Source organism: Anabrus simplex, chromosome X (assembly GCF_040414725.1).
Source record: "Anabrus simplex isolate iqAnaSimp1 chromosome X, ASM4041472v1, whole genome shotgun sequence".
Classification (NCBI taxonomy): domain Eukaryota; kingdom Metazoa; phylum Arthropoda; class Insecta; order Orthoptera; family Tettigoniidae; genus Anabrus; species Anabrus simplex.
Window position 1 is genome coordinate 192,148,085 of NC_090279.1, and position 72,089 is coordinate 192,220,173.

Sequence of the window (72,089 nt, forward strand, 5' to 3'; positions counted from 1 at the left end):
CGACACCATCAGGAAAAGGCGATGAAAGTTCTATGGCCACATTCTCAGAAGAACAGTGACGGGTTCACCAGAAGGATTCCCCATCATCACCTTGCTCTCTCAATGGAAATCACGAACAACTGGCTTTGTGAAATAGAAAAACACCCTCAGGAAACTGGCATCGCACAAGAAATTATTCAAGATCGAGTCCAGTTCAAGAAAGCAGTCAACAGCCATCATTTTCCTGGGAAAAGCAATACCAGGACCAATAAATCATGGACTGAGGAGCGGAGGAAAATGTTCAGTGCCCAGGTAGAGAGATTTTGGGAGAAGAAATAAATCAATATCAGCTAAATAATAATAATAATAATAATAATAATAATAATAATAATAATAATAATAATAATAATAATAATAATAACGCATGGTCTCCAGAGAGGCCTGGTACCGGTTTTTCTCTAGTAGATGGCCTATAGGCGACCTGCATGTCTGTGACGGTGCGGCCCTACATAAGATGATTTATACGTAATGTTCAAGATGTGACAAACACCCAGACCCCGAGTCACCCGAATAAACCTGTTAAGGTAAAATCCCCTACCCGGCCGGGAATCAGTCCGGAATCCTTGGACCAAAGACCAGGTTGCTAGCAATGGAGCTGGGCATTTCCGTAATGAAAATCTAGCACCAAACGGTAAATTCGAGCTTACTATAACCTTACGTTGGCGTAATTGTGTGTGTTTATCTGGCAACGGTGCTGCTACGAAAGCTGACAGCTGCGAACTGTCTCGTGGGGAATCACGATGCGAAACTAATAGTGCTATTAATTACATGATGTACGCTGGCTCCTGGGGTTGACGGGGAGGGAAGGGACGTGGTACATGGATACGAGGCAGCAAGACCTCGCCCCGAACATTGGTAATGTCTTACTGGCCCAGGGGTAGGCAGTGAGTTGGCCACAACTCGCACACATTTCCAAAACGCTTTGTTTCCGAGCTTCATTTTATGTCTCACAGAGGAATACATACAGGATCTCTCATATAACCTAAGATCGTCGAAGCGGCGTTTCTAATGGGGGGCGCGCGCGCGCGCGCGCGCGCAATAGTTCTTGACCTTGCAAGCATCAGTCGCCAGTCTGAACCTGGCCTGTTAACACGGTGAGACAGTTATCATTGCAACACCGTGTTTTCGTATGTAAAAGTTCTGGTTTCATATTAATGGCCGCGTGAACAGTCATAACTCTCCCTATTGGTGTGCAGAATTATTAATGGTGTTTATGAAGTTCCTCATTATGATGGGAAGATTAGTGCTTGGCGTGCTGTTAGTGCAAGACGAATAATTAGGCCTATTTTTTTTCGAGGCGACAGTAAATGCAGAGAGGTATGAAGGTGACATTTTGCACGCCGATCTTCCATCAGTTAACGAAAAAACAAATCGTGTTGGTGGTTTCAACAAAATTCAGCCCCTGCTCGTACAGCAGAAATTCGCTTCTTACAATCTCGGAAGTGTTTGGAGATAGAGTGATCAGTGCTGGTCTGTTTCTCCCTCGTTCTCCAGATCTAACAGTGTGTGATTTTTACTTGTGGGGTAAACGGAAAGAAAAAAAAATGTGTCGAGCAAATCCTCACACTTTGTAGGAATTGAAAGAAAACATTACGAATGAAATCAGAAACATTACAGTGGCAGAACTCACTTACGTCAGCCATAATGTGGTTACCAGATACAGTGACTGTATAACTCAGAAATGACGACACTTCCAGCATCATTTATAAGGTAAGATTTCATATACCGCGCGCGACATAAGTTCGGCTGAGGCAGCTGCCACAGCTTTGCCAGTTTTCTCCGGCGATCTTTCGAACGTCCTTATCCCAACGATCTGATGGCCTTCCTCTTGATATCTGCTTGTCTCTTGGGCTTCATTCAAGAACCACCTTGGTTCGGCTATCGTCCTTTCTTCGGGCTGTATGACCTGTCGACTGCCATTTCAACGTGGACACACTGTTGATGTTGTCACTAACTTTTGTGACTGTTCTTACATTACCAGATTTCTTTCTGTCCTTTCTTGTAAATCCTAACATTGACCTTTCAGTGCCTCTTTAGGTTGTTCTTAATTTCCGTTTGATAAATTCATTCACTGTCGTGGTAATAGATACATTATAAATAATTTTAGATTTGCCGATGATGCCACGAACTTGCTGACTTATTATCAGGAATGAACGGTTCGCTTCCTAGACTCGATCAGGATGTGAGAGTAGAAGAAGAACGTGCATATTTTATTCACAGACAGTTTTTAAGCTGTCATCGGTTGGATAGAGTTGCGGCTCGTGGTATATTCAAATGGGTGTGCTACATTTCTCTCTTTCATACGTTCACTCTGTCAAATAAACAAATACGCACGTGAACAGTATAGCAGATTTACCCTTCCATCAACCGTTGACCCCACCCCCTCCCCATCTAACGGTTTATACCACACGGCGATTAATTTAGGCTGTCATACTGTTCTTTTCTCATTTTCCGGTGAAATTATCTACTTCCGAAAACGAAGGACACGAGCCCGTGGCAACTGCGAGTTATGTACCTGACAGGGGGTTGAATGAGTAATTAGTCTCCAGGAAATAGTGCATCCTGAGTTTAGCCAGTGGTGGTGAAAATTCTTTACACTGTGTAGAGGTTTCATTCACCAACTTCCTGTGGGTGGGAGCGGTAGAATAATACCTACGGTATCCCCTGCCTGCCTCTCAGCTTGCGAGGGTGCGTTGTCGAGCACGGGGCTCTTAGCTGAGTCCTGGCATTGCTTCTACTTACTTGTGCCAGGCTCCTCACTTTCATCCTGTCCGACCTCTCTCGGTCAACTCCTGTTCTTTTCAAACTCCGACGGTATTAGATCACGAGGCCTAGGAAGTCTTTCATTTTCACGCCCTTCGTGGCCCTTGTCTTTCTTTGACCGATACCTTCATATTTCAAAGTGTCGGATCTCTTCGATTTTCCCCTCTGCATTAGTGTTAGTTGTACTTCCTCTTAAAACAACAATCACCTGCACCACCACCTCCCCATCATCTATCCTATCTGACCTCCTTTGATCAACTGTTGTTCTTTTCCGAACTCAACGGTATTTGGTTTGCGACGCGTAGGGAATCTTTCATTTTCGTGTACCGGGCGAGTTGGCCTTGCTGTTAGGAGTGCGCGGCTGTGAGCCTGCATCCGTGAGATAGTGGGTTCGAATCCCACTGTCGGCAGCCCCGAAGATGGTTTTCTGTGGTTTCCCATTTTCACACCAGGCAAATGCTAGGGCTGTACCTTAAGGCTACCTTCCCACTCCTAGCCCTTTCCTGTCCCATCGTCGCCATAAGACCTATTATTATTATTATTATTATTATTATTATTATTATTATTATTATTATTATTATTAGTATTATTATTATTATTATTATTATTATTATTATTATTATTATTATTATTATTATAACTAATCCGATGGGCTCTGAAGTCTTTATCTGCGACGCGAAGCGGTTTTAGTCAAAGAAAATGATCATATTGATAATTTACAATCAAAAGTTACTGTATGCCTACATTTAATATTTTCGATAGACAGAGGTGAATAGGTTAGTCTTAACTTTGACGATGAGTGGAATATTGATATTAAGTCAGGATAAATGATTAGTAAGGAACAAATCAGTCGGTGAAGGTTGACAAAGGAGCAATATAGCAAGGAACAAGCAGTGATTGATCATTATACAGTATTCCAAAGCAGTTAATGACTTCTACTGAAATATAAAATAAAAAGTAACGCGGCTGCTACGCTTACCACATAGGCCTTGCCAGTATTTCCACCAGATGTAAATAAAAGTTACACTAAAAGGTAGGTTTTGTGTGTGTGTGTGTGTGTGTGTGTGTGTGTGTGTGTGTGTGTGTGTGTGTGTGTGTGTGTGTGTGTGTGTGTACTTTTTCCGGATAATCGTCGCGCTGATTCAGGTAAGTTTTCGGTAACTACGTGATAGGAAATGGTAAGGACTGGGAAGGAAGAGCTGTGTCCATAATAACAGCCCCAGTATTTGCCTGATGTATATGTGGGGAAACTACGGAAAACAGTATTCAGGGCTGCCGAAAGTGCGTTTCGAACTATGATCTCTAGAATGCAAGCTACATTTATATGGTCCATACAACTCTTTCGGTTACACAGTACTCTAGTCACATATTCCCTTCGCCGAAGCTAGTTAGATTAAACTCAACGTAACAACACTATAATGAAAGCTACACTTCCTCGCACGGTCTCGTATCACTTCAGTGTCGGTAATATTTGAGATTTCATTTCCACCGAAAGCTATATTCTTATCTGTGGGCAAGTCATGCTCATGCTTAGGCGAATTTGAGTAATGTGTATGAAGACGACAACTGACCAACGTTTGGCGCATGAACCGACGAATTTTATTGGTTGCGACAAGCAAAGATTTGCATGGAAGGTACTTCTATTTCCATTTCCGAACAGCTATGAAAACTGTAAACGACGTCTAGCTGAACACCGGCTGGACATTGTTTACGCAACGGAAGATCGTACTGGACTTAGACGTTGTTTAGATAGACATTGTCTAAGGGTTAAAAGTAGTCACGTTTTTGCAGTCGGCCCTTAGATTGCAAGACAATTAATTGTCTCTGACTGGTAGAGCAATACATGCTGCTGTTATATCAATTACGTAGACCTTGCTTATAATTGCTTGAAGTTGTAACAAATAGAAGCACTGGAAGCGTGTTAGCAGACACGAAGTACTTACTGTACATGGGGCTGCTGGTCAAAATGTTCCAACTTCACAACAGGTCATCACACTCATAGCTTGCTTCATCTAAATGTTGTACTTTCACTCACCACCTCGGGCCTAGCCAAGTGCAAGTGAGTAGATATATAAATGCCCAGTCATGTCTCCAAACTGATGGCTCTAGTAAACGTTAGTGCTCTGTAGAAATCCTCACAATATAAACAGCTATTTCGTATTCCAGTGTCCTTGCTTCCTATGTAGCACCATGGGCGCGGAACGGTGGACTTTCTCCTCGAGTTTATGGCACAGTGGAGAAGTACCTACTGTCCAGTACTAATAATACGTTTTTACAAGGAAGTAACCTTTTAACTTAGGTCATGTTCCAAACGATTTACCATCTAGGGCCGGGATGGCGAACCTTTACCTTTACCTTTTACCCTTACCTTTACCGACTAGCCTGTCAATTACGGTCTTATCCATTATTTTCTACTGTCTGCTGTGCTGTCGGTTATTTTCCTTTAGGCATCTTTAGGTATTTTGTAAACATCACTGAAAAAAAAATTTAAAATGCAGGTACATTGTACGAGTAAGGTAAATTTTTGATTTAGCCTAATACAGTTTATAAAAAATATGGCCATACAATTGACATACTGTTTATTAAAACGTAATGTTAAAATATGCCATGTTGCTAGATTTTCTACCTATTTATTACCATTAAAATACACAGTTCAAAAAATAGGGGAGCATGTTTTGTAACGTCTGGTAAGTGAACGTCAATAGGTTATGTAGCGCATACCTATCTACGAAATATCACTGTAATATTTGTCCCAAATGGAACAAAACAATTCCTTTTACACAAATGAAGTGAAATATCTGCGGTAAATTAAGAAATACCGTCGTTACTAGAGAAATATCTAGAGACATATGTATACGTACTTGCGGGCTGTAGACAGGACTCCCTTATGTTGTATTCCGCTGCTCGTGCCGTCTTTTGTTTCTTTCTTGAGGTCCAGGGCTAGCACCAACGAATGGGAGTGCTATGTCTGTGAATTATCTTTGTCCATATGACTAGCGCGGGCAGTTAAAACAGCAAAATAGCACGATCCCTGGACCAATAAATATATAATTTTATGAGTGAGTTAGGGCACACAATGAATGAGCAACATGAAGAAAACGACACCTAATTAATTCAAACAACTCCATTGAGCAAAGACAACACACACGAAAGTGTTAGACAAACAAAACACATACAGAAGTGCTGCGACGTAGAATTGTAAGATAGTAAAGTATGTTTCCATATCATTCTCTGCATGTAAAACATTTCGTACTATTTCTTAATTTACCGCAGAGTTTTGACTTTATTTGTGTAAAAGCAATTATTATGTTCTATTTCGTAGATAGGTATGCGCTACGTAACCCGTTAATTTGGTAGATGGGGTTCCAATGGTCGTACAGTATACCTTGAGACCTTGGCTACTCAGGGTATGTCAAATCGAAGTTGTACTCCATGCATTAAACCGTCTGGTGACCCCTCAAAACAAAGTGAATAGCGGTGCGTCCGTGTGTCGTCGTTGTGAGGTACACAGACTACTGCGCTCATTTGAGCACGTTGTACGTAAACCAGCACATCCCATGAGACATCTTAACAAGGTTCAAGTCGCAAGCCCCATCACTTTGATCCAGGAAGGATGGACTTTTCGTCATGTTGCTGTGGATCTCAATGTCTCTCCGTCAGTTATTCAACGCTTGTGGAATGGCTGCAGTGAGGCAGGCCAGTTCACTAGGAGGGTTGGATCAGGTCGTGGACTCATGACACCCCACAGGTTGACCGATATCTGAACCATCTTTGCGTTGCGGCTTTGTTCAGCAACTGCCAGAGAATTGCAACAAGAGCTCAGGATAGTCACTGGAGTCATGGTGTCTGACCAGACAGTAAGGAACAGGTTAAGAGAAGTATCCTTACGACCCAGACGTCCTGTTCGAGTGCCCCGTTTAACGCAGCAACATCGCGCTGCTCGCCTTTTGTTTGCCTGCACGCACGTTAACTGGCAACTTCGCCAATGGAGATCTGTGTTGTTAACAGACGAGTCCAGATTTCCCTTGACACAGCGTGATGGACGTGTTATGGAGACGCCGTTGATGAGCAGTACATGCCAAATGTTGTCCAGGAAGGCGACCGATTCGGACAAGGTTCTGTGATGGTGTGGAGTAGCATCAGTATTGATGGCCGTACGGATCTTGTCGTCGTCTGTGGTAATCTTACCGCTGCGGGGTGCATCGAGCAGATACTGCTACAGCATGTGTTGGTTGTTGCATACGGTGTTAGCCCTGAATTCATACTAATGCACGACAATGCCAGGGCTCATGTAGCGTGCATCACCAGAGTTGTCTTGCGAGAACTGGACATTCAAGAGATGTAATGGCCAACAGTGAGTCCCGACCTCAGTCCCATCGAGCATGTGTGGGATAGGCTTGACAGAAGTGTTCGTGGGCCTCCTGTTCCACCACAGACTCTCCAAGACATCCAACGGGCTCTCATTGAAGAATGGGACCTGATACCGCAAAGTGACCTCCGTCGACTCATACGGAGCATGCCACATAGGTGACAAGCTGTGATAAATGCTCGTGGAGGACATACACCATACTATGATAAAAATCCACCCTGTTATCACTTCGTTTTCGGCCCTGTTTGCTCATTTCCGTTTGTGTTCTGAAAATGAATGCGAATCCATTGATGTTCTTTTGTATACTTCAACGGTAAAGAATAAACTTTTAGTTGGTGATATACCTGGGTGTGAGGTGTTGTTTAGTAGAACATGGCATACGTTCAAAAACATGTTCCCCTAATTTTGTTGAACTGTGCATGTTAGTATGTTGCCTGGCGTGGCACCCTTGCCATAGGTTCGCCATCCCTGGTCTAGGTCATGTCTCGCCAAACAGTACTCGCGTTGCGCAACTGCCTTACGCGCCGAGCACGGGTGTTGTTGGGGTGTGAAAGGGCCAGAGGAGGAGGGAATCTTAGCTGATCGGCCGCGCGATAGCAGAGCAGTCAGTCTCCTCGCCTGCCCGTCCGTTCCTAAAGAGATTTCAGGAAGACGAAGCGCTAAAGGCAAACTTCTGTTTCTTTATCAGATAGCGAATCTGCCACCTGGGCGATAGTCTTAAATGCAGATCGTTGATGATTGATTGTAAACAGAAAAGGGAAGAAATATGCCCGGAGATCTTCTCGACAAAACTATGCTGAACCGAGGATGGAGTGACCCAAACTAGGAACTACGGAGCGATATAACAAGTCTATCCATATTCATAATAAACTGTGCACGAAATCGCATTTCCACGAACCAAGTAACGAATGCATAGTAAATTGTGTTATAAAGTATGTGAATGATTTCGTTTTACCATAAGTACGAAGAGGGACAAAACTATGAGGGAATATAACACAGAATGATAAGTTGTTGTGCATTCTTCTTAATTCAGTTCAACTCTTATCAAAAGCGACCTAACTGAAGGTGTCGACAAAAGAAGCAGCTTGAACACTCTGGGTGGAGCGGTAGAATAACATCCACAGTATCCCCTGCCCGTCGTAAGAGGCGACTAAAAGGGGCCCCCAGGGGGCTCTTAACTTGGGAGCGTGAGTTAGCACTCACGGCATCTCTAGCCGAATCTAACATTGCTCCCACTTGTGCACGCTCCCTCGCTTTCATCTTTACCATCAGACCTCCCTTGTTAAACTCGTTTTTTCTTCCGAGCCCGACGATACCAGGTTATTGTGAAGGTTATACTCAGCAGAAACAATTACCGAATAAACAGGGGCATGATTGCCCATACTAAATGGCCTTAATGTAAAAACAAAAGGTTGACGTGTTGGCCGATTTTTGCTCTGTCTGGTGGTTATGCGCCAAAACATAGACATCCAATCAATCCCAAGCTGCAATTCATATCGACTTACATCGGCAGAGAGCGATCTCGAAACCAAGTTGCCAACTCCAATCAATCAATCAATCAATCAATCAATCAATCAATCAATCAATCAATCAATCAATCAATCAATCAATCAATCAATCAATCAATCAATCAATCAATCAATCAATCAATCAATCAATCAATCAATCACTACTGATCTGCATTTAGGGCAGACGACCAGGTGGGAGATTATAGAACATCTCCCTTGGTAAGTTATTCCAATTCCTAACTCCTCTTCCTATAAACGAATATTTTCCGCAATTTGTCCTCTTGAATTCCAACTTTATCTTCATATTGTGATCTTTCCCACTTTTAAAGACACCACTCAAACTTATTCGTCTACTGATGTCCTCCCATGCCATTTCTCCACTGACAGCTCGGAACATACCACTTAGTCGAGCAGCTCGTCTCCTTTCTCCCAAGTCTTCCCAGCCCAAACTTTTCTCAACATTTTTGTAACACTACTCTTTTGTCGGAAATCACTCCGAACAAATGGAGCTGCTTTTCTTTGGATTTTTTCCAGTTCTTGAATCAAGTAATCCTGGTGAGGGTCCCATACACTGGAACCATACTCTAGTTGGGGTCTCACCAGAGACAAATATGCTCTCTCCTTTACATCCTTACCGAGCTCGATAGCTGCAGTCGCTTGAGTGCGGCCAGTATCCAGTATTCGGGAGATAGTAGGTTCGAACCCCACTGTCGGCATCCGTGAAAATGGTTTTCCGTGGTTTCCCATTTTCACACCAGGCAAATGCTGGGGCTGTACCTTAATTAAGGCCACGGCCGCTTCCTTCCAACTCCTAGCCCTTCCCTGTCCCATCGTCGCCCCAAGACCTATCTGTATCGGTGCGACGTAAAGCAACTAGCTTTACATCCTTACTACAACCCCTAAATACCCTCAAAACCATGTGCAGAGATCTATACCGTTTATTTACAATCATATTTATGTGATTACCCCAATGAAGATCTTTCCTTATATTAATACCTAGGTATTTACAATGATCCCAAAAAGGAACTTTCACCCCATCAACGCAGTAATTAAAACTGAGAGGACTTTTCCTGTTTTTGAAACTCACAACCTGACTTTTAACCCCGTTTATCATTGTACCACTGCTGGCTGTCCATCTCACAACATTATCGATGTCATTTTGTAGTTGCTCACAATCTTGTAACTTACTTATTACTGTGTACAGAATTACATCTTTTACTAAAAACCTTATCTCTGATTCCACTTCTTTACACATATCATTGATATATATATAATAAAAGGTATTTACATTCACCATGTATCTCGCTCAGCGTGTGTGGTATTCGGTTCGGTGCGCGATCTTTTGCATTTGCACTTTTTTCAGAAATTTGTGTTTTTGTATTAGTCTTTATCTCTCTAGTATAGAACAGTTTAGCATAAGCATAAGTTACTAAATTCAGGTTTAGTAATCCAGTGTACGGTATAAAGATAGCTGTAGTTTCATTTACGTTCGTGTATTGGTTAGTGTACTTAGTTCATGCGTGTTTAGAATGTGTCATTGTAATTCGGGAAAGACAAGTTGGTAAGAAAGTGACTCCACGAACCTGCTACGCAGGCGTAGCAGGGGGAGAGGTGATACTCCCACGTGGCGCGTCCCAAGTGGCGGATAGGGGAGTCCTAACCGGCTTGCCGGTGGACTTGAGGGAAATAAAATACCTCTCGCGGACCAAACACACACCTCCTGTGGGTGGGGGAGGCAGACGAATAATACACCCACGGTATCCCCTGCCTGTCGTGAGAGCCGACTAAAAGGGGCGACCAAGGGATGGTTGTATTCGAACCATGCAACTACCTGTGATTAGTGCCACCACGCGGAGAACACCAAGGGTCGCTTTTACTTGTGCGTAGTACCACTATATTAGGTACGAAATAGGTTTATGATTAGTAGCACACAGGAGCACCGCGCGGTCGGCTTTTGCAGTACCTGTGATTAGTACCACTATATGAGCAGAACCATGGGATGATAGCTACCATGGTTCTGCCTTGCCTATGATTAGTACCCACTATATGAGGAACACCACGGGATAGGGAGAGGTGTCTGTGGTTAGTACTCTCATGTGATGAACACCATAGGTTTGCGTTGCCTGTAAATGGCGCCGCAAAGTGAGAAAAACATAGGTCTGTATTATACGTCGAATTTCATAACCTCTGAGTAGTACAATAATGTGTGGAATACCGCAAGTCTCTGCTACTTTTGATTAGTACCGCAACAGGACGGATACCATGGTTCTGCATCACAAGCGATAAGTATCATTCTGAGGGGCCTTTGATCTGTATTTTGGACCCATTTAGCCACCAAGTATTCTCGATTCAGGATTGTGCTTTGGAAGTGGTCCCTTGGTCTGTACTACTATTAACTATGATAGCTTTTTGAGACGGCTCCACTGATTGTTTTAAATTCATTTTCATTCATTCATTCATTCATTCATTCATTCATTCATTCGTTCGTTCTTCATGACATTTTTTATTTTGGTCAGTGGATGATTGTGAACTTTTACTTTGTCGTTTCATTCGTACCATTAGGGGCCGATGACCTCGATGTTAGGCCCCTTTAAACAACAAGCATCATCATCATCAAGAAAGTGACTCTGATGTCAGTGGAATGTGTCAGCCATTGGAGGTGAGTGATGCGTTGTTTCCTCATTCTCTTTTTTTTTTTCTTAATAATGCATTTTTTAACGTCTGGTGTTGTTAGTATGTGTAGTTTTTTGTGAATTTGTTTCCAATCCCAATTCGTTAGCTTTTCTGAGTAGGGTATTGCATTTTACGAGGGCTGTTCTCGCGGCAGTAGCGAGCTGACAACAGAGGTATGGCGATGCTCATTTGTTTTGCGAAACGTCAATTTAGAACTAAAGCCGTGCGGAGTATAGGAAGAGTTCATTTTTTCACCTTTTATAGCCGTTCTCTTTATTTTGCTCGTGCCCTCATTCTTCGAAGGATCGACATTAATTTTTTCTTCTGAATGGAGTTTGGAAGGATGGATACTTATTGAGCGAGTTGGTCGTGCGGTAAGGGCCGCACAGCTGTGAGCTTGCATTCGGGAGATAATGGGTTCGACCCCCACTGTCGGCAGCCCTGAAGATGGTTTCCCATTTTCACGCCAGGCAAGGCTGCACCTTAACTGACAAGTGAGACCACGACCTCCTCCTTTTCACTCCTAGCCCTTTCCTATCTCATCGTCGTCATAAGACCTATCTGTGTCGGTGCGACGTAAAGCAACTTAAAAGAAAAGCCTAGTTGTGAATCATCTTAACTCTGGAATACTAACACGTCGTCATTTTTACGAAGCAGTTTAGCAACATAGCCTGTGCTCCAAAACCGGAAGTTTCTGTGCACTGAACGCCTCGCTACCTTCAGTTAAAAGCAAGCTGCATTGTTGGACGTGTTTATCCCTGATCCCGGTAGTTTTGAAAGTAGTGTTTTATCAGTGTTGTCGTAAAACCGACGACACGTTCGTATTACTAAAAGTTGTTGTTATTGTTCGCGATTTAAATGAAGTTTCCTTCGCTTACCTCTGTAGCGTCGCGGATAGAATAGAGTTTTCTTGAAAACTAACGCTAAATGAACCCCATGTGCTTCCCAAGTATGCCCACCGAGTTTGAAAAGGATGACGACCAGTTTCTGTGGACACTGTCACCGCTTTGTGTGTGCCCAACATCGTGCAATGTGCTGTGTTTTGTGTGACGAATGAACAGTTTTTACGTCGTATTCCGACTGCTTACATTATTGCTACTTTAAGTTATACAAGATTTTTTTTGTAGCATAATAAAGTTTAAATAAAAAATCGTATTTTGAACGAGTGATTAGTATTGACGAAACTCCTAGGTAACTTTAGTGTTCTAAGCTTAAAACGACAATTAGCATGTTGTTAAAAATGTGAGTCTACTCGGGACCTCAGCAGAGTTTACTGTACAGTGTTTACACTTAATTGTAAGATGTTTAAATGCTATCGGGAACCCCCCCCCCATCCCGCGCCAAAATTAATCGAATGCACCGGATGTTGTGTCTTATGGCTGGCCCTTACGGAATTTTGCCCATCTTCATTATAACACAAATCCACAACCTCCATGCTCACCTGACTTCGCATCCCCAGAGACATACACTGACTGACAGAGCAAATGCAACACCAAGGAGGAGTGGTTCGAAAGGGATGAAAGTTGGGGAAAACACAGAGACGGCACGGACGAATAATTGATGTTTATTGCAAACCGATGTGCAGGTTACACAATGCGCACGGCATCGACTCAGTAGGATGTAGGACCACCGCGAGCGGCGATGCACGCAGAAACACGTCGAGGTACAGAGTCAATAAGAGTGCGGATGGTGTCCTGAGGGATGGTTCTCCATTCTCTGTCAACCATTTGCCACAGTTGGTCGTCCGTACGAGGCTGGGGCAGAGTTTGCAAACGGCGTCCAATGAGATCCCACACGTGTTCGATTGGTGAGAGATCCGGAGAGTACGCTGGCCACGGAAGCATCTGTACACCTCGTAGAGCCTGTTGGGAGATGCGAGCAGTGTGTGGGCGGGCATTATCCTGCTGAAACAGAGCATTGGGCAGCCCCTGAAGGTACGGGAGTGCCACCGGCCGCAGCACATGCTGCACGTAGCGGTGGGCATTTAACGTGCCTTGAATACGCACTAGAGGTGACGTGGAATCATACGCAATAGCGCCCCAAACCATGATGCCGCGTTGTCTAGCGGTAGGGCGCTCCACAGTTACTGCCGGATTTGACCTTTCTCCACGCCGACGCCACACTCGTCTGCGGTGACTATCACTGACAGAACAGAAGCGTGACTCATCGGAGAACACGACGTTCCGCCATTCCCTCATCCAAGTCGCTCTAGCCCGGCACCATGCCAGGCGTGCACGTCTATGCTGTGGAGTCAATGGTAGTCTTCTGAGCGGACGCCGGGAGTGCAGGCCTCCTTCAACCAATCGACGGGAAATTGTTCTGGTCGATATTGGAACAGCCAGGGTGTCTTGCACATGCTGAAGAATGGCGGTTGACGTGGCGTGCGGGGCTGCCACCGCTTGGCGGCGGATGCGCCGATCCTCGCGTGCTGACGTCACTCGGGCTGCGCCTGGACCCCTCGCACGTGCCACATGTCCCTGCGCCAACCATCTTTGCCACAGGCGCTGCACCGTGGACACATCCCTATGGGTATCGGCTGCGATTTGACGAAGCGACTATCCTGCCCTTCTCAGCCCGATCACCATACCCCTCGTAAAGTCGTCTGTATGCTGGAAATGCCTCCGTTGACGGCGGCCTGGCATTCTTAGCTATACACGTGTCCTGTGGCACACGACAACACGTTCTACAATGACTGTCGGCTGAGAAATCACGGTACGAAGTGGGCCATTCGCCAACGCCGTGTCCCATTTATCGTTCGCTACGTGCGCAGCACAGCGGCGTATTTCACATCATGAGCATACCTCAGTGACGTCATTCTACCCTGCAATTGGTATAAAGTTCTGACCACTCCTTCTTGGTGTTGCATTTGCTCTGTCAGTCAGTGTATTTTTGGGGGGACTTCTGAAGTGTGTCTTACCTGTGTGTCAACCTCCTTACTAGCACCCTCGTTCTCTTCCGATGGTAGTAGGTTTGCACAGCCTAGGACAGTCTTTCTTCTTTTTTTCCATTTTGGCCATCTTAGAGCCACATAAAATAACACACTGCATTCATATATGTCTGTTCCCTGCTTCCTTTCTTACTTTCCAATAGTTCTTCATTATTGCACTCTGTTTTTTCCTCTTCTTTCTGTTCAAGTGTTATTCTGTTCCTTCCTTTCTGTTTCCTGGAAAGACTTCCTCTCGTGTTTCTCGGAGAGAAGCAATGCCATTATGTCGTCTTCGGATTGGCCACGGTATAGGATCGCACTCCTACTGTACTTATTGAAGGGAGAGGTCTTCCCCAGTGTGTACTGTACTTGCGGCGGTCATCTTACCGTGGAACACATCCTTATGGAGTGTACCTGGCCGATCTGCGCCGTAGTCTAAAACTTCGGAGTATCATCTCCCTCATCGTGTTTTTATTTGTTTTTAATTTTTATTTTATTGTTATCTCCGGTTTATCTTACTGACTTTGTTTTAGAAGGTTTCTGTGTATTTCAATGTGTTATTCAATTCAATCTATTTATATATCATTTTATAAGGAAATTAGATCTACAGATTATTTTAAATTCATATACATTCTTCATCATAATTGTTTAAAATTCTAGTCAGTGGCTAAATTTTACAGTTTCATTTCACCTCGTACCATTAGGAGTCAGTGACCTACATGCTAGGTCCCTTTAAACAACAAGCATCTCCTGGAAACCCTTGAATTTTTGTATCAGTCTCCTAAAAGTTTTCCTTGTTCTTTCACGTTAAAACCTTTCATGGTTTTTTTATCCGATACCTTGTTTTTTTGAGAGAATACAAAGGCCACTAGGAAAGTTTTGCAATACGCAAGAACGGTTGGTTGTACACCCCTGTTATGGTGAGGGATGAAAAGAGGGGTGAAAACCGGTCTAGAAGACAGCAAGGCGCGGTCTTCACACCAGTTGTTACCAAGCAGTGGGATTGAAAGCAAGTTAAGATGTCAGTGTGGTCTAAAGGTGAATATCGCGCAATTATCCGCTACAATTTTGCTCGTGGATTAACTGTTGAGCAGTGCCTGGAGGAAATGACTCCGCATCCGACAAAAAGGTACAAAGAGTTCCAGAAGGGAAATTCTGGGGTTGAAGACGACCGTCTGAATCAGTGACTAAGGAAAACATTGAAGCTGTGAGGAAAATATTGCAGCTAGAGAGGCGATTGACATATCGGCAGGTAGAACAGACCCTCCATATCCCTGCCTCAACTATCCATTAATTTCTACACAACCATCTCCATGTTAGAAAGGTTTGTTCCCTTTGGGTGCCCCATTCACTTTCAGAGGAACACAGGGCACATCGAGTGAAATGCTAAAACACTTTGAAAATGGGACTTCGCGTAACGTCAATAGCATCCTTACAGGTAACGAAACTTGGCTTTATTATTACGATATTCCAACAAAATCCCAAAACAAGGTATGACTGTTTGAAGATGAGGGTACTCCTGTGACTGTGCGAAAGTCAAGGTCAGTGAGGAAAAGGATGATTGCAGTATTCTTCACTAAACGGGGCATCCTGACTCGGGTTGTGCTAGAAACACAAAGGACAGTTACTGCGAAGTGGTACAGTGAGACTTGTCTGCCTCAGGTCATCCAGGCTCTCAAGGAGCTCCGTGCAAAGTCACGGCTCAACACTTGGCTCTTGCATCACGACAATCCTCCAGCACATCGTGCTAATGTAACAATGGATTTTTTTGCCAGATCAGGGTTGACTGTGCTTGATCACCCTCCAGAGAGTCCTGATGTTGCCCCATGTGACTTCGCACTCTTCCCAGAAGTGAAGATAAAGCTGAAAGGGCGACGTTTTGCATCCGACGAGGAGCTTCTGGCAGCATGGGATCAAGAGTGTGAAAATGTAACCGAAGAAAAGTTGGTTCAGTGACTGGTTTCGACGTATGGAGAAGTGTATTGAGTGTGGTGAAATTTTTTTTGAAAAAGTCTAAAGCGTTCCCTCGCACTGCAAAACTTTCCTAGTGCACTTTGTAGATTATCTTCTCTTTCGATTAATGCTAAGAGAATGTGTGGTAATCCCGTCTCTTTTCTCCTATGTAAAACACTCGCCATAACCATTAAAAACCACTGTGTTGCGGGACTCGCTCTCTTCAGTACAGCAAGACGGGCACTGAACCACACGTCAGTCATCGACGTGCGTTCGTAGCTGTTAAAAGAGCGTCTTGTTATGTATGTTCAGACCTTAGCCAGTAGGCTGGTTGGATCCTCAACAGCTCCACCATTAGCTGTCATAGATGACCACAAGGCATCACTGAAGAGGCGCACTACGAAAATGTTGAGGATGAGGAGGGAAGTAGTTTCCCGTCGCTTTCCTGCCTGAGCCAGAAGTTTCTATTACATATCAGTCTACTAAGCCCACTGAAATGCTCACACCAACCGACCCTGTGAGCAGCTTTTTCACACCATTCACAGCATGCACTGGTTGCACAAGGAATGACATTACCAGCATCGCTCATACCTCAGTCACTTTCATATCGTCAGAACCAAGGATGAGACTGAGATAGATCAATTAAAGTAATACAATTGTTCTAGCCCACACCAGAAGACATAGTGCACTCTAAACACTAGGTCTTGCCAGCATTAATATTATGTATAATAATAATAATAATAATAATAATAATAATAATAATAATAATAATAATAATAAGGAGAAGGAGAATACCGGGCGAGTTGTCCGTGCGGTTAGGGGCGCGCAGCTGTGAGCTTGCATCCGGGAGATAGTGGGTTCGAACCCCACTGTCGGCAGCCCTGAAGATGGTTTTCCATGGTTTCCCACTTTCACGCCAGGCAAATGCTGGGGCTGTACCTTAATTAAGGTCGCGGCCGCGTCCTTCCCACTCCTAGGGCTTTCCTATCCCATCGTCGCCATAAGACCTATCTGTGTCGGTGCGACGTAAAGCAACTAGCAAATAATAATAATAATAATAATGATAATAATAATAATAATAATAATAATAATAATAATAATAATAATAATAAAGGCGTATACCATAAAAGATAGCGATGACCATAGCTATTACTTGTTTGTTTTTATTTATTTGCGAATTGACCACTTAGGATCATGCTAAAATTTAATTTTTTCTTTGAAGTTTCCTCTTCCTCCAGTTCTCCTTCATATGGGCGCTATGTTGTTTCTTCTGTTCATCTGTCCAGGCTCTTCCCGTCTTTCCAGTTCTTTCGACTTGAAACCCTTCCACATTTTGAATCGTGGTCCGAAATGTTTTCAAGTCTGTTGGGCTTCTCTAGATCTTTACAAACTTCCTTAATCCATGCCGTCGTTGTCTTCCCAAGATTTTCCGTAGTGTTCTTGGTAGCTATATTATTATTATTATTATTATTATTATTATTATTATTATTATTATTATTATTATTATTATTATTATTATTATTATTATTATTATTCACCTCCAAGTAGGGAAAATCATAGGCGAGGTTGGGATGAACACACACACTTAGGTAGATAAATACCGCATTACTTCTTTATTTAAAATAACAAAAACATAAAAATATTAACATTTTGTACTGAAATATTTAATCTATTTGTAATATATACATAACACATAGACAATTGCAGATTTCTTGTATTAAAACTCGTCAGTTCACATTTAAAGCCAGTATGTTGGTTCTGTCCAGAACTACCGACGTTGTTCTTGACTGACTTTGTTATTGAAGTTAGTCTTATACACATAATAGCAGTAGTATGATATTAGATGATTCACATAAATGAAGGCTTACTCACATTTGCAAATAACCTACTTATCAATTTGATGTACAATATTAGGTGTGATTAGATGGCGAACATGTTCACAAAATATAATTTTATAGCATAGTGTACTGCTGTGCTAGAAGCCGGCACTAGGAGGGACAACCCGAAATGCTAATTATATTCGCCAGCTTCTTACACACATTTTTTTACAATCAAGAGAATTGAATGGATTGGAATAAGAAATGGTTTCAAACTTCCCTATGGGAAAATCAAATGATCTTACATATCTCTAGAGGCATGGTTTTTTCGTATTAACGGTAAACGCGACAAAAAAAAAGTATTTTGAAGCAATTTTGAGATATCTTATAGAATTATATGTTTCTGGTTAAGAAATTAGTGATTTTGTTTTCGCGAATTACATTGAATTGAAGCGACAAGGCTACTTTGAAGCGAAATTCACATATTTTGCGATAAGTGCGAAATTGGAGCGAAATTCACTCATTTTGCGATAAGTGCGAAACTGGAGCGAAATTCGTGGAAAGTTACGATGTTGAAATTGTAGTCCAATCTCACGTTTGCGAAAGGAAACAGAAGACAGAATAAGGATTTCTCAGTTCGACTGAAGAATATATCTATAAAATCCCTTAATGCTATGGCCATATAGGGTGAAATGGTAATTTGTTGCGTAATCTTATTTATCAGGATTACATAAGGAATAATGAATGCTTATCACTATTGTTTCGCTTTATTTATCTTACTCATAAATAATTTTATAAATTTATAAATAACGCGACAAATTTTCTTTTCCGCGAAATCTGTCGTAAATGAATGCGAAAAATCATGCCTCTACATACAGTATGTCCTTTAGATGTCTCACGGTCAAGGTCATACATCCATCAGCGGCTGCTAATTTCACATGATCGCCTAATTTCGGATGACACAGCCTGCACGGTTGCTAGGTAACACTGTCTGACCGTCCGCCCATACCTTAAATCGCAGCCTGCATGGTTGCTAGGTAACTCTGACCATCCATCCATACCTTACATCACAGCCTGCACATTGCTAGGGTCACACTTCCGCCACGCATTTTGATATATGCATTATTTCGTTCCAAATATTTTCGGATAATTCTCATCTCTAAGACATGTTCATATCAAAAGGAGCTAACCCTAATTTTTTAAGCAGCTCATTGCCAAGGACATTTTATTTGATACCATTTTTGTGGTGGGGAGACGCGTAGCAGGATGTAAATATGGACTCTTACAGATATTTTTATCATTGGAGTTCATTGTCAAATGGAAGCAAATTTTTAATTTTATGTGAGAAATATCATGTCGGGGTCCTTCACTGAATGGCCAGCGTACCTGATCTTCGGTTCAGAGGGCCCTGGGTTCGATTTTCAGCCGGAGACTGGGTGTTTGTATTCGTTTTAATACAAGTTTTCGTTTGTAAGCATCACATCACGCTGCGGACCACTACAAATATACTCACTCGTGAATACATCCCTTCACATAAAGGTTGACATCAGGAAGGGCACCCAGCCGTAAACCATTAATGAGCTTTAGCTCCGTATTCGGCCAATTTCTTCAGTTATAAAATAAAACTTTAAATATAAGTTCCTAACTGAAGAAAACTTTCCTGGTTTCCTCCGCGTCAAGAACATGGAATTCGCCGAGAAGACTGCGGGTGGGGAAATCGAAAGGTTTATTCGCGGCTCGCCAACAGCGTTATTCTCAACGTGTGCTCTATAATGACTGCAAGATGTTGGGAAAGGTAGTTCTTCTGCAAGATATTTGGGGCAACAAGTTGTGAAAATGATTGGACATCGAGGACAAGTATAGAATTGCAAGGACTATTTGAACAGGCGAACACTGTGACGAAGCTTAAGCAGGACAGATAAGGTGGGCTCGGCATGTACTTCTCGGAAGCTCGACGGAAGAAAGAGAAGGGGAAGACTTAGGAAACGGTGGATCGACTACGTTGAAAAGGACCTCCAAAAATTTGGCATTGAAGCCTCGAGAAGTAAAGTTGAGGATCGAATGTATGGAGAGGGATGACTAAGAAGGTCAAAGTTCTACACACCGAGCTCGATAGCTGCAGTCGCTTAAGTGCGGCCAGTATCCAGTATTCGGGAGATAGTAGGTTCGAACCCCACTGTCGGCAGCCCTGAAAATGGTTTTCCGTGGTTTCCCATTTTCACACCAGGCAAATGCTGGGGCTGTACCTTAATTAAGGCCACGGCCGCTTCCTTCCTACTCCTAGCCCTTTCCTGTCCCATCGTCGCCGTAAGACCTATCTGTGTCGGTGCGACGTAAAACAACTAGCAAAAAAAATGTTCTACATGCACTGTAGCGCCGATTTGTAAGTATTATTTTCAGTGAAAGATGGATGGAAACCAGTCCAGCAAGGAACAGTTTAAAATATTTGGGATCTACTATGTCTGTTGATGGTAATCTTCATCTAGAAATTACCGGTTAGATGATATATGGTGGAGAAGCTTGGCCAACAGTGCAGATGCTGAAATGGGTGTGTGGGTTCACGAGGAAAGATCACATCAAGAACATCTGTATACGAGGCAGCGTTAAAATTACTGAAATATCTAGAAAGGTCGAAGAAAGACGATTGCTCTGGTATGGCCACACTAAGCGCAGGGATAAAAACTATGTGGGGAAGAAATTCTTGAGATGGGGGTGGAAGGTAGGAGGGAGTCACTTGGACCGAGAAGAAGATGGATCGATTGCGTGCGGGAAGATCTCAGGGAGAAGCAGTTAGTAGAAGATGCCCTTTGTGACCAAGTGAAATGGAAACTACTTTTCAGATACGTCGACCACGCATAAACGAGGAAAAGAAGAAGCTGAAGAAGAACTGTTCGTGGGTTCAAACAATTCCGATTCCTCATCAGAAGGGAAGTCACATAAGGGAAGACATAGTTGATGGAGGTTTAACTTTTGATATAGAATTCTCTTGGTATCCCTCCTTTTTGTTTGCAAATATATAATTTTTCTGAGAAATGTTTGACTTTTTGTACTTGCTTCGTGTATTCGATTTTGACATTTTGTCACCTCTTTTTCTGTGTTACAGCCGTCCCCAGCTCTTTTTGATCATGTCAGATCCTTTCTCTCCTACCATAAAAGTGGGTGCATTAATATGACAAGTCGGAACCAGGGGCATAATGGAGGCGTCTATGACTCTGAGTCCCTGGATGCCGTACACCCTTAACTGTGGATCTACAACAGCATCGGGATCGGTGCTAGGACCCATCTTGCAAGTGCCAACCTGATGATGTAGGGTACCCGTCAGATACCGCACGGCGCACTCCCAGTAGGCATCCGACCCGTACCGCAAGTGTCTACATTTCGGAACGGGATTATCGTAAAGTCTAGTGCCGAATCGTTCGAACGCTTTCGTTTGGCCGACTTTCACCGCCATTTTGATCCCTTCGACTAAGACCTCCATGTCCCGAGGATCGCTGAAGAAATTGTGGTAGAAGAGCGGCCAGTGGAAAGGGTTCTTGCTCTTCAAGCGCACCTTTCCCCGGCTCTTCGGGTGCATCAGCAACGGCCATAGTGTCCAAGCGTCTTTACCGCTGATGGGACCATATACGTCGTTATAAAACTCTTTGGTTATGCCGAGACCCATTCTCAGTGAACTGCCTCCGTCGGAGTTGATCGAACCTGCTACGAAAAGTAGTTCCATGTCTGGTCTTTCATCGCCATCCCGACCGTGCAGTGGCGTTTTCACGTACGATATTCCTTCGCAACCTCCCGCTATAGTTAATGGCCCCCTCCCGCGGAATACGTAGTCTCTCAAGTGCCTGGGGCTCATCAGCCTCTCCTCTGTAATAGCGACCGTGTCATTAACAACAAAGGTTGGTCCTAGGAAAGCGACGTGCTCCTGAAGATTATCGCCCACTTTCAGGTCTTTTATGACTGGGATACCCAGTTCCATGAGATGATCTTTAGGACCGATACCAGACAACATGAGGATCTGTGGCGAATTCAATGTACCTGCCGACAAAATAACTTCTTTTCTCGCTCTCGCTGTGTACCTACGTTTGTTTTTGGAAAACTCGACCCCGTACGCCCGCTTCGATTGTGGATCAATCAATATTTTAGTGACATGAGTCTTCATGGATATGTGTAGATTTTTGCGGTTGCGTATCGGCCTGAGAAACGCCTTGGCGGAGCTACACCTAGAACCGTTACGCTCCGTAAGCTGTAACCGCGAGAATCCCGTTTGGGATTCCCCGTTGTAATCTACGATCGGGTACCCAAGTTCCTTCCCGGCCTCCAAGAAAGAATCCAATAATGGGGTGTAAAATGGTGACCGTTCCACATTCAGATATCCGTCCCTCCCGTGGTACGGTGATTTCATTAATTCCGGAATTTTTATGTTCTCTGACTTTTTGAAGTAAGGCAATACTTCGTCGTAACTCCAACCTTCATTGCCTAACTTTGCCCACAAGTCATAATCAGCTCTATTTCCTCTCGTGTATATCATGTAGTTGATGACGCTAGTTCCACCCAGTGACTTGCCTCGTGGCCATTTGCAACTCTTGTTCTCCATGGCTAGGCAGGCATTGTCGGAAGGCACTGTATCATATCCCCAGTTGTAATTGGTGGATTGGAAGTAGCTGACGAACATTGGAACGTCTGTTAGGATACTTTCGTCCGGTCCTGCTTCCAGCAGTAACACAGTCCAGTCTGAGATCTCCGACAAACGATTTGCCACTACAGCCCCGGCTGTCCCGGCCCCTATGATGATAAAATCGTACTCTTTCTCTTTCATGACCATTTCTGCGGGCATATCTCGCGGGTGGCCTTCGTCATATAGATCTCCTTGCCGATAAAAACGACTAATCGATTCCATAAGTCGTAAAGTATTTGTCGTTGACAATGTGGTTGTAGGTAATGGAATTAACACAAGAATGATGAACATCTGCAAGAAGATAACATCTTTGCTAGACGCCATGTTTGGAATTTGCCTTTTTTTCTACTTTAAGTTGAGATACTCCTCTTTACGTTTTATCGTTGCTTGATATTAAGATGGCTATAATTCATATCCTTTTCAAGTTTCAATACGACATGCTAATGACTATCACGTTTTTGTTTCTAAGCCGAAACGATATTGTTTGTAAAAATTGCTTATTAGAACTTTCACAAAACAGGTACGCACACGTTACAAAGTTTGTTATCTAAGCTCTGTGATTCTTTGCTTTGCTGTAAGAAGATATTCCTGAAGTGTGAGAGTATTCTAATCACTGTTTTTCAGTTTTATTAATCTGACATTGCATAATTCACTGGTATGTATGTTGGAAGCTCAACTAAATCTAGTTTCGTGCGTAAGTTCAGGCTTTCTTGACTCATTCCTTCTTGAGCAAGTCCCGGTCGAACCTCGGCGACTGCGGCGTCGTCATATCTTGTATTGTAGTACTGCCAGGCGAGTCCCCTGGAAAGATAAAAAGAAATTATGACGTATAGTTTCGGAGATGTGTGAGGGAATGTATAAAAGGAAAATATTTTTTTCCCATTTATATATGGAAAATTACGCTTAAATTCTTTCTTCTTTACTGTATATTATATCTTGGAGAAATTATGACACACAACTTAAGAGAGAAAGAAGCATGGGTAAATAGAAGTAACAAAATTAAAAAAACAAACAAACTCCTCTCCGGAATAAGGATGTAACCAACAAGTTTTTGAAAAGTGAGATTTCAGTGGCAATAGGGTGTATCATAACGCCTATATGCTGTGGTGTCATCTTATGTATTACATTTGAACTTCAAGCTGGTTTACAACCAACAGTACTTTGTCCTCCCTGGTGTAAGGTGGTGGTGGTGGTGATTATTGTTTTAAGAGGAAGTACAACTAGGCAACCATCCTCTATTTAACACTAATCAGAGGGAAAATTTGGAAGGGGTCCAACACTTCGAAAAATGAAGATATCGGCCAAAGGAAGACAAGGGCCACGAAGGGCATGAAAATGAAAGACTCCCTAGCCCTCGCAAACCTAATAGCGTCGGGGTCGGAAAAGAACAAGAGTTGACCAAAAGAGGTCCGATAGGAGAGATGAAAGTGAGGAGCCTGGCACAAGTAAGTGGAAGCAATGCCAGGACTCAGCCGAGGGCCCCGTGGTCGCCAACCCACACTCCAAAGTTCAGAGCCCCTGGGGCCCCTTTTAGTCGCCTCTTATGACAGGCAGGGGATACCGTGGGTGTTATTCTACCGCCCCCACCCACAGGGGGCCTGGTGTAAGGGTGGAACATCAGTCAAGATGGTGGACAGTGATTGTATTGGTTCATCACCAGGTGCAATAGATCATTTAAATAAAGGCCAAAGACGAAATCATCTCTGTCTTCTTCTTCTTCTCCCACCGCTTTTCCCACATCTGTGGGGTCGCGGGTGCCAACTGTATTGCACACGTGGATTTGGGTCTGTTTTACGACCGGATGCCCTTCCCGACGTCAACTCTGTCTGGAGGGATGTAATTGCTATTGAGTGTTTTATATGGGGGTTGGTAGTGTCGTCTGTTGTCTGAATGTGAAGAGGAAAGTGTTGAGACAAACACAAACACCCAGTCGCCGAGCCAGAAGAATTAATAACGCCATTAAAATCCCTGACCCGACCCGGAATCGAACCGGGAACCCTCTTGAAACGAAGGCCTCAACGCTGACCATTCAGCCAATGAGTCAGACAAAGGACGAAATCACCTCTGTATATTGAAATATGTTCTTGATATTGTTATTGTTGTTAATTTTATTATTATTATTATTATTATTATTATTATTATTATTATTATTATTATTATTATTATTATTATTATTATTATTATTTTTGTTCCAAGTGTATGTGCAGGATTTTTATTCTCTTAATGTAAGACGCACTTGCACATTCTTTTCAACTGTATCACTTCTTTCGTATTCAAACATTACTTTTAAAATCCTAAGGTATAACAATAAATGTATTTATTTATCGTATGGCTTTTTGGATGCATTCTGAGAAACATAAAATACATTAATCACTATATTGTAAACAAATATCTAGTTCTTGGATGTATCTGATGGAATTCGGGATTACCGGTACCATTAGGAATTCCTCATACGCTCCTCCGCAAGTTCTATTTCTGCAGTCTTCCCTAATTTGTTGAATGGTCTGCCGTGGGGCGCCGCAGTCACATGCGGGTGAGGATTGCACTCCCCACTTGAACAGTGAGCCTCCACATCTTCCATGCCCTTTTCTCAAACTTTTGTTGCCCAGGAACCACCAGGCGATTAGGAGCTCACGACTGTGAGCTTGCATCCGGGAGATACTGGGTTTGATTCGCACTGTCGGCAGCCCTGAAGATGGTTTTCCGTGGTTTCCCATTTTCACACCTGGCAAATGCTGGGGCTGTACCTTAATTAAGGCCACGGCCTCTTCCTTCCAACTCCTAAGCCTTTCCTATCCTATCGTTGCCATAATACCTATCTGTGTCGGTGCGACGTAAAGCCAATGTTTGATCTTATTTTACGTGTGTTATCTCTGCTTTTAAATCTCTCTCGCAAGTTCTTAGAGAGGCTTGCAATCCATATCATTTTATAAGCACGACCCCCCAATGAATATAGATAGAGCCCTGCGCGGATATACTAAATAATATCCGCACTCCCTTCACCCGCATCCGCGAATGGTTACCGCGGATATTATAGATAATTAACTACAGTATATTACACCCAAGGTATTGAAATGAAGAGATCTGTTAACGTAATACAATAGGCCTGGCACCTGGCACCAGAACCCGTACAGTCACAGGTTTATGAGGAGTTTTCTCTTGCGACAACTACCGACGTATTGACCTTTGTTCCTTTCATTAATTGCGGGCTGGAGCAAGTTAGGCTTAAGTCAGATTTACGGCTTTAAGGTCTCAAGGCTCTTTATATATCACTATTATCCTATACTAGTGTCAAGAGTCGCCTAATCACAAGGAAAAACAATAGGATACCTGAGTGAAACTCAATAAACGTCATTATTTAGAAATTATCGGCAAAATTACCCGTACTGCCACACAGTTTGTATCCGCCAGTACACTAACTTCGCGGATATCCGCATCCGTGCAAGGCTCTAGATGATGTTTTCCTTTGTTCTCGGGTGTGTTTTGGTGTCAGCACACTAATATGTGCTCTTTGGAGTATACATGTAAGATTGTTTTATGAAGATATTAAATACATTCGTTCTCTCTTTCAGGTAATCCTGCTGAGATATATCTGTGAGCGGCGCCTTTCTACCCCTGCCTGAAGAAGAACGTGTATGTTGTAGCCTTTATTTTCTTGTTCCAAGATATTCAGTAAATAAATGTTAATACATCTCTGTGTATTTATTTAAATTAATTTATTTCTTCTTAGGACGCCATCTCCCTAGGATCCAATTCATTATTTTTTAAAAATGCTATTTGTTCGGGGCGTCGACCTATAGAGATATTTCGCCCCTACTTGCACCATGTGATATGAACCTGCGTGTAATTGGAATGGAGGAAGTGTAGAGTGTTGAATGTGAGGAAAGGAACGTTACGGACGACACGAACACCCAGTCCGCAGGCCAGGGATATTAATCAGTTACAATTAAAAACCCCTGACCCAGCCGGGAATCGAACGCGCGGCCGCCGAGTGACAGGCGCACCCCGGGGCCGGACTTCTAGAGCCAACGGTGCGTGGTGTTCCCGAGCGGTCACCCATCCAAGTACTGACCACACCCAATGTTGCTTAACTGCGGTGATCGGACGAGAACCGGTGTATTCAACATGGTATGGCCGTTGGCCAATTGATTATAATAACTCGCGAAACAGCGGCTCAAAAACATTTCAGTATAAGTTCATCCATGCCAGTGGTGTAGGTCTTTAAGCCAGGAATTTTTCCGCCTCCCCACACATAGTCGCGCTTCAATTTTTCCCTCAATGAGGAGTTAGAGAAGTTCATATCGTTCACCTCTGATTATGTGCCCGATGTATCTGAGCCTTCGTTCCTTGCTGGTTGTTAGCTCTATTTTCTTATTACTAGTTCACGACTTCCTCATTGCTCTTCCTTTCCACCCAGAATATCCCAAGCGTTCTTCTGTACAAGTACATTTCGAAAGCTTCAATCCGTCTCTCCAGCAAAGGACTGAGCTTCCAGCCTTCGAAAGGCAGTTTATTCAAACCGAGTTAAAAGAAAACTAAAAAACAAAAACAAAACAGTTTAACACCGTATTAAAAATTGAACAGCATATTAAGATTCTTGCGTTTATCCAACCGTTTCCTGAGAAATGCTCGCCAGTGCGATGTTAACTCTTACATGAGAGTCGTTATCAGTGCGAATCGAGAAGGCAGTGGCAGAATCTTATCTTTTTAGTGCGCTCCGGTGAACTTGTGTTGTTTGAATACAGATACACATGTAATGTATTATGTATGTATGTTACTGCATCATCTGAAAAGGCTTAATACAATTTAGCACAAATTCTGTCAACTCTTGTTTTCTTCCGGCCGTAACAGTAGTCTGTTAGTTTTACGGGGCCTAGAGTGTCTTTCATTTTCACGCCCTTCATAGCTCTAACCATTTTAGGAATACCTTCATACTACGTATACATTCTTTCAGTGAAAATTGTCATATCAGTCAGGGGTGTATTGTACGGGCTACTGGGGCTACCGACGGTAGCCCAAGAAAAGTATATTAAAATAAATAACTAGAGCCCGGATGTTTATGCAGTAATAGGTTAGAATGCAAACTTACTGAAGCGAGTGACAAGTAGAGTCTACCTGCACGACGGCAATGCTATGAGGTTTGCATAAACATTAGGGATTCGTCCCATTACAACTCCTAGTGTTCTTGGTAGCTATATTATTATTATTATTATTATTATTATTATTATTATTATTATTATTATTATTATTATTATTATTATTATTATTATTCACCTCCAAGTAGGGAAAATCATAGGCGAGGTTGGGATGAACACACACACTTAGGTAGATAAATACCGCATTACTTCTTTATTTAAAATAACAAAAACATAAAAATATTAACATTTTGTACTGAAATATTTAATCTATTTGTAATATATACATAACACATAGACAATTGCAGATTTCTTGTATTAAAACTCGTCAGTTCACATTTAAAGCCAGTATGTTGGTTCTGTCCAGAACTACCGACGTTGTTCTTGACTGACTTTGTTATTGAAGTTAGTCTTATACACATAATAGCAGTAGTATGATATTAGATGATTCACATAAATGAAGGCTTACTCACATTTGCAAATAACCTACTTATCAATTTGATGTACAATATTAGGTGTGATTAGATGGCGAACATGTTCACAAAATATAATTTTATAGCATAGTGTACTGCTGTGCTAGAAGCCGGCACTAGGAGGGACAACCCGAAATGCTAATTATATTCGCCAGCTTCTTACACACATTTTTTTACAATCAAGAGAATTGAATGGATTGGAATAAGAAATGGTTTCAAACTTCCCTATGGGAAAATCAAATGATCTTACATATCTCTAGAGGCATGGTTTTTTCGTATTAACGGTAAACGCGACAAAAAAAAAGTATTTTGAAGCAATTTTGAGATATCTTATAGAATTATATGTTTCTGGTTAAGAAATTAGTGATTTTGTTTTCGCGAATTACATTGAATTGAAGCGACAAGGCTACTTTGAAGCGAAATTCACATATTTTGCGATAAGTGCGAAATTGGAGCGAAATTCACTCATTTTGCGATAAGTGCGAAACTGGAGCGAAATTCGTGGAAAGTTACGATGTTGAAATTGTAGTCCAATCTCACGTTTGCGAAAGGAAACAGAAGACAGAATAAGGATTTCTCAGTTCGACTGAAGAATATATCTATAAAATCCCTTAATGCTATGGCCATATAGGGTGAAATGGTAATTTGTTGCGTAATCTTATTTATCAGGATTACATAAGGAATAATGAATGCTTATCACTATTGTTTCGCTTTATTTATCTTACTCATAAATAATTTTATAAATTTATAAATAACGCGACAAATTTTCTTTTCCGCGAAATCTGTCGTAAATGAATGCGAAAAATCATGCCTCTACATACAGTATGTCCTTTAGATGTCTCACGGTCAAGGTCATACATCCATCAGCGGCTGCTAATTTCACATGATCGCCTAATTTCGGATGACACAGCCTGCACGGTTGCTAGGTAACACTGTCTGACCGTCCGCCCATACCTTAAATCGCAGCCTGCATGGTTGCTAGGTAACTCTGACCATCCATCCATACCTTACATCACAGCCTGCACATTGCTAGGGTCACACTTCCGCCACGCATTTTGATATATGCATTATTTCGTTCCAAATATTTTCGGATAATTCTCATCTCTAAGACATGTTCATATCAAAAGGAGCTAACCCTAATTTTTTAAGCAGCTCATTGCCAAGGACATTTTATTTGATACCATTTTTGTGGTGGGGAGACGCGTAGCAGGATGTAAATATGGACTCTTACAGATATTTTTATCATTGGAGTTCATTGTCAAATGGAAGCAAATTTTTAATTTTATGTGAGAAATATCATGTCGGGGTCCTTCACTGAATGGCCAGCGTACCTGATCTTCGGTTCAGAGGGCCCTGGGTTCGATTTTCAGCCGGAGACTGGGTGTTTGTATTCGTTTTAATACAAGTTTTCGTTTGTAAGCATCACATCACGCTGCGGACCACTACAAATATACTCACTCGTGAATACATCCCTTCACATAAAGGTTGACATCAGGAAGGGCACCCAGCCGTAAACCATTAATGAGCTTTAGCTCCGTATTCGGCCAATTTCTTCAGTTATAAAATAAAACTTTAAATATAAGTTCCTAACTGAAGAAAACTTTCCTGGTTTCCTCCGCGTCAAGAACATGGAATTCGCCGAGAAGACTGCGGGTGGGGAAATCGAAAGGTTTATTCGCGGCTCGCCAACAGCGTTATTCTCAACGTGTGCTCTATAATGACTGCAAGATGTTGGGAAAGGTAGTTCTTCTGCAAGATATTTGGGGCAACAAGTTGTGAAAATGATTGGACATCGAGGACAAGTATAGAATTGCAAGGACTATTTGAACAGGCGAACACTGTGACGAAGCTTAAGCAGGACAGATAAGGTGGGCTCGGCATGTACTTCTCGGAAGCTCGACGGAAGAAAGAGAAGGGGAAGACTTAGGAAACGGTGGATCGACTACGTTGAAAAGGACCTCCAAAAATTTGGCATTGAAGCCTCGAGAAGTAAAGTTGAGGATCGAATGTATGGAGAGGGATGACTAAGAAGGTCAAAGTTCTACACACCGAGCTCGATAGCTGCAGTCGCTTAAGTGCGGCCAGTATCCAGTATTCGGGAGATAGTAGGTTCGAACCCCACTGTCGGCAGCCCTGAAAATGGTTTTCCGTGGTTTCCCATTTTCACACCAGGCAAATGCTGGGGCTGTACCTTAATTAAGGCCACGGCCGCTTCCTTCCTACTCCTAGCCCTTTCCTGTCCCATCGTCGCCGTAAGACCTATCTGTGTCGGTGCGACGTAAAACAACTAGCAAAAAAAATGTTCTACATGCACTGTAGCGCCGATTTGTAAGTATTATTTTCAGTGAAAGATGGATGGAAACCAGTCCAGCAAGGAACAGTTTAAAATATTTGGGATCTACTATGTCTGTTGATGGTAATCTTCATCTAGAAATTACCGGTTAGATGATATATGGTGGAGAAGCTTGGCCAACAGTGCAGATGCTGAAATGGGTGTGTGGGTTCACGAGGAAAGATCACATCAAGAACATCTGTATACGAGGCAGCGTTAAAATTACTGAAATATCTAGAAAGGTCGAAGAAAGACGATTGCTCTGGTATGGCCACACTAAGCGCAGGGATAAAAACTATGTGGGGAAGAAATTCTTGAGATGGGGGTGGAAGGTAGGAGGGAGTCACTTGGACCGAGAAGAAGATGGATCGATTGCGTGCGGGAAGATCTCAGGGAGAAGCAGTTAGTAGAAGATGCCCTTTGTGACCAAGTGAAATGGAAACTACTTTTCAGATACGTCGACCACGCATAAACGAGGAAAAGAAGAAGCTGAAGAAGAACTGTTCGTGGGTTCAAACAATTCCGATTCCTCATCAGAAGGGAAGTCACATAAGGGAAGACATAGTTGATGGAGGTTTAACTTTTGATATAGAATTCTCTTGGTATCCCTCCTTTTTGTTTGCAAATATATAATTTTTCTGAGAAATGTTTGACTTTTTGTACTTGCTTCGTGTATTCGATTTTGACATTTTGTCACCTCTTTTTCTGTGTTACAGCCGTCCCCAGCTCTTTTTGATCATGTCAGATCCTTTCTCTCCTACCATAAAAGTGGGTGCATTAATATGACAAGTCGGAACCAGGGGCATAATGGAGGCGTCTATGACTCTGAGTCCCTGGATGCCGTACACCCTTAACTGTGGATCTACAACAGCATCGGGATCGGTGCTAGGACCCATCTTGCAAGTGCCAACCTGATGATGTAGGGTACCCGTCAGATACCGCACGGCGCACTCCCAGTAGGCATCCGACCCGTACCGCAAGTGTCTACATTTCGGAACGGGATTATCGTAAAGTCTAGTGCCGAATCGTTCGAACGCTTTCGTTTGGCCGACTTTCACCGCCATTTTGATCCCTTCGACTAAGACCTCCATGTCCCGAGGATCGCTGAAGAAATTGTGGTAGAAGAGCGGCCAGTGGAAAGGGTTCTTGCTCTTCAAGCGCACCTTTCCCCGGCTCTTCGGGTGCATCAGCAACGGCCATAGTGTCCAAGCGTCTTTACCGCTGATGGGACCATATACGTCGTTATAAAACTCTTTGGTTATGCCGAGACCCATTCTCAGTGAACTGCCTCCGTCGGAGTTGATCGAACCTGCTACGAAAAGTAGTTCCATGTCTGGTCTTTCATCGCCATCCCGACCGTGCAGTGGCGTTTTCACGTACGATATTCCTTCGCAACCTCCCGCTATAGTTAATGGCCCCCTCCCGCGGAATACGTAGTCTCTCAAGTGCCTGGGGCTCATCAGCCTCTCCTCTGTAATAGCGACCGTGTCATTAACAACAAAGGTTGGTCCTAGGAAAGCGACGTGCTCCTGAAGATTATCGCCCACTTTCAGGTCTTTTATGACTGGGATACCCAGTTCCATGAGATGATCTTTAGGACCGATACCAGACAACATGAGGATCTGTGGCGAATTCAATGTACCTGCCGACAAAATAACTTCTTTTCTCGCTCTCGCTGTGTACCTACGTTTGTTTTTGGAAAACTCGACCCCGTACGCCCGCTTCGATTGTGGATCAATCAATATTTTAGTGACATGAGTCTTCATGGATATGTGTAGATTTTTGCGGTTGCGTATCGGCCTGAGAAACGCCTTGGCGGAGCTACACCTAGAACCGTTACGCTCCGTAAGCTGTAACCGCGAGAATCCCGTTTGGGATTCCCCGTTGTAATCTACGATCGGGTACCCAAGTTCCTTCCCGGCCTCCAAGAAAGAATCCAATAATGGGGTGTAAAATGGTGACCGTTCCACATTCAGATATCCGTCCCTCCCGTGGTACGGTGATTTCATTAATTCCGGAATTTTTATGTTCTCTGACTTTTTGAAGTAAGGCAATACTTCGTCGTAACTCCAACCTTCATTGCCTAACTTTGCCCACAAGTCATAATCAGCTCTATTTCCTCTCGTGTATATCATGTAGTTGATGACGCTAGTTCCACCCAGTGACTTGCCTCGTGGCCATTTGCAACTCTTGTTCTCCATGGCTAGGCAGGCATTGTCGGAAGGCACTGTATCATATCCCCAGTTGTAATTGGTGGATTGGAAGTAGCTGACGAACATTGGAACGTCTGTTAGGATACTTTCGTCCGGTCCTGCTTCCAGCAGTAACACAGTCCAGTCTGAGATCTCCGACAAACGATTTGCCACTACAGCCCCGGCTGTCCCGGCCCCTATGATGATAAAATCGTACTCTTTCTCTTTCATGACCATTTCTGCGGGCATATCTCGCGGGTGGCCTTCGTCATATAGATCTCCTTGCCGATAAAAACGACTAATCGATTCCATAAGTCGTAAAGTATTTGTCGTTGACAATGTGGTTGTAGGTAATGGAATTAATACAAGAATGATGAACATCTGCAAGAAGATAACATCTTTGCTAGACGCCATGTTTGGAATTTGCCTTTTTTTCTACTTTAAGTTGAGATACTCCTCTTTACGTTTTATCGTTGCTTGATATTAAGATGGCTATAATTCATATCCTTTTCAAGTTTCAATACGACATGCTAATGACTATCACGTTTTTGTTTCTAAGCCGAAACGATATTGTTTGTAAAAATTGCTTATTAGAACTTTCACAAAACAGGTACGCACACGTTACAAAGTTTGTTATCTAAGCTCTGTGAGTCTTTGCTTTGCTGTAAGAAGATATTCCTGAAGTGTGAGAGTATTCTAATCACTGTTTTTCAGTTTTATTAATCTGACATTGCATAATTCACTGGTATGTATGTTGGAAGCTCAACTAAATCTAGTTTCGTGCGTAAGTTCAGGCTTTCTTGACTCATTCCTTCTTGAGCAAGTCCCGGTCGAACCTCGGCGACTGCGGCGTCGTCATATCTTGTATTGTAGTACTGCCAGGCGAGTCCCCTGGAAAGATAAAAAGAAATTATGACGTATAGTTTCGGAGATGTGTGAGGGAATGTATAGAAGGAAAATAATTTTTTTTTCCATTTATATATGGAAAATTACGCTTAAATGCTTTCTTCTTTACTGTGTATTATATCTTGGAGAAATTATGACACACAACTTAAGAGAGAAAGAAGCATGGGTAAATAGAAGTAACAAAATTAAAAAAAAAAACTCCTCTCCGGAATAAGGACGTAACCAACAAGTTTTTGAAAAGTGAGATTTCAGTGGCAATAGGGTGTATCATAACGCCTATATGCTGTGGTGTCATCTTATGTTTTACATTTGAACTTCAAGCTGGTTTACAACCAACAGTACTTTGTCCTCCCTGGTGTAAGGTGGTGGTGGTGGTGATTATTGCTTTAAGAGGAAGTACAACCAGGCAACCATCCTCTATTTAACACTAATCAGAGGGAAAATTTGGAAGGGGTCCAACACTTCGAAAAATGAAGATATCGGCCAAAGGAAGACAAGGGCCACGAAGGCATGAAAATGAAAGACTCCCTAGCCCTCGCAAACCTAATAGCGTCAGGGTCGGAAAAGAACAAGAGTTGACCAAAAGAGGTCCGATAGGAGAGATGAAAGTGAGGAGCCTGGCACAAGTAAGTGGAAGCAATGCCAGGACTCAGCCGAGGGCTCCGTGGTCGCCAACCCACACTCCAAAGTTCAGAGCCCCTGGGGCCCCTTTTAGTCGCCTCTTATGACAGGCAGGGGATACCGTGGGTGTTATTCTACCGCCCCCACCCACAGGGGGCCTGGTGTAAGGGTGGAACATCAGTCAAGATGGTGGACAGTGATTGTATTGGTTCATCACCAGGTGCAATAGATCATTTAAATAAAGGCCAAAGACGAAATCATCTCTGTCTTCTTCTTCTCCCACCGCTTTTCCCACATCTGTGGGGTCGCGGGTGCCAACTGTATTGCACACGTGGATTTGGCTCTGTTTTACGACCGGATGCCCTTCCTGACGTCAACCCTATCTGGAGGGATGTAATTGCTATTGAGTGTTTTATATGGGGGTTGGTAGTGTCGTCTGTTGTCTGAATGTGAAGAGGAAAGTGTTGAGACAAACACAAAGACCCAGTCCCCGAGCCAGAAGAATTAATAACGCGATTGAAATCCCTGACCCGACCCGGAATCGAACCGGGAACCCTCTGAAACGAAGGCCTCAACGCTGACCATTCAGCCAATGAGTCAGACCAAGGACGAAATCACCTCTGTATATTGAAATATGTTCTTGATATTGTTGTTAATTTTTTTATTATTATTATTATTATTATTATTATTATTATTATTATTATTATTATTATTATTGCTATCATTTTTGTTCCAAGTATATGTGCAGGATTTTTATTCTCTTAATGTAAGACACACTTGCACATTCTTTTCAACTGTATCACTTCCTTCGTATTCAAACATTACTTTTAAAATCCTAAGGTATAACAATAAATGTATTTATTTATCGTATGGCTTTTTGGATACATTCTGAGAAACATAAGGCACATTCATCACTATATTATAAACAACCATCTACTTCTTGGATGTATCTGATGGAATTCGGGATTGCCGGTACCATTAGGAATTCCTCATACGCTCCTCCGCAAGCTCTATTTCTGCAGTCTTCCCTAATTTGTTGAATGGTCTGTCGAGGGGCGCCGCAGTCACATGCGGGTGAGGATTGCCACTCCCCACTTGAACAGTGAGCCTCCACATCTTCCATGCCCTTTTCTCAAACTTTTGTTGCCCAGGAACCACCAGGCGATTAGGAGCTCACGACTGTGAGCTTGCATCCGGGAGATACTGGGTTCGATTCGCACTGTCGGCAGCCCTGAAGATGGTTTTCCGTGGTTTCCCATTTTCACACCGGGCAAATGCTGGGGCTGTACCTTAATTAAGGCCGCGGCCGCTTCCTTCCAACTCCTAAGCCTTTCCTATCCCATCGTTGCCATAAGACCTATCTGTGTCGGTGCGACGTAAAGCCAATTGTTGATCTTATTTTACGTGTGTTATCTCTGCTTTTAAATCTCTCTCGCAAGTTCTTAGAGAGGCTTGCAATCCATATCATTTTATAAGCACGACCCCCACTGAATATAGGTAGAGCCCTGCGCGGATATACTAAATAATATCCACACTCCCTTCATCCGCATCCGCGAATGGTTATCCGCGGATATTATAGATAATTAACTACGGTATATTACACCCAAAGTATAGAAATGAAGAGATCTGTTAACGTAATACAATAGGCCTAGCACCTGGCACCAGAACCCGTACAGTCACAGATTTATGAGGAATTTTTTCTTGCGACAACTACCGACGTATTGACCTTTCTTCCTTTCATTAATTGCGGGCTGGAGCAAGTTAGGCTTAAGTCAGATTTACGGCTTTAAGGTCTCAAGGCTCTTTATATATCACTATTATCCTATACTAGTGTCAAGAGTCGCCTAATCACAAGGAAAAACAATAGTATACCTGAGTGAAACTCAATAAACGTCATTATTTAGAAATTATCGGCAAAATTACCCGCACTGCCACACAGTTTGTATCCGCCAGTACACTAACTTCGCGGATATCCGCATCCGTGCAAGGCTCTAACTATAGATGATGTTTTCCTTTGTTCTCGGGTGTGTTTTGGTGTCAGCACACTAATATGTGCTCTTTGGAGTATACACGTAAGATTGTTTTATGAAGATATTAAATACATTCGTTCTCTCTTTCAGGTAATCCTGCTGAGATATATCTGTGAGCGGCGCCTTTCTACCCCTGGCACGCGCCTGAAGAAGAACGTGTATGTTGTAGGTCCTTTATTTTCTTGTTCCAAGATATTCAGGAAATAAATATTATTACATCTCTGTGTATTTATTTAAATTAATTTATTTCTTCTTAGGACGCCGTCTCCCTAGGATCCAATTCATTATTTTTTTAAAATGCTATTTGTTCGGGGCGTCGACCTATAGAGATATTTCGCCCCTACTTGCACCATGTGATATGAACCTGCGTGTAATTGGAATGGAGGAAGTGTAGAGTGTTGAATGTGAGGAAAGGAACGTTACGGACGACACGAACATCCAGTCCCCAGGCCAGGGATATTAATCAGTTACAATTAAAAACCCCTAACCCAGCCGGGAATCGAAAGCGGGGCCGCTGGGTGACAGGCGCACGCGTTGCCCCCTACACCGCGGGGCCGGACTTCTAGGGCCAACAGCACGTGGTGTTCCCAAGTGGTCACCCATCCAAGTACTGACCACGCCCAATGTTGCTTAACTGCGGTGATCGAACGAGAACCGGTGTATTCAACATGGTATGGCCGTTGGCCAATTGATTATAATAACTCGCGAAACAGCGGCTCAAAAACATTTCAGTATAAGTTCATCCATGCCAGTGGTGTAGGTCTTTAAGCCAGGAATTTTTCCGCCTCCCCACACATAGTCGCGCTTCAATTTTCCCCTCAATGACGAGTTAGAGAAGTTCATATCGTTCACCTCTGATTATGTGCCCGATGTATCTGAGCCTTCGTTCCTTGCTGGTTGTTAGCTCTTTTTTCTTATTTAACTAGTTGACGACTTCCTCGTTGCTCTTCCTTTCCACCCAGAATATCCCAAGCGTTCTTCTGTACAAGTACATTTCGAAAGCTTCAATCCGTCTCTCCGGCAGAGGACTGAGCTTCCAGCCTTCGAAAGGCACTTTATTCAAACCGAGTTAAAAGAAAACTAAAAAACAAAAACAAAACAGTTTAACACCGTATTAAAAATTGAACAGCATGTTAAGATTCTTGCGTTTATCCAACCGTTTCCTGAGAAATGTTCGCCAGTGCGTTGTTAACTCTTACATGAGAGTCGTTATCAGTGCGAATCGAGAAGGCAGTGGCAGAATCTTATCTTTTTAGTTCGCTCCGGTGAACTTGTGTTGTTTGAATACAGATACACATGTAATGTATTATGTATGTATGTTACTGCATCATCTGAAAAGGCTTAATGCAATTTAGCACAAATTCTGTCAACTCTTGTTTTCTTCCGGCCGTAACAGTAGTCTGTTAGTTTTACGAGGCCTAGAGTGTCTTTCATTTTCACACCCTTCATAGCTCTAACCATTTTAGGAATACCTTCATACTACGTATACATTCTTTCAGTGAAAATTGTCATATCAGTCAGGGGTGTATTGTACGGGCTACTGGGGCTACCGACGGTAGCCCAAGAAAAGTATATTAAAATAAATAACTAGAGCCCGGATGTTTATGCAGTAATAGGTTAGAATGCGAACTTACTGAAGCGAGTGACAAGTAGAGTCTACCTGCACGACGGTAGTGCCATGAGGTTTGCATAAACATTAGGGATTCGTCCCATTACAACTCCTAATGGTGGTTATGCAAGCCTCATAGCATTACTGTCGTGCAGGTAGACTCTACTTGTCACTCGCTTCAGTAAGTTTGCATTCTAACCTATTACTGCATAAACATCTGGGCCCTATAAATAACACATCATTAAAGTTTCAACAGACAATCGTGACGTTCATGCGCGTTCTTCTTTATCGAAAGAAGTGATGGTTAGTGCGTAGTGAACGCGGCAACGCTGTAGAAATCGTGACCGCAGAGCGGCAGCCTAACGCCCCTTTCACTCTACCTCGTTACCAACACCTGTTCGGTGCAGGCTCGGTACTGAAAGAGAGCCAGCTGCCGCTACTGCTAGCGGTTTCTTACCTAGTTAAGAGTTTAAAACGGCAAACAGCCTAAAATAAATATACAGTATATTATCGTGCGCATAGATTTGAATATGTTTTAGAAGTTGTAGTATTTCGATTTGTGACAAAACAAATTACTTAGAAGGAAATGTTGACTAGCTCGCTCTAACGTAATGTAGTGGGAGTAACATAAATTCTAGGGGTTCTAATGGGGCGAACCCCTAATGTTTATGCAAACCTCATAGCATTAACGTCGTGCGGGTAGACTGTACTTATTACCCATTCAGTAAGTTTGCATTCTAACCTATTACTGCATAAACATCCGGGCCCTAGTGATTAGATTCAGTGTCTGTATGTTGAAGAATTTTATAAATGCCAATGACTGTATAATATAGAGTTTGTTAAAAGTTCCTTTCAGCCGTCGTCCATAGAGTGAATGATTATGACAAGGCCTACACCTGAACTGCAATTGTGTGCCGATGTGAAGGAAAACAGCTTCATTTCACATCACGTACACTACATATGATAGATTGAATTGGTGGTTTGTTAGTTCTAAGCTGTCTAAAACATATTGTTGGCCAAGTTGTTATTTAGTCGTTAAAATATGAACTTTGCAAAATTTGGTAATACAAGAATATATTTGTACAACTAGATTAAGAACACGCTGTGCACACTGACCACCATAATGCTCTTATAAAAAGAAATGTGAAATTTTACTACGTATTCGATTTCTCGCAAAAACAGTCCATGAAATTATTTCCGCCATATATGAAAACAGACGAAATAGACTAAACCAAGTGATTCCTGAAGTACTGTCTTTGGTAACATTAATTGTGACAATACCAACAACCTCAGCATCTGTAGAAAGAACGTTTTCTGCGCTAAAGAGGAAAAGTCAAATTGGAGTTCAACACAGACACAAGGACGTGTATGCGGTTTGGGATTAATGCCAACTGAAAAGTCCTTTCTTCAGAAACTTCGCAAGCGGCCAGACTACAACTTCAATGACATCATCAAGGAATTTTCATCCCAAACCGGACGTTTCGACTTCACATATAAATAGATGAGTTTTTAAATGTAATTTGATGTTTTGTGTATTACTAGGTTGAGTGGTAGCCCAGATGTTCAGACCAGTGTACGCCACTGATGTCAGTGTTTTCCAGGGGAATGTGATGGTCGCGACGTTTCACAGAAGACTGTGTTCGGCATTATCAAGGGTTCCGACCGACTTCGATAGCAGCGAAGCTCTCAGTGGAATTTCACGTTGCAGGAAGGTCTCGGCCAAAGTCTACTTTCTGCGAAGTCTCGACTATGAACAGGAAATTGTTGACTTTGGTGGGTACCAAATCGACTTTGCCTCAAAGCCTTGTTCTTGAATAGACCGTAAATGAAGAAGCAGTATGAACCAACGAGTTCTTGGTGTGGAGGGATTAAGTAACTTATACGGAAATGCGTTTCATAAATTACACGCCTACTGATTGGGTGGTTTTAAAGTAACGAACGCACGTGTACCCTTTCCTTTCACTAACATCCTCGCAGCCTTCAGGTGTTAAGAGCATACCGATGTCGCAGTACTTGTAATGTCTAATGATTTCATTTATAGCTTGTTCACTTCTAGTCGTGTTCAACAGGTTATTTCATTTTATGCTGTTCGGAAAATCATCGCTGATGATGGTTAGAGGCGATAGTATTTACAAAATAAATTAAGCATTTTCTGACTGTTAATTTTCTAATGTTTTACGATGTAATTTAAATTTTCTATTGGAGAGTTGGATGTTGAAAATATCAAATTCTGGATATTCTAAAATTTTCCATCTTAAATTCACGAAAATTACTAACGAAAATTGTGAACTTTAACGAGAAAGTACTTTGATATGGACGTGTTTACTTATAAAATACATCTACATGCTCTTAGAAATCAGTATTCAAGGTAATAAATTATTTTGTCATTTGAATACACCCGTTACAACTGACATTTTCAGATTCACTTCCATTTTAAGCCTGTTGTTCTACCCATTAAATTTTTTTGTCAAATGCAAGACTTCCACAAGAATGATCAGTATTTCACAAGTTAATTTGTCAAATCGCTTGCAATACTTAAAAAGTCTTGAGACATTTCCAAAAGGCTTGAAAGTAAATTAAAACATCTTCGAATCGATCAAGGAATTGATAAGTTTTCAACGGAATTTACCAGTAGAATTCGAGTATTAACGGTGGGCATGCTGGAATTGCTGGGAATCAAAACAACAAAAATGACTTCGTCTTGTATGACCGAGGAATGCTGCGTGTGTATTAATTGCTAAGTATGAGTGAAGCGCACCTCTGCCTATACTCAGTGAGCTCCGTAGAGTACCACCATAAAACGAACAAAACGACAGCGTACGGGGAGATTGCGAGAGAAATATCTCAAGGAACTGGACTGCTTTAATGTTTATTACAGTACGGTAACCCATGGTCGTAATATTGAAAGATGAATTCTGCCAGTTCTTAGAGGGAGGTCAGTTTACTGCCTACCTGGCAGGGTGGGAAGAAGAGAGTAGGGGGTATGGTTGCCATGGAGACGTGGGCGTGCCCACTGTGGTTGCCATGCAAATAAGCCTGCTGGCCAGGTCGAGTTGCTTGGAGTTGCCAACCCTCTCACTTCTGAGCGGTCTGAACGAACAAACGAGCCGGAAACGAGGGGAAGGAGAAAGGATTGCAGGATTGTGGCAACACCGTGCAATGCTCCTCCCTCCATCCCTAACTGTTAGACTGCATGCTACTGTATAGGCTTTTGGGATTATGCAGTGTCAAGAAAATAAGGTGAAATTCTTTACGTTTCGCAGAGAACTGTGCTGTCAGAAGAAAATCTCGACTGCCCACGATAAAGGCTTCTTAAACAATGACTCTTTAAATTTAGACGTTATAATAGAAGTGGAAATGGTACGTTCATTCGCCACCAGATGGCTCCCAGGACGTGGCACAGCGTTAGCGTTCGAAGCGGAAGCTGACCGAACCATCAGAATCAGTCTAAGGGGTTCACATAACATGTGTACGTAACATATGACATTGACACAAACCTGGAATTAAACATCTGGCGATGAGGAACGTACGGATTTGGAAAACACCGAGACGAAATAACAATAGTGGAGGGACAGGGAAGCGAACTACCTACGTAAATTCTTAATACCTGGTTGCCAGCCATTACTTAATTGATAGGCAGTGTCCCTGTTGAAATTGTTAGGATTTGTACGTATTTCCACAGCTTCCCGTATAATCCTGGACCTGTAGTGTCTAGTGTGGGTAAGAGCTCGGGCATCTTGGAACATGACATCATGACCCAACGATTGAACGTGCTCAGCTACTGCGGATTTGTCTGGCTGGTTAAGACGAATATTACGTTCATGTTACTTGAAACGGGTACCAATGGACTGGCGTGTTTGGCCGATGTATACGTTACCGCAAGTACAGGGAATTTCGTATACCCCAGGATGTAAGAGTGGGGACAATTTGTCCTTCGTTTTACTCAGACTGTGAGCAATTTTAGCGGCGGTGCCAAACACGGTTTTTATATTGTGTTTGCGGAGGACCTTGGCAATTCGATCTGTGGTGTTGTGAATGTAAGGCAAGTAGGCAGTTCCCTTCACTTCTTCCTTCTGTGAGCCTAGCTTGGTTGTTTCTCTGGGATGCAGGGCTCTATGAATCTACAAATCGCTGTAACCATTACCCTTGAATGCGACTCTGAGCGTGTCCATCTTCACGTGGATATTCGATGGCTCACAAATTCGTGTCGCCCTCTTGGCGAGTGTCGTGTGAATGCCTTGTTTTTGTGCTGGATGGTGGTGAGAATCTGCATGAAGATAGCGATTTGTGTGGGTAGGCTTAAGATAGACGGTATGTCCTAAGGAGCCGTCCGGTTATTTCTTACTAGAACATCCAAGAAAGGAAGGCATCCGTCCGACTCCATCTCCATAGTGAATTTTATTGAAGGGGGTTGCTGATTTAGGTGGTTTAGAAATAGATGAAGTTTCTCAGGACCTTCTGTCCAGACCACAAATGCATCATCAGCATACCTCCACCATATCATAGGTTTGACGGGCGCCGAAGCAGTAGCCTCCTCCTCAAAATGCTCCATAAAGAATTTAGCCACTACGGGCGAAAGTGGACTTTCCATAGCCACTCCGTCCGTCTGTTCGTAAAAATTCCCACCCCACAATAAATAGCTGGAAGTCATACAGTGGTATAATAGTTTAATGATGCCCGCAGCGAACAGGTATTCAATGAGAGACATGGCCGAGTCAATCAGCACTTTAGTGAACAAGGACTGTACATCGGAACTCACCAAAAGTGCATTAGGTTGAAGGGTTATGGTTGACAGCTTGTTGACGAAATGCCGAGAGTCCCTGACGTATGATTCAGTACGTCCTATGTGTGGCTGAAGCAATTTGCTTAGGTATTTAGCCAGAGCATACGTAGGAGAACCTATCGCACTAACAATAGGTCGGCGGCGAACATTTTTTTTTTTATGGATCTTGGGCAGTCCATAAAATCTAGGTGGCACTGCATCCCCCGGGGACAGATGTTTAGCCTCCTCTTTTGGAACTGAAGATTGCCTTAAGAGTTTCACAGTGGCGTTGGACACACGGGTGGTGGGGTCACGTGAGCTCAGTCTGTAAACAGGCTCTGACAATATAGCCGAGATCTTATTCTTATACTCGTCAGTGTCCATAACCGGAGTACCTAGAGAAAAACGTATCCCGCCCTCGCTTTGTCCAGCACAAATCTCACATGGACTCCCTGTGGGTAGGGACGGTAGAATACCACCCACGTTATCCCCTGCCTGTCGTAAGAGGCGACTAAAAGGGTCCCAGGGGCTCTGAACTTGGGAGCGTGGGTTGGCGACCACGGGGCCCTTAGCTGACTCCTGGCATTGCTTCCACTTGTGCCAGACTCCTTTCATCTATCCTATCCGACCTCCCTTGGTCAACTCTTGTTCTTTTCCGACCCCAACGGTATTAGAGCACTCAAGGCCTAGAGAGTTTTTCATTTTCACGCCCTTCGTGGCCCTTGTCTTTCTTTGGCCGATACCTTCATTTTTGAAGTGCCGGATCCCTTCCATTTTTCTCTCTTATTAGCGTTATATAGAAGATGTTTGCCTAGGTGTACGTCCTCTTAAAACCATAATCATCACCACCACCACTCTCGCATAGAGTGTCCGGAATTTGAACCACTGAACTGTGCGATGAGCAGCCGGCGCGCTGCCGCCTGAGCCACGGAGGTTATTGTATGTTTTATAGTGTATTTAAAAATCCTCAGTGATACACTTAATTGGATTTTAAACGACAAATGTATACTTTCGATAATCCTGGCGCGGCTTATCCGGTTTGTGGATTAACTGACCACGTTTTCGGCTTATTAAGAATACTGTCAATGAATTTGAATCCATTTGAATTTGACCGTTTAATTGAGGTCGAAGAAGAATAAAGTGATGAACGTGTTTCTCATCCTGTGGCTGTACAGTGCATACCGTACATACCCTGTTGTATTATATGGGGGTTTGATTATGGTGACATTATTGCAGCACGCAAAATACGTCTCGAGGTAAGGAAACAGACGAACAACCAAAAGTAGAGAACCATTACAGACTTCTTCAGAGCACAACAATGTGTGTGAGTTATCGCTATAAATCCTACTTTATATTCAAAAATAGTATAGAAGAATTTTTTTGCAATAAACGCATGTTTTTGGATTATCCGTTTTTTTCGATTATTCGCGCCATTCAGCCCGGTCATTAGCGCGGATAATCGATAGTATTCTTTATACTTATTCTTTTAGCACTTAGTTACATGTCGCATTTATTGCAATTTCGAAAATCTTCCACCTCTACAGATGTATAGCCAAAGATTATTTCTCCGCCTGTGCCTGGATTTAAAGCCGAGAAGAAGCAGTTGATTATTACAGGTCATTTGCACCACACTCTGTTTGTGTTAGTGCTTGGGAAAATGCCTCCTCTTTATTCAGCTTCTTTTTCTTCTTTGTCGTTTAAGTGCGGCCAGTATCCAGTAATCGGGAGATAGGGGGTTCGAGCCCAACTGTCGCCAGTCCTGAAGATGGTTTTCCGTGGTTTCCCATTTTCACACCAGAAAAATGCCGGGGCTGTACCTTAATTAAGGCCACGGCCGCTTCCTTCCAATTTTTCCAGGTCTTTCCTATCCCATCGTCGCCATAAGACTTATCTGTGTTGGTGCGACGTAAAGCAAATAGCAAATTTTTCTTCTTTAGAGATTATTACAAATAAATATTTCGTGTGGCTGTTATATTAGCGTGTAGCTTAAAGGAGACGAGCTGCTCGACTAATTGGTATGTATGTTCCGAGCTGTCGGTGGAGAATTGGCGTAGAATGACATTAGTACACGAATAAGTTTGAGTGGTGTGTTTTTAAAACGTGGGGAAGATCACAATATAAAGTTTCTATTCAAGGGGAAATATTGGTGCAAATATTCGTTTAGAGGAAGAGGAGTTAGGAATTTGAATAATTTACTACGGGGCATGTTCAATACATTTCCAAATTGTTTGCAATTATTTAAGAAAGGATGAGGTAAACAACAGATAGGGAATCTGTCACCTGGGCGACTGCCCTGAATGCAGATCAGTGGTGATTGATTGATTGATTAGCGAAGACGAACAACAGTAGTGAAAAGAAGGTAAGAATTAGCCTTCGGGCGAGGGAGACAAGGAAAAGCAACAGTTAGAGAGTACAGGAACGACTGTGGTACATGTGTAGTCTATAACTGTTGCTATAACGACCCCACCTCACCTTTGAGGGTTAAGGTAGACGTATGTATGGAGCATTACCTAACATACCCTGGACTTAGGCAGAAGGCAACACACAGAAGTAAACTGGTACGCTTACCTGTTTAATCGGTTGTTATTCCTGTTAGGCGAGTCTCTGGCTCTACATCGAGCTCTGCCATTCGGGGCTGAAAGCAGAAGAGAAAAAAAAAGATGGGCTGAAAACCGGCTTTAACGAAATATTTGCGGAAACAGCTTCCTCATTCTTCACGAACTCCTGCCACACCAGTTATCTTACGTCACTACAGGAATACCGTTTCTTTACCTTAGGTCGTGTCTTAATTTCATTTGTCGATCCGGGCCCATCAGAGACAAACTCAGTCATAGGTCATTCCACGTTAAGGAAGCAATATTGCTCTTGTGGCAATAAGGTTGCAATATCGAACAGCTCTGCTCAACAGCATCACGGGGAAAAATGTGACACGTAAATTTATCATAATTTATAACTTTCATTTCCGTGTTGACCTTTGACTTATATAATAGTCTTCTCTTATCTTCGCCTTTATTTCTGTTAGATCTTTGGTTATGCTTTCCTTCATATCGTTGATTTGTTGGAACTGTGCTTCGAACATTTCTTTGGTCTGGTCAGCCTGAGAAGCATCGCGGACAACTTCCTTGATTTTCTCAATGTCCTCCCATGTCAATGGGCCTGGGTTCATCTCGACGCCTCCGATGACTAATAGAGTAGCCACTATAGCTGCCGCCATCAACAGTTCTGTCAGTCCTATTTCTTTATTAAATCCTGATTTACAGTCCGTCTTGATCCACTTGACCCGGTTGTGCCATCGCCCTATCACACTCCTATACTGCTGCACTGTTACGCCCATATTGCTTTTCCTGCACTTCCGCACCGTTACCACGCACGTCTGCTCACTAACTCAGCTCAGCAAAGACTGTGTATATAATAGTCATAGGTCGAGGGATGTTCCATCATTTAACACTTTATATAACGTAGGAAAAGAAACACTCATATACAAAATAATAATATGCAACATACTAGCAATTTACAACAAATGACAATGAACATAACAACACAAATGAAGACCGGTTTCTATTCACTTCGAATAATCATCCGTTAAAAATAAATAAATAAATAAATAAATAAATAAATAAATAAATAAATAAATAAATGTTGCTTTGTAACAGCTGCTGTAATTTGAAAATGTGAGGATTGTTGGCGGCGGTTAGTAAATTCACAGAAGCTTGCAGACTAAACGCTGCAAGGCATAACAGTCTATAATGTACTTCTTTTTTGTTCTACTAGGGACCACGAGGCTCGTGTTAACTTTCAGCTATGGTCTTCTGCTTTTTCTTGGCCCAGCACGCTTTCATTTTCTGTCTCTGTGCCTGCTTCCTTCCATCCGTCCACTTAGGTCTGGTGGTCGCGGTATTCTTTTTGCTTGTGAGAGACAGTGGGAAGACTCCCTGTAGGATGGCCTGTCGGTACTGAGATCGGATCTCTCTAATGGGATCTGCAGTTCCCGTAGGTCTGATTTTACTGAGGTGATCCACTTGGACTTTGAAGCCTTTCCCGAACTTGTCACTGTGAGGATTCTGTTGGTGAGTGCAGGATTTCAGGCGGAAAGTCAGTCGCCTTTTCCTCATACATGTGCTCCCCGGTGCAAGTTTAATGGGGCTTATGACTCCAATCTGTAGCTAGCTTCAGGTAGTTCCCGTCGGAAATTTTAGATAACGCTGGAGGTCATTCACAGTGTGTAGATAGTTGTAGACAGGTTCTGTAGATGGCACGCAAACAGGGATGAAACGAGCGATATTAATAATTAAAGGCAGTTTGCCTCGAAGTGAAGTATTTCAAGTCTAACCTCAGTGAGTGGGCCCTTCTGAAAAAGAATTAGTCGTATCACGTCTATGGAGATAATATTGCTGGACTGCATTGAATCCGACTCTACCCAATCGATTAACCTTGTTCGAACTTATATAGATTTTAAGCGATAGTTCCCATGATGCTAAAGTATTTGTGTTTGTATTCCAAGTGCCCATGTGCTTGTGCTGTAAATCTTTGTTCCTTGTGCTTGTTTATTAGAAATATATCTTCGCCAGTTCTCCTGAAATCCTGTATTTCCTGTTTGAGTACACCTCAGGGGCTGAAAGCCGAATGGTTCTATTACTGTAGTTCTATATATTTCCTGTCTCAGTGCATTTAATTCTGTTAATTTTATTTTCATGTGGTACTTGCATATTGATGTGATACCCCATTCTCTCGCATATGGTGTGCTCTGCTGTCTTGCTTTTGAAGGGATTTCTTATTTGTTATAACATGAGCTTTGTGTTAATGTGTCCACCATTCATTTGAAGTTAAAGCTGCTTTGAGGTGTGAGGTTATGTTGATGCTAGTTGCTTTACGTCGCACCGACACAGATAGGTCTTATGGCGACGATGGGACAGGGAAGGGCTAGGAGTGAGAAGGAAGCGGCCGTGGCCTTAATTAAGGTACAGCCCCAGCATTTGCCTGGTGTGAAAATGGGAAACCACGGAAAACCATTTTCAGGTCTGCCGACATGGGGTTCGAACCTACTATCTCCCGAATACTGGATACTGGTCGCACTTAAGCGACGCAGCTATCGAGCTCGGTTGAGGTTATGTTCTCAGTAACATAGTATCAGATAATTATTTATAACATAGTAAGTAATTGAAAGTAAAAATATATGAATTACAGTGTTTTGGACATGGAAGTAGTACAACAGCATTATAATCGACGGAAGGATTGAGGGGGGAGGGGCATGGAAAGGAGGGAAGGGGGGAGCTGTAGGCATAATCGGATTTTAGTCCTCTGCGCTATCTGTTGATATTTATTTATTTATTTATTTATAAATTAGGATAACAGTAAGGTATTGCACAAAATGTGCACTGTGGCGCTATCTCATATTTCTGACTGAAATGACTAGCGCCTAGTGGCTTGGTACCGAAATTCATCATTGAGTTACATATCCTCTTTGTACATGTGACTATGTCTTCCTGATGTTCGTAGAGCTCGTTGTTGTGTCTGATCCTGTAGGTGCCATCCTCCTCAAGATCTTCCTCTCTTTCAGTTCTAGTTTCCTGAGTGGGCGTTTCGTGTATGTAGGATGGATTCGTAAAGGGCCAGATTCGGAGCTAGACTTAGCAGAAACGAGTTTAAAAAGTACCAGCAGATGAATTCTATACTGTACGAACCTTTTACTGCGACATTAGTTATAAGATTCGATCTACACCCTCCTACGCCTTCTCCATATTCTCCTAACAACTTAGAAGTGACTTCACGTAGCTAAATACTTTCAGGCTGCATCCTGCACGAAGTGTTTGTTATTGTGCTTCGCTGCAAGTTAACAAGCGGGACCGCGAAGTGCTGCGTAGAAACGAGTGGGAAAGGAGGAAGCGGGTTTGCCAGTTCACTGTCTTCAGTGCAGCTATAGTTCATCCAGATCTAGTTTTTACTTGACGTTTGACGCCATGTTCTATTGAAAAAGAAGCAATCCTATTGGCTCAGATGACCCCGTGTTGCCAATTATGTTTTTGTTTACAGCACGTGGCTTTGTTTACGTGTGTAATAAGCTTTGGGCGCCTCTACTTTTATTGCAGTTTACTCTTCGGTGTGATTTTTTCTCTAAAATTCGTTACCACGTGTTACAATTTATTTAAATTCGTTTGTGATTCGTAGTAAACAGTGTTTAGTGTCTTGTCTTGTTACGTTTACCGTTATAGTCCGGCTCCATGGTTAAATGGTTAGCGTGCTGGCCTTTGGTCAAAGGGGTCCCGTGATCGATTCCCAGCATGGCGGGAATTTTAACCATCATTGGTTAATTTCTCTGGAACAGGGGCTGGGTGTATGTGTCGTCTTCGTCATCATTGCATCCTCATCACGATGCGCAGGTCGCCTACGGGTGTCAAATAAAAAGACCAGCACCTGTCGAGCCGAACATGTCCTCGGACACTCCCGGCACTAGAACCCATGCGCCATTTATTTACCGTTATATTTAATAATAATTTCAGTGAGGTTATTCAGTCATAGTTAATTGTAAGGTTTTGTTCGTACATTTCGTGTTAGGATATAGTTATACATTTTAGTGATTGTTTGAAGATCTTCATTATTGATTCGTTTGCTTTAGGTTAGTAGGGATTAGTGTGCGTATTTGAAGTGTATTTTTCACGTAATTTTTTTTATGACGATATCGAGGCTGCCAATATAGGCTAACAAGTGCATTATTGTGTTGTTATGTTCGTTGTTATTTGTTGTAAATTCTAAGTATGTTGCATATTATTATTTTGTATATGAGTGTTTATTTTTCTTACGTTAATTTTCTAAGCGCAGGGTTTTTCTATTACTTTCCTCGCTAATCCTACTAGCTCTTTGATTTCGTGTTTCATAAATATTGACATGTCCCCAAAGTAATGTAATGTAAGTCTTGGGGTGTTTTGAGATCTTGCATTTTCCGAGTGAATCCTACATTCGCGAGTGATTGTCCACATGTCGTGCACCTGTCAGCGCTCCCTGCAGCCGGACAATGGGGCGACCATGATAACACCGCCTGGACACAACTTTGTTGACACGCAGGCTCCATGGGCACACGCCACACTCTCACACGCCCATCAGCTCGATACACCTGGAACCGGGATTCATCGCACCATTCCACACGCCGCCACTGCTCCATGGTCCACTGCCGATGTTCGCGGTCCCATGGGCGTCGTTGAGTTCTGTGTCGAGGTGTCAGGAAAGGGACAGGAGTCGGTCGTTGCCTGGTGAAGCCTGTGCAGTGCAGTTGCCTCCTTACAGTCCTGGTGGAAATGGTCTCCTGACGCCCACCATTCAACTTGGCGGTGATATCTCACAGTAGCCCGTCGAGCGCCCAGTATAATTCTGTGGAGGCGACGTGTTGTCCGTTCGTTAAACACCTGTGGTCTTCCCGAGCGGCGGTTTACGCGGGTGGTAACATCCCATCTCCGATATTGAAGATTCACCCTCGACACTGTTGACCTCGGAAACCCTAATTTCCGCAATGCTATGAGCATGCGCAGTGCGCCGATGGTCATCCCACGTTCAAACTCGCGACGTGTTGTCGTCTTCACGACACTGGTGTCTGTGACAAGACTGTTCAGCTGTGATGGAGCTAGCTGCAACGCTCATGGGTCATACACGGCATATTTTCTAATGGGACATCCCTTCCCGTGACTTTTGGCCACTCAGTGTAGTAGCGGCTGGGTATTATTCGGTATTACTCAGCTTCATACTTTTTCATAGGAGAGTTGAGCATTTAAAACCTCTAAAAATATAAAAGTTTTTAATTTCGTACTTAATTGCTTATGACAACCTTTAAAGTAATTATTTATTTTCCTGTTACACGATGATTACACAGCATGTGGTTCGGCGCATTTTATACAAACGCCGTGCTGAACACATTTAATTATGTGCGTTCTTATATGTGTATTGTGCGTAGTTATGAACGTGCAAACGTACTGTCTAGAGATGGGAAGAATGCAAGAATGTGGCCTCCAAGCATCAACTTCCTGTTCTGTCCAGACAGATCGGCTTTTATCTGCTGCACGAAAACATTGACTCACACTTTGCAGTTTGCTGGATTAAAGAGCGAAGAGCTGCCAGTAGAAGATAATATAAAGTCGCCTGGGTAGTAGCGGAGTTGCTATGGTAACCATTGCGTCACTGGCTCTGCTGGTGAAAACCCTTTCGCCGCGTGCCTCAACGGGCATGTGCATTCTTCTGATCTCCCGACAGTACATGCCTCCAGGCTTGCGATATCTGGTAACAGCGTTCGTAACAGCTGTTTCTCCAGCACGTAAAGTTGTCAGTCAGTCAGTTAGTGACCTTGATATGCCTGCCATGTGTGATGAAACTCATCTGTTCATGGCTTCATTTTACATTGCCGAATTCGTGGGATCGCTGGTATCGGAGGAATTCTTCCAGGCACAGAAACTCGAGAAAGTCACTTGGCGCGAAGACTGCTGTGAGTGAGGATACTCTCGCACTGTTCCTAGCCAATACTCTAAACGAAATCCAATCCATCTTCTTACACTTTCTCTTTATACTCGACTATGCAAATGGTAAGTTTGTCGCTTTCACATTCCGAGCTTTCTTGAAACGGATAACATTTTGCCGTTTTTCAGAAGTGTTAGCGAATTCCATTACCTTGTATTGTTGTGCTTCTCTGTAGGTTAAGTTGAGTTGCACGTTGTGGGCTGTGAGTTCCTAGTTTCCAAATCACTTACATGGAACCTGTGAAGTCTATGTTTACAAAATAAGTGTACCGAGCTCGATAACTGCAGTCGCTTAAGTGCGGCCAGTATCAAGTATTCGGGAGATAGTGGGTTCGAACCCCACTGTCGACAGCCCTGAAGATGGTATTCCGTGGTTTCCCATTTTAACACCAGGCAAATGCTGGCTTGGGCTGTACCTTAATTAAGGCCACGGCTTAACTGTGTCGGCGCGACGTGAAGCAAATTGTAATTTTTAAAAAATAAGAGTTTTGTCTGTACATTGCTCAGACTAAAAAATAAGAACGGTATTTCTGTATCGGTCGTGACGACAGCAACAAGAAAATGCACTTTTTAATTTTCCGGCCTCTCTGTAATGTATGTGTGCACGGGCATCACAAGAAAAAGTCCGAAGAGAATTTAATGAAAACCATCTTGTAAAGTCGGGGAATGAGGTACTACAATGAAAATAAAAATCCACAGCCTGTTTTCCAGTCATTCGGGCGAGTGAGGAGTGGAATGAATGAAGCCCCATCTAACGGCGAGGATAGGAATTGTGCCGGCTGCCGAAGCCTGTCGCACTCCTCTGGGGCAATGATTAATGAATGACAGATGAAATTAAATTATATTGGAGAGTGTTGCTAGAATGAAATTTGATGTAAGCGGTGCCTTGATGACAGGATAGTGTAAAAGTCTGGTATTGCCTTTAATAGGCTTGAAAAATTGAGAGCGGGTCAGCTCTTTCTTGTGTTTGAAAAGTGCCCCTGGGAGGCTTGAGGTTTAAAGGTGGGAGCAAGTGCTCCATGCAATAAGGGGATTTCTGCCCTTTGGTAATATGTGGTTGTGAGCTGAGAGCTCAGAATTGTAAAAGGTGGGGCTCGAAGCCCAGATCGTTAAAGTATCTTTAAATCTTGGCTTTCCTGGTCTGGTACCTGATTTGTTAACTTCTTGTTATTTGTTGTATGTTCAAATTCTATGTCAAAATTGTTAAGTTTTTGAAAATATAACCTTTAATTCAATTTTAATTAATATCTCAGCTTTGTACTTAGACCCATTCCAGCCCGCGCCTTCTTTCACCTCTGCCTTCCACGGATAACTCCGTACCAATAATAATACCTACTAATCAAGCTGGACTTACCCATGGGTTTAGAGAATTGTTTCCAACTTATACTAGTCCATTGCAATTGCATCACCCTTCACTAGTTGTAACTTGAGAGCCGTGCAAGCAGCTGCTCGGCTGTTATCTGCTCCTTTACCCGCCGATCTGGAGTGATGTTCATTGAGCCGAACAGTGCTTGCCTTTCATTTTCATGGTCACTCTGGGAAGTATTAACATCCGTCGGTCTCCACATGATAAATATTCTTGACACAACGCTAATAACACATCCATGTTCTCAGGCGTGCTAGCAGGGTATGATAAGAAGATATGACAACCCAGCGCATCACTCCACGCGGAGTTGACACGAAACTGCCATTCAGTATTTTGTCATATTTTCATTGGATACCGCAGGGCTTTCACTGGTGTGGCTTCAGTCAAAGAATATTTCCCTCTAATCTACTGAAACTGTCATTGGCTTGGCACAAGGCAAGGAACATAAAAGACGCACCGCATGACAACGTTTAGGGAAGCACAGCAATAGCCGGGCTGAGTGGCTCAGATGGTTGAGGCGCTGGCCTTCTGACCCCAACTTGGTAGGTTCGACCCTGCCTCAGTCCGGTGGATTCCGACACCTCGACGTCTCCGGAAAAGTAGTTGGTGGGACGTAAAGAAATAACATAGTTGATGCGTGCCTTGTCCTTTTGATAGCACATTATCATAATCTGATTTTATTGGACAGCCTTTATTGCCCACAGGATATATGTCAATGAATGAATGTAGTAATATATGACAGCACGTGCCTTTGTGATCAATATCTCACTCGCACACCTGCGTGAGCGGTGCTTCACTTCATATGCTATTTGCTTATCTGCACATTCGCGCGACTCAGACTCCGTCTTCGGGTCACGTGTCTGCTCGAGCTGCTTCAAACAGGTTCGAACCTCGGCGCGTGTCGGGTCGGCTCGAATCCCGCTCGAAAGCGGGTATAGTTTGCTCATCATTAGCACTTTGTATTTCAATAATATGACCGAAATAATAAATTTTCCGACATTAATTACCTCAATATTGCAAAATTCTTCATTTTTTTCTGTGAATCCCATCTTTTTCTTTTTTTTTTAAAAAAATATTTGGCTTTACGTCACACCGACACAGATAGGTCTTATGGCGGCGATGGGATAGGAAAGGCCTAGGAGTGGGAAGGAAGCGGTCTTGGCCTTAATTAAGGTACACTCCCAGCATTTGCCTGGAGTGAAAATGGGAAACCATGGAAAACCATCTCCAGGGCTGCCAAGAGTGGGTTTCGAACCCACTATCTCCCGGATGCAAACTCACAGCTGCGCGTCCCTAATTGCACGACCAACTCGCCTGGTGAATCCCCATCTTGAAGGCTTCTGCACACTTCACTGTGCTGTCTGCTTCCTCTGTGAATCGGTGATAGAGTGCCTGCCTACCGGATCCCAAAATCGCGGGTTCAAACCCACCAGAGTTAGACGAAGTTTTGAAAGATGGAAAAAATCCTTTCGATTTGCCTTGTCGTCCGATGTCGGCATGTAAATGATCTCAGGTGGTGTTCACCCGGAAGAAACAACAACACTAAAACTGATCCGCAAATCGCCCAAGAAAGATCTAGTTTACTCTGCTGCCATCTGGTGGTGTAAAACGGAGCGTCGAAATTGACGCGCAGGCAGTGAAAATGGCGACAGATCAAAATGCCCGCACACGGTAGCTGAGGCGTTATTATTATTATTATTATTATTATTATTATTATTATTATTATTATTATTATTATTATTATTATTATTATTATTATTATTATTGGTAATCCTAAAGAAACATGGAATCGATTGGAGGGATAGGGTAAGGTAAGGGTATATTCTGCCCAAAGGCAGGTCCGAACCTCCTCAGAGGTGTGCCTGAGTCGCAGTTTACGTACAGTACGGTGGCCAGTTCCTTTCCGCTCCTCCATTCCCTTACACCTCACTAAGAGCGCGTGGCAACTCGTCCAAATCTTGACCACGCCCAATATTGCTGAACTTCGGAGATTTCACGGGATTCGGTGTTTCAACACGGCTACGGCCGTTGACAAGGGATAGGGAATAGAAGACTAATAAAGAACTTGTACTTAAACCAGAGAGCAAGTGTTAGAATAGGAGTTGAGATGATGAGCGAAGAAATTTAATTAGGAAAAGGTGTAAGACAGGGCTGTTGTTTGTCATCGATACTGTTCAACATCTATCTCGAGGAATGGAAGTGTTAATGGAAAAGGTGGAGTTTGTGTTGGGTGGCCGGAGAGTAGTGTGTATAAGATTTGCATATGGTACGGTTGTGATGGCAGAAAGCGCACGAGAAATGAATGATACAAGTGTTAGATGAACTCAGCATAAAACTAGAGGAATACGGTTTGAGAATTAATAAGAAGACCAAAAGTATGATAATTGGAGGAAGAGGTAGAAAATTACGTACAGAGACATTATTTTATCAATTCGGGGGATTCTCACGCGCCCTGTCGCCAGCGCTGCGAGCTTGTCTCCCGCCAAGCACTTTGCCGCCATGAGCTTCTCGGCGTCACAAGCTCCCCCACCCCCCCCCCCCCCTACGAAGTCTGCTGAGAGCTTTATCAGCGTAAGGTTCAGTTTAGTCAAGTGTTCACGTGTTTAGTGTGTTGTTCCAGTGCCGTTTTCATGACGTGAGCGTGTGTATACACATACTAATACTTCATAAAGTACAGGAAATGTTGCGCGAAAACACGCGCTGGCCGCATTACGGCAAATTGCTTGGCGACAGACAGGCTCACAGCGCAGGCGACCGGGCGCGTGAGAATCCCCCGAATTGATAAAATAATGCCCTTGTATTAATATAGGGGGGTGAAGAAACAGAACAAGTCAATAACTGTTAAATATTTGGGGAGTGTGATCAGGGAAGATATGTACTGCACAACAGAAATTAAGAAAAGAAGACTTGCCCAAATGTTATATCTGGAGAATTGCGCTGTATGATGCAGAGACTTGGACAGTACGGAAGAAAGACGAAAGAAGATTGGAGGCACTAGAGATGTGGATATGGAGGAGAATAGAACAAGTGAAATGAGAAGACTGCGTAAGGAATAAAGAATTGGATAAGAACGAACTATGTTATAAATCATAGGAGAAAAGTGAACTGGATTGGACATTGTTGTGGCTATTTTGCTTTACGTCGCACCGACACAGATATGTCTTTTGGTGACGATGGGATAGGAAAGGGCTAGGAATGGGAAGGAAGCGACCGTGGCCTTAATTAAGGTACAGCCCCAGCATTTGCCTGGTGTGAAAATGGGAAACCACGGAAAACCATCTTCAGGGCTGCCGACAGTGGGGCTCGAACCCACTATCTCCCGATTACTGGATACTGGCCGCACTTAAGCGACTGCAGCTATCGAGCTCGGTGGACATTGTTTGAGGAGGGACTGTTTGCTGAAGTGGAGGAACGGTGAAAGGCAAAATAAGAAGAGGAAGGATAGATATCGAATGCTGGAGAACATCAAAGGAAAGAAATATTCGTAGATGGAAAAAAAAAAAAAAACTTGGTTATAGACAGACACAGGTGGAAGAGGTTTTTCCCATGACAAGACCTGCCATAAGGCAGAATGCCTGAATATAATATTATTATTATTATTATTATTATTATTATTATTATTATTATTATTATTATTATTATTATTATTATGCTAATCTTCTCAGTCCATGTCTCGACCGAAAATCCTATGGGGGTCTCTAAAGAGGGAGAACCTCGAAATAAATCTGGCATTGAAGGAGTATTTGCCGTTATTATGAGTTCGTACTTTGTATTCATCGATCTCTTTTAACAGAAATCTTCCTGTGCAATTTGGAATGAAGAATTCTTTAGGAGGTCGGAATTGGGGTTGAAAAAAATAACAGAGGAGACGCGAAATTGTACGCGACTTTTGATATAGTGTTCATTACGGCGTGGATTCTGATGTAATTACATATTCCATTCCTTTATTTTTAGAGAACTGAAAATAAAAAATGTCGGCGAAATGTGGTTCTGTGTTTCATTTGACATCTTTTTACGTATTTTTAATAATATTACATTATTCCATATGTACCCGTTCCTCGTACGGGAATTGGTAATAGATTTCATGATTCGTTCATGAATTTATGTGAAGTTACATCCCTGTGTTCAAACGTTTGAAACGGCATGTTAAACTGATATTCTTCTACAAAAGCACGTGGCAGTAGTGTGAAGTGCGATAAAACCGAACAAAGTGGAAACAGAAGGAGGATGATCACTGAGTTTATTGAATGGGACAGCCCTGGTCCGAAGTTGTGCATTATTCTCCCTATGCCTCGGTTACATATTGTTGTTCATCTGAAACCGTGAGTGGCACTGTGGCGCTGAAGGCTGATGAAACCAATCGTTGACCAAAATCTCTATCTGTTCTATCCAAGGACAGGTGGATTTTGTATACGAAGTTTGGTAGAAATATATCCAGTAGTTTTGAAGTTATAAGAACTCAAACAAACACCAAGGCCAAAATACTGTGTATGCAGATGGTCATTATTATACGTGAAATGCATAATTGAACGAAAATTTCGCCAAAATAATCATTGTACAGACACACGGTCGTTATGATTTTATTTATATAGATATTTACGTATTATGTGAAGAATGTAACATTTTTGTACGTATCTAGGCAATTATAAAAGAATTCAAAATAGTGTCAGCTCGTTTAATTTACAGACTATAGTAAAATAATTGGCGAGTCCGACTCCTTGGCTGAATGGTCAGAGGGTTCAGAGGGTCCCGGGTTCGATTTCCGGCCGGGTCGGGGATTTTAATCGCATCTGATTAATTCTTCTGGCCCAGGGACTGGGTGTTTGTGTTTGTCCCAACACTTTCCTGTTCATATTCAGACAATACACTTCACTACCAACCACCACAGACACACGCAGTAGTGAGTAGGGTTGGCGCCAGGAAGAGTATCCGTCCGTAAAACAGGGCCAAATCCACATGTGCGACACAGTTCGCACCCGCGACCCCACAGGTGTGGGAAAAGCGGAAGAAAAAGAAGAGTAAAATAATTGGCAAATTTCATCGCATACAGAATATATTTCAATTCCTAAAGTTGGCTTTAAAAGTCCTTTAATATTGCGATTTCTAACTCTTTGTCTGTGAAGTATAGCAGATCCGAGTGGCTCATCTGCATACAACAGAGCTAATCCTTTCTCAGAATCTGGGATGGCTAGGTGTCTTTCATTGGTCAGAGTTTGTAACAAAATCCATGCAATCTTGAAATTAATGTTTGTTTATTCAAGCGCTCTATCTGTTTTCAAGGTCATTAGTGGCGAGCAAGAAGAGCCCTGGGAGATATTTCACCCAGCTAATTTTATTTTCTAAAATATGACCCGGTGATTTCCTGCGATGTTGAGTGGCCCTTCTCAGCAAGAGAATTTTATCGAATCAGCACCAAAACATCACTGTGGAAAACATGGAGAAGCACTTGGTGACACACTACGCTACACGATAAAAAAAAAAAAAAGTTACCGTACTATTTGTGTTAATACGGGTGTAGACGCAGATTCTGTATTAACTTTATTTGTAACATTTGTTTCTTATTCAGTATTTGTGGTAAACAGGAAATTGCCTACAACAATTCATTGAATAATATATTCCGCGATTTACAGCAGTTTATTTTAGAAAAAAAAACTAAGAATAGTTTTCCTTTTCTTCCAGATTAATTAATTTGTGTGTGTAATCACTCTCTTAAAAATTTTGTAGTATATGTTTGTACTATTTAAGGTAACTAGTTATAACCTACAGCCCTAATATGCTGGACAAAGTAGGGCTTTTTCATGGATAATAAATAAATAAATAAATAAATAAATAAATAAATAAATAAATAATATTCTTTTTAAATATTTGAAGTATTTGGATTATGCCTTAAATTTGAATATCAAGTATGGAGGTATTATAAACAATTTCATTGCCGTACATCATAACCATGTTGTTTGAGTCGCCATAAAACATCTGTGTCGGTGCGACGTAAAGCCAATAGAAAAAAAAGAAAAAAAGAATATGCGAACTTTTTTTTGTAAATTTAGTGTGTTCATACTATTACATATTTAATGACTATTACACATTTACTTACATATTTCACTGTCACAAGACGTAAAGATAAAACTTCTCCAAACATTGATACTGCCAATACTTGACGCCACATGCGAACAAACTACGAAACTTCAACAAGGAAGAGCTGCTATTAATTTATTTTTCTGTACAACTTGCTTTACCGACACAGATAGGTCTTATGGCGACGATGGAATAGGAAAGGGCTAGGAGTGGGAAAGAAGCGGCCGTGGCCTTAATTAAGGTACAGTTCCAGCATTTGCCTGGTGTGAAAATGGGAAACCACGGAAAACTATCTTCAGGTCTGCCGACGATGGGATTCGAACCCACTATCTCCCGGATGCAAGCTCACAGCTGCGCGCTCCTACCCGCACGACCAACTCGCCCTGTACAACAAAATTTAAAATTGCATGCAGAGATTTCCTGTTGAATACCGCTGATCGTTTCGTGTGATTGTTGACGTCTGGTAGGTTGTGTGATTGTGGTAGGTAGGCTGCATTCCCAGTCAACCGTACGGCTAGTCCAGTCGCTCATCTTACGATCCTAACTCCTTGACAGGATTACTAACCGTTTCAAGTGTCCGGTGTAGGGGGCAACGCGTCCGCCTGTCACCCGGCGGCCCCGGATTCGATTCCCGGCCGGGCCAGGGATTTTTAATTGTAAATGATTAATATCTCTGGCCTGGGGACTTCCGCCATTTCCAAATACACGCAGGTTCACGACATATGGTGCAAAGTAGAGACAAACGATCATCTTAGATCGACGCCCCGAATAAATAGCATAAAAAAACCTGTTTCATGTTAGACAATTGGCTTATTACAGCGGCGAAACAAAGCGGTTAGAAAACTTAATGACCATTGGATTATCTTCAAGAATTTATCACCGGTGGTTTATTGTCATATAAATTACGTCGAGTGAAGTGGGGCGTTAAGGGTTAGACTTTAAGTGTATTTGTATTAATTTATCACCGTTAGTTTAGGAGATTTTATTGTATATACCGTAATTGGTAATGAAGTCTGCTTTGAATTATTGGAGTGACGGCATTTGTAATAAATTTCAGCCATTGGCAGTGGCTCGTATGTCTGGAAAATGTCGGGCTGTTCGTTTAAAGCGTTGCAGTTTTTATGATCTCCGTCGAGTTAAGTATCAGCTTTTGGACCGAACTTTCCGTTATATTTGCTCATATTTCCGTGGTCTATTTTTGTAATATTAACGTGAAAAAAGGTTTTTATGCCAAACGGAAGAGATCGAATGTAAAATAAAGTGGCGGCAAATTTTTCCGTTGGGAAAATCAAGTAATCGTAAATAATGCCTTTCTCAAATTGATAGCGATGTCCTTTTGCAGTTGCTCACAATATTGTAACTTATTTATTACTTTATACATAGCTGCTTGCCTGGCTTACTGTACCGAGGATATGAGGATGGTAATAATCGTTCAAAAATGAGAGTAAGTTTGTATCGTCATATGAATTTCCGGTCTTAGACACGTCCCCCTACATTACTGTACTGTCCGTCCCGACCCCCCACTCCACTTTGCGGATCACAGTGCAACATCTCGTCACATTAAAAAAGAGGCCTACAAAAGACCTGTTATAACGAAGGAAGGAATCATTTACAGTTGCACATCGCCTCCTTGACCTAGACTATAAACATGCTGGAATGCTGCTGACTGCCTCGAGAGACAGGTTCTGACTCACTTCCTTGGTTATGTAAGGTTCGTACTACTGTATTTTCGTGGGCTAGAAAGTCGAGAATCAAAGCCGTCCACTTCGTCTCCGTTGATGCTTTCCACTTCCTTTCTCTCTTATATCATCACCTTGGGTCGGATCGTCTCCTCATTCTCAGCTGAAGACATTGACAGTGATTGCTTCGGATATAAAAGTATGTTGTTTGAGTCATCAATCCATAGACTGGTTTGATGCGGCTCTCCATGCCACCCTATCCTGTGCTAAGCTTTTCATTTCTACATAACTGCTGCATCTTACATCTTCTCTAATCTGCTTGTCATATTCACACTTTGGTCCACCCCTACCGTTCTTACCGCCTACACTTCCCTGAAAAACCAACTGAACAAGTGGGTGTCTTTAAATGTGTCCTAATCGATCGATCTCCTCCCACCAGTTCGATTCAGTATATCTTAATTCGTGATTCGATCTATCAATTTCATCTTCAGCATTCTTCTCTAATACCACATTTCAAACGCTTCTATTCTCTTTCCTTCTGAGCTAGTTATCGTCCAAGTTTCACTTCCATACAATGCCATGCTCCAGACGAAAGTCTTCAAAAACATCTTCCTAATTCCTATATCAATGTTCGAAGTGATCGAATTTATAGTCTCTGAAGAAAGAACGAGTGCATAGTATCTATAGGTTCAGTTGTTTCTGGGAAAAGTGTACGTGCGAGGAACTCGTACTGTAAAATACTGTGGGCTCAATTTTTTTTTTTGAGCGAGTGTACATCCATTATTGCTTGCCCCGTGGTGTAGGAGTAGCGTTCCTGCCTCTTACGCGCAGACTGCGGGTTATATTCGCAGCCAGGTCAGGGATTTTTACCTGGATCCGAGGGCTGGTTCGAGGTTTGCTCAGCCTACATGATTACAGTTGAGGAGCTATATGACGGCAAGATAGCGGCCCCGCTCTGGAAAGCAAAAAATAACGGCAGACACCTCGGGGCTGCTGAGCGATGGTGGTTGTGCATCCATTATTAAAAATCTCTCTCTCAGACTGAGGTGCAAGATTTTTGCACATTGCATCGATCCGACTCGGCTCGGTTTGGACCAGCGTTTTGTCTCGGAGCGACTCGGCTAAGCTCGGCTCAACTCTGCTCGGATGTGGGAGCGCTGTCGAGCAAGCGACGAAGGGGTAGACAGGCGGGGCGTGCGAGAGAGGCGTAGGGAAAGTGAGAGAGACAATGCTATTGCTCAAAATCGAGGAGTTGGTGATCTGCAGTCTGGTCAACCTAGCGAAGTTGTTTTTTGCACATTGCGCCGCGCTATGCATCGGCGCATGCACCCTGAGAGGCCCTGCTGTAGGAACAGGGTTGAAGGAAGTGGCGGGGGATTAGCACTTTGTTATTATTATTATTATTATTATTATTATTATTATTATTATTATTATTATTATTATTATTATTATTATTATTATTATTACTACTACTTGCTTTACACCGAACTGACACAGATAGGTCTTATGGCGACAGTGAAATCTGAAAGGGCTAAGAGTGATAAGGAAGCGACCATGGTCTTAAATAAGGTCTTAAATTTGGCTGGTATACAAATGGGGAAACAACGGAAAACTATCTTCAGAGCTGCAGACAGTGGAGTTTGAACTCACTGTCTTCCGAATGCAAGCTGACAGCTACGTGACTCAAACTGCGTAGCTACTCGCTCGGTCATGGACATCGTGATTGATACCACGCTTTTATGTGTCCCAAGGGAACATTATCCCTTACTGAACTCCCCAGTGAATAATTAATTGTTATTCTTTACATACAGGACATTGGCTGCCATAAATTTATTATTATTAAAATGATTGATCGTATTAAAATACGTTCCAGTCATAATGGCTGGAGAATGTCTGAGGGCGGAAAAAGATAAGAAATGGAGCAGCTCATTTAGATGTTGAGAAACAGTGAAATAATAATAATAATAATAATAATAATAATAATAATAATAATAATAATGTTATTTTGTTTTACCTCCCACTAACTACTTTTACGGTTTTCGGAGACGCCGAGGTGCCGGAATTGAGTCCCGCAGGAGTTCTTTTACGTGCCAGTAAATGTACCAAGAGGCTGGCGCATTTGGGCACCTTCAAATACCACCGGACTGAGCCAGGATTGAACCTGCCAAGTTGTGGTCAGAAGGCCGGCGCCTCAACCGTCTGAGACTCTCAGCCCGGCGAAACAGTGAGTTGAGGTGCCTAACTTCAGTGATCTTAATTCTGAAACAGAAATAAATCTTACTGCTGGCCCTCCCAGGCGGCTCATATTTTCTGAGCGCGTGCGACACTATGGCCGGTATTCATAGTCGCAATAAGTAATACTTATGATCAAGTCGAAGTTAAATCTCGACTTTATTCCAGATTCAGGCACAAGTAAATCCTACTTAATAGCGGTATACTTCATAAAGTCTAACTTCATGAAGCTGAACTTATTGTAATTCATAGTCATTTAAGTGCTACTTATGTGATGAAATAAGTTGAACTTCGTCAAGTCAAGGGGACCCTTGACTTATTTCGCATCTTAACCTATAAAATGGATGACGATTTTGAGGGAGTGGTAGGAGAAATCAGTGCTCCAAACCGATACTTGCGAAATGTTATGGGCCCTTTTGTATTCTACAGTGAAGTGGAATTCAAAAGAAGGTTCCACTTTCATAAAAGCACCGTTTTGGAGGCCATACTCCCAAAGGTGGAACAAGTTCTGGCAAAAAGAAACCAACGAGGCTGTTCCTTCACTATTGCCTGCGATTTTACGACTATAAGAACAGTACTTATATTTTCTACAGTATGTATTTTGGAATTGAATTCTTCAGCAAGACTTAACCAAGCATCTTCCTTTTGCTTAGAAGATATTGCGCCTGTCTTCTTATTCTGTATGATTTGAGAATGTTTCAATAAAATATCCTTAAAAACCTCCTTCTCAACGAAAGTAAAATGCTTGCGTCTGCTTTTCGTATCCATTTAAGAAAAAGTTACTACAATTTCAGCCGCAGAGGAGGTTATAAAAGGAACAGGTAAAGGGACAAATAAATAAACAAATAAACTCGGAATAAGGAGCGCAGCGTAGATCTAGTGGGCCGTGTCTGAAGGATGACTCGCATATTCATGTGTTGTGATGATGGCTTTGCTATTTCTCATACTATAAAGTTCGACTTAATTGTACAGAGCATCTGCATATAAGTAACGCTTTATCAAGTCTAGCTTAAGAAAGTAGAACTTGACCAACGACTATGAATACGAGAAACGTTTGAGTCGACTTCACGAATAAGTACAACTTTGTTAAGTCGTTCTTAATAGAGAAATAAGTCGCCGACTATGAATACCGGCCATAAGTACTATATGTCTGGAATTAGTCATGAATTTCCCCGACCCATTGTAACCATGGCAACCGGTGTTCGTCGTCGTACACTAGGTCAGTAGCACCATCATCTCACTGTGCTCTTTCTTCCTGCGACTAAGAGCTTGAGAAAATCTCGTATCATGTGAACTCCTCAGGCCTGTATTCACCAATATCGGTTACTTTTCCTGTTATCTTACTTTTCCAAAAGTTCGGATAATGTCATTATTTCGGTTAACACTCACTTCTGTATTCACCACAAAATGTATTATCTCGGTTTAACAAAACGAAGCTCTCGTTTCTATCTGAATTTGAACCTTACATTTTTCATAATGATGCGTGGAAAAGAAATGACCACGTGCAGCCGTCATTATCGAAATGTAAACAAGATTTTTAATTACTGTACATTCAGTCTTTGCAAGTAATAAGTAAGAAGCCTAATATGACGTTCGAAGAACAGGAATTATTACTGAGTTGGTCTCTGAAAGCATTAACATCATAGAGAATCGGAAAACAAATTACAGCCTACACATGTGTACTTCATTTTTTTAAACTCCATAGTTGTAGCCCTTCAGTGTTGAAAACATCCTAGGGATGTGAGCTACGAATTTTAGGTACATAAAATATAATCAACTATGAGAATATATTCTTAATTTATTCCTAAAAATTACAATCCTTTTCTTCATCATCGTTATCCAGTCAATTAGGATTAGCAATTTGCCTTTTTTCTACCACTTCCGAGCGCTAATGTGAGTCATGCATTGTTTCACTTGAGCACCGCTGCGAGCGCTTATAAGTACATTCGATGCCGTCATTAAAAAAAAAAAAAAAGCTTGAGGGTATTGAACCAAGAAACACATTGCAGATATAATTATGTAAATAAGTTAATTTGGCTACGATTTGAATAAAAAAGAAATGGAGTAAAGAAACAAAGAAAAAAGAATGTGAAGAAAGACCAGTTCGTGTCCCATTTGCGACCACTGTAAAATTATCAGCAGCCTATCAGGGGTTTCCAGCATCCATTCAGCAAGGGGAGTGTTAATTAGGGCCTACTCCGCACAACCGTGTGATAAGGATTCTCCCAGCCCGTCCCCTCTCTCTTGATTTTTTTTTGAGTTAACATGAGTCTATAGTTTCTAACATACTGTAATTACCCAGCTATAGACATCCATCGTTAATGTAGCTTTTGTTGTTATCTGCGTGCTTACTTGCGATATGCAAGTCATTGAGACGAAGAGAGGCATTATGGATTATATTATGGATAGGCCTACTCTTACAGAAATTTACGGAAACGTCAGGGATGTTTGGTGGAATAGGTGTTATTTTTTACCCCTGACTTTACGTCGCACCGACACAGATAGGTCTTATGGCGACAATGGGATAGGAAAGGGCTAGGAGTGGGAAGGAAGCGGCCGTAGCCTTAATTAAGGTACAGCCCCACTACTTGCTTGTTGTGAAAATAGGAAACGACGGAAAACCATCTTCAGGGCTGCCGACAGTGGAGTTCGAACCCACTACCTTCCGAATGCAATCTCATCTTTCAGCGTTATCATTATAGAATAATCATTTCTTCAACTTATTTAAATCTATACATTTTCTTAATATTAAGTTCTGGAACCCTGTACATCTAATCCGAGCGTACAGATAAAAATTATAATTTTATTTACGTAGTTGAAAGTAGACTGAGTGGCCGCACGTTTTACCGCGCTACGGCTATGGAACCAAGCTGTGCATTCGTGAAACGCGTGGGTTCGGACCCCACTGTCGGCTGTTCTCAGAATGGTTTTGTGTGGTTTAATATTTTCTCCTCCAGGCAAATGCTGGAAATTAGGAGTGAGCTAGTTTCCCATTGCTTTCCTCACCGAGCCAGAAGTTGCTATTACATACCATGTTGCCAAGCCCGCTGAAATGCATGCACCAACCGACCCTATGAGCGATATTTTCACACCATTCATAACGAGGACTGGCTGCATAAAGAAGGGAATTACTAGCATCGCTCATACCTCAGTCACTTTCATATTGTCAAAGCCCAGGGTGAGACTGAGACAGACAGGTCAGTGAAAGTAACACGTTCATTCTAGCCTCTAGCCTACCAGAAGACATAGTGCACTGTAAACACTACATCCCGCCAGCAAAGGAATAATAATAATAATAATAATAATAATAATAATAATAATAATAATAATAATAATAATAATAATAATAATAATAATAATCGCGACCTTGCAACAAACGAACAACAGGCAATAAGCCAAATCGAAACCCTCAAGAAATGCTCAGAAAAATTCGGCCTTCAAATCTCCTTCTCAAAAACCAAGGTCATGTGCAACCACTGCAGCCTCCAGAATTTAAACACGACATTTGGCACAATCGAAAAAGTAACTGAGTTCCGATATCTCGGAGAAATTATAGTACCAACAGGAAAAGAACAGAAGGCCCTCGAGGTCCGCATCCAGAAAATGAAGAGAGCCCTCGTCCGAACGCAAAACATTTACAACAAAAAATGCCTCTCAATCTTCACCAAAATTCGACACTACAACACTGTGATCAAACCTGAAATACTATACGCGAGTGAAACACTGGATCTCCACAGGAAAACAGTACTCGAAGACATCCTGAAAGAGGAACGTAAAATCATCAGAAAAATTCTCGGCCCAAAACTGACTGACAAAGGATATAGACTGCAATCTCGTACAAAAACCGAGGAGCTCTCAAACCTTGCGGCCGACATCAGAAAAAGACGCCTGAAATTTTACGGACACATCAAACGCCTTCCAGAAAACAGACTGACAAGAATCTTACTTGAGGCAACAGAAAACATCAAAACAAATAGGTGGACAACGGAAATCCGCCAAGACCTGGAAAAAGTCAGGAATCAAAGTGGCCGACATCGCTAACCGAACCTGCTACAGAACGAAAATCAACAAGTGGGAAGTAGAGTCAGAGAGAAACCACAAGAAGAAGACAGGAGCTAAGTGGACAGAAGAACGAAGAACCACGATGAGAGGAAAACTGAAGGCTGCCTGGCAAAGAAGGAAACGCACAACTTCTAAGTGAGCTTTGCGTGATCAGTTTTCTGGTCTTTTTTCGCATATAATAATAATAATAATAATAATAATAATAATGATACGGTAATAATAAATCATGTGAAGAAGGAGAATTACATTTTATGACCACTTGCTAAGGAACGAAACCAGCACGATTATCGAACCAGATCTTTACCTATTTTAAAGATAAGAAGACCCGGCCAATTCGGTTCAAAGAGGTGGAAAGTTGAAGACGGGAAAGACGTGGACTGAGAAAGAAAAGAGCAATATCGGCAAGGAATGAAGGATCGAAGCCCAGGGAATAAAGCTGAAATAACGTTGTCCTTAGAAGGCCGATACGAACAAAGATTAATAATAATAATAATAATAATAATAATAATAATACCAAGCAGGTTTTCGCAAAGGCCGATCAAGTGTAGAACCCATACTTAACCTAAATACCATGATAAGATCTCATATGCTGAGTGGTCGAACCTATGTATCGACATTTGTAGACTTCAGGAAAGCGTACGACTCCATCGACCATGATGTGTTGCTTAACATACTTGCAGAAATGGGAGTCGATGATAATACGGGCAACGCTAACTAATGCCAAATCCAAAGTAAAATTCCAAGGATGTGTTTCTCTGAACCCTTTGAGATCAAGACAGGCGTTCGCCAGGGAGATGGGCTGTCACCTCTTTTGTTCAACTGCGTACTTGAGAAGGTAATACAGGAGTGACGAAAGACGTTAAAGGAAAGAAACCTTTACAAGTCCTTAAGGATTGGAACAAAGAAAAATGGAGTGGAAATAGATTGCTTAACGTTCGCTGACGGTATAGCCCTGATGGCAGAAAATTTCGAAAGTGCAACAGAACAGATCAATAATGTGGTGAAGGATGTAGCAGAATAAACAGGTTTACAAATTTCCTTTCAAAAGACAGAAGTAATGTCGAACATCTAAGATGATACGGCACAAATAAACACCAAATATGGAACCATAAACCGCGTTAATAAATTTAAATACCTTGGGGAATGGATCCAGAAAAATGGACTTGACAAAGAGGCCATAGCAGCAAGAATCGAGAAATGGAAGTCACTTGCCAAACCGCCCGCAACATATAGAACAAAAAGTGCTTTCTCTGAACACAAAAATTCGTCACTACAACACTGTCATCAAACCAGTATCGCTGTATGCATGTAAATGCCTTACCCTGTCCGAGAAATTTTTGCTTGCGGATTTAGAGAGGAAAGAAAGAAAGATCCTATACACCATATATGGCCCAAACTACAAAAAATGGAATCTACATAAGAAAATCTACGCAAGAAGTATACTCTAAGATAAAGATCACGGACGCAATGCGTAAGGGCAGAGTTCGCTTCTACGGTCATATACAGTACGACGGATGATCGACTCTCGATGGACTGCTACTACTGCTATTTGCTTTACGTCGCACCGACACAGATATGTCTTATGGCGACGATGGCAGAGGAAAGGCCTACGAAGGCATGAATTAATATACAACCCCAGAATTTGCCTGGTGTGAAAATGGGAAACCACAGAAAACCACCTTCAGGGTTGCCTACAGTGGGGTTCGAACTCACTATCTCCCGGATGCGAACTCACAGCTGCGCGTTCCTAACCGCACGGCCAACTCTCGATGGACGAAACGTATCTTCAGTATATTTGACTCAAAACCAGAAACGGCAATGCCATGGTAGGTTAATGTCAAAAAAGATCTTAAAGAACTGGGCTTACAAGAAGAAGATGCACAAGACCGAAATCTTTTCTGAACAGGCATCAAGACTTTTGGGACTTTCCGGGACGAAAAACGGAACTGGTGCGAAATGGACAAAAAAACGTCGTGCTAAACACATTGAGCTAATGAAGACGATGTGGATCAAGCGAAAAATGAACAAATGTCAGAATGTAAAGTGAGGCTTATCGTGGTCCCTAGTTGGCCGATTAGCGAAATTGAATGGAAATTAGGAAGTAATGCTGAAATATATCAAAAAATAGAAAATATATCAGATGTAATGGGGAAAAGGAGACTTATGTTTTTTGGACATTTATATCGAATGCAAGATAGTAGATTAACCAGTAAGATTTTCAGATATTTGTGGGGTAAGAAATCAACGACAAGCTGGGTCAATGAAGTAAGAAAGGATTTAGAAAAAAACAATATAACAACAGAAGAAATAAATCATAGAGAAGGCTTTCGGGAAAAAGTATTGAAAATAGGATTCCAAGGTAGGAAAGTAAAAAAGACTGGTTCAAAGTGGTCTGAAGACAGAAAGAAGAAACATAGTGAACAGATGAAAGCGTACTGGAAGAAAAGGAAAGAACACAGAAGAAGGAATTGAAATTGGCACGTGGTCTTCTGGTGGCCCATTCGAAAGAATAATAATAATAATAATAATAATAATAATAATAATAATAGCTGGGCTGAGTGGCTCAGACGGTTGAGGCGCTGGCCTTCTGACCCCAGCTTGGCAGGTTCGATCCTGGCTCAGTCCGGTGGTATTTGAAGGTGCTCAAATACGTCAGCCCCGTGTCGCTAGATTTACTGGCACCTAAAATAACTCCTGCTGGACTACATTCCGGCACCTAGGCGTCCCCGAAAACCTTAAAATTAGTTAGTGGCACGTAAAGCCATTATTATTATTATTATTATTATTATTATTATTATTATTATTATTATTATTATTATTATTATTATTATTATTTCCTTCCTGACGCCACGTGATTCTTGATATGAAAATCTCAACCCAGGATTGACCGGAATTCGAACCTCAGCCTTCCGGGTAATCACGCCTCCTCCCCCAATAATCTGTCTGTTAGGTCATCAGCCCAGAGGCTGGTTGGATCCTCAAATAGCACCACCAAAGGTTATGCGGTTATAAGGAAACCGCAAAAACCAATGGCAGTACTAAAATGAGGCGTACTAGGCAAGACGAGGAGTGCGGCAGTTTGCCATTGCTTTCCTCACTGGGTCAGAAAGTGCTGTTACAGCACGACTGACCCTATGAACAACACCTTTCATAACACTCGGATGCACTAGTCGTGCTCTGAATGTCATTACTCAGCACCACCCATACGCCAGCAGCTTCCATATTGTCACAGCCATGGATGAGACTGGGACTTCGGTGAAAGCTACACTTTACTCTGGCCTGTGCCAAGAGATGGATACAAAAGTACTGTATCCATCAAGAAATGACAGCAGGCAACCCCCAATAATAATAATAATAATAATAATAATAATAATAATAATAATAATAATAATAATAATAATAATAATAATAATAATAATAATAATAATAATAATAATAATATATTTACGAGGCCTAAAATATATTTCATTTTCTCTCGCAATCTCGTCTTCAGAGTCCAAAAACACCCATTATTCTACGTTTTTCCGTGTAGTGTGTATTAGTGCGAAGTTTATATAATTTTTTTAATAAATTCCTTTTTTGTATTCGCAACGCTTAATTTCGACAAAGTAGTCCTTACCTGTTGAGCGTGGTGCACAGCCTCCTGGGCCTGTCTTCAGCTAGCGGGAGCACGTTATCGGCCGCAGTGGAGGAGAGATAACTGTGCCAGTGTAGTTTCTCCCAGTCACTCCTGACAGCTGACTGTTCTGCGCTAACGGATAACAACATTGTTGAGTCCTGGGCTGGCTGTCTCCCCCTCCACACCTGCTGGAAAGTTTCGCGTGGGGTGCTCCTGGCTGACCGGTCACTGACTTGTCAGTGACATCAGAATGTGTTCTTGCGATTTGGTGATTTTGAAGGAGCAGGTGTTTGCACTGGGTTAGGTCGTCAACGGTCTTCCAACCCAGGTTCGATTGTGGTGATGCTGGAAACGCCCTCCACATCTTAACTCTGACACTGTGCTTTGAACGGTGAAAATCCACAGCCTGTCTCCAGTCATTTGACCGGGTCAGGAATGGAATGAATGAAGCCCCATCCAGCGGCGAGGATAGAAAATGTGCCGGCTGCCGAAGCCTGTCGCAATGATAAATGAATGATTAATGAAATGAAATGATTTTGGAGAGTGTTGCTGGAATGAAAGATGACAGGGAAAACCATAGTACCTATAGAAAAACCTGTCCTGCCTCCGCTTTGTCCAGCACAAATCTCACATGGAGTGACCGGGATTTGAACCACGGTATCCAGCGGTGAGGCCGACGCGCTGCCGCCTGAGCCACGGAGGCTTCTGCTTTGAACGGTGCACTCCAGTAATGTGCTGAGCTGATTAACTCAGCCGGTAGGGCGCTGGCCTTCTGAACCCAAGTTATTAGTAGGCCTATTTTTGTTTGTTTCCGAATTTGACCAACTATTGTTTGAGTCATCAGTCCATAGACAGGTTTGATGCAGCTCTCCATGCCATCCTATCCTGTGCTAACCTTTTCATTTCTACATAACTACGACATCCAACATCTGCTCTAATCTGCTTGTCATATTCATACCTTGGTCTGCTCCTACCGTTCTTACCGCCTACACTTCCTCCCCCCCCCCCCCAAACCAACTGCGTAAATTCTGGGTGTCTTAAGACGTGTCTCATCATTCCATCTCCTCTTCTCGCCAAATTTTGCCAAATCGATCTCCTCTCACCAATTCGAATCAGTAATCTCTTCATTCGTGATTCGATCTATCCATCTCACCTTCAGCATACTTCTGTAATCACCATGTTTCAAAAGCTTCTATTCCTTTTTCTTTTTGAGCTAGTTATCGTTCATCTTTCACTTCAATTCAATGCCACATTCAAGACGAACATCTTTGTAACCCCTATATCAATGTTCGATGTCAGCAAAATTCTTTTCTTAAGAAAGGCCTTCTTTGCTTCTGCTAGTCTGCATTTTATGCCCACTTTACTTCTGCCATCGATAGTTTTTGTACTATCCAAGTAACAATATTCATGTGCTTCCTTTAAGACTTCATTTCCTAATCTAATATTTCCTGAATCACCTGACTTCGATCGACTGCACTCCAATACTTTCGTTTTGTACTTAAGTTATTTTCATCTTGTACTCCTCACCCAAGACACTGTCCATACCATTCGGCAATTTCTCCACATCTTCTGCAGACTCGGATAAAATCCATGGACCGAAGAGAACTTTAGGCTTCTTCGCCTTTCTTCTCTTCTTTTCCTTGGCGTCTCCGAAAATCATACAAGTAGTTAGTGGGACGTAAAGGCAATGCGATTATTATTTTTTATCAGAGTATTGCAGAAATTGCATAATATCCTAATAATGGCGACATTCAGATGATCAGTGATTTCTTCCTTGTAAGAAT

The 72,089-nt window shown here is 42.4% G+C and overlaps 2 protein-coding genes and 2 non-coding genes across 4 annotated transcripts; all 4 read right to left on the reverse strand.

Moving 5' to 3' along the window:
• Positions 1-21,145: 21,145 nt before the first annotated feature.
• Positions 21,146-23,041, reverse strand: LOC136886769 (glucose dehydrogenase [FAD, quinone]-like). The gene has a single exon (XM_067159574.2). The coding sequence runs from the start codon at positions 23,039-23,041 to the stop codon at positions 21,146-21,148; it is 1,896 nt and encodes a 631-aa protein (XP_067015675.2).
• Positions 23,042-26,740: 3,699 nt separating this feature from the next.
• LOC137503403 (5S ribosomal RNA) lies at positions 26,741-26,859 on the reverse strand. Its single transcript, XR_011019121.1, has one exon. It is a non-coding gene; the product is annotated as a 5S ribosomal RNA (ribosomal RNA).
• Positions 26,860-31,367: 4,508 nt separating this feature from the next.
• On the reverse strand, positions 31,368-33,263 carry LOC137503374 (glucose dehydrogenase [FAD, quinone]-like). The gene has a single exon (XM_068230953.1). It carries the CDS (start codon positions 33,261-33,263, stop codon positions 31,368-31,370), a length of 1,896 nt encoding a protein of 631 aa, XP_068087054.1.
• A 3,709-nt stretch (positions 33,264-36,972) lies between these two features.
• On the reverse strand, positions 36,973-37,091 carry LOC136886890 (5S ribosomal RNA). Its single transcript, XR_010861861.2, has one exon. It is a non-coding gene; the product is annotated as a 5S ribosomal RNA (ribosomal RNA).
• Between the last annotated feature and the right edge of the window lie 34,998 nt (positions 37,092-72,089).

Coding starts and splice junctions, on each gene's coding strand:
- LOC136886769 (XM_067159574.2), bottom strand. CDS start 23,041: ATGGCGTCTAGCAAAGATGTTATCTTCTTGCAGATGTTCATCATTCTT.
- LOC137503374 (XM_068230953.1), bottom strand. CDS start 33,263: ATGGCGTCTAGCAAAGATGTTATCTTCTTGCAGATGTTCATCATTCTT.